Genomic DNA, 71002 nt, shown 5'->3' with positions numbered 1-71002 from the left:
CAGAGTATCGTGTGTCTTGTGGCATTGTTGCCAACCTTGAGCATTACTGTCAAAATAGAGAACAAAAGGGAATTTTGGAATAAAAATAAGATTTCTCAACCCGATCAAGAGCATCTGAGGTACAGTAGAAACTAACACGATGTTGTAAAGCAACTATACTCGAATAAAAATTATTTTAAAAACTGAAAAAAAAAAAAAGAGCATCTGAGAGATGGACTGGGAGTTTGAAAAAAAAAAGGAGAATCTGAAAAATGTACAACTAGCATCACAGTTAATGGTTTCAGACCAAATCCTTTCCCCCTAAGATCAGGAACAAAGCAAGGCTGTCCACTCCAACCACTTCTATTTAATGGTGCATTATTTTAAAATATTTGCTTATATGAGATATTTAAAAATCACTGTGCATTTTAATTTGCATCTCTTTGTTTTCGAGTTTATAGTTTATTAGCTATTGGTAACGCTTCTCTTGTGAATTATGTATCTGAAGTCTTTGCCCACGCTTCTGTTGTTGTCCTACGGTTTTTTAAGTTATTTGTATGAGCTCTCTATATTTTTGTCTTAAATATTTATTTTTACAAATTTGTAGTTTGCTTTTTGTGAATGCCACATTTTTGCAATATAGAATTTTTATTTTATTTTTTAATAGTGATCAAAACTCTAGAGTTTGTCTCTTTTTAAGTTGTTTTTACGCTTCACCATTTCTTTTTACAATTGCATGGTACTACAGAAACAATACTGCTTCCGTTTTCAAGAACTCGTTAGGTAGTTCAAAGCCCTGTAAACGATTTTCCTATGAAAAGTAGTTCTTATTTCCTGCAACTGATATTACTTGCGTCGTTATAGTGCATCAACATGAAAAAAAAAAAATGGCTCAGAGAATCTAATTTGCAATATTGGTTCAAAGTTACAACGTGTAGGATTTATATTCAGCTCTGAGTCATGCTTTTATCTATAATTCTCAATTAAAAAGATGGTGAGGTTGATTATTCAAGAAGCCAGAAAGGAGCGTAAAATTTTATGAAAGAATTTCACATGGATAGTTTAATTTGGACTGAAATTTCACCTTACTAATCGTTCAAAGTGGAAATGAAGAGTTTTCTCCTGTTCAAGAATAGCTAAAGGAGAATAAATAAAAACGGTTATTTTCATGTGTCATCCATCAATAGTTTATTGACTATATTGAGTATTGAATTTTCCAAAGGTTGTTAGTCTAAAAGGGGATGATTTTTTAATGTTAGTCTGTTAGTTTATGAAAGTGACACTCACGAATCTTTCATTTGACTTTATTTGTAGTTTAAGTCATGTATAATATCTCCAGGTCAGTAGCTGATAAATTATTGTATTTTTATCATACTTCATATTCTATTGTCTCATAATGAGTTTGGATGTGAGTAAGATAAGATGTACCTCAGAGTAATTACTTTCCAGAATTAATATCAGCATGTGATGAATAAGATTCTTATGACATCAATATTCTCAACATAAAACAAAGGGAAAGTCCAGGTGAAGCAATTTAAGAGAATAATTTAGACGAAAGAACAAGAAAGAATCCTGGATTACTGAGCTTCAAAAAGAATGCATCTATCAATCACAATTTCAAAATACATCAGTGGAAAGAGGAATATTGCACTACACAGCACTGCTGAAAGGCGCTCTGGATTTGGAAACACACAATTTGAGCCCCTAGCTACTTTGCCTGCTCTGCTTCCCCTATGCCAATTCACTCCAGCCTCTCTAGAATTTGCTTTCTGTCCCAGCACAGTGCCTGCATGGAGCAAGGACTCAACGCATGGTGACTTTTATGAACACCTTTGCGGTAGGTCCTTGGGGAACAGAGTCAACGCTCATATGCCAGGAGGGTGGGCTGTAGGGTCAGGCTGTGGGATGTGACCTTGAGCGTGGTTATCTAACCTCCGGGTGTCAGTGTACTCTCATTTCAAGTGAAAATGAGAATAGCATCCTAGGGCTTCCCTGGTGGCGCAGTGGTTGAGAGTCCGCCTGCCGATGCAGGGGACGCGGGTTCGTGCCCCGGTCCAGGAAGATCCCACATGCCGCGGAGCGGCTGGGCCCGTGAGCCATGGCCGCTGAGCCTGCGCGTCCGGAGCCTGTGCTCCGCAACGGGAGAGGCCGCAACAGTGAGAGGCCCGCGTACAGCAAAAAAATATATATATATAGCATCCTAGGTTTATGTCAGGATTCAATGAAACCAGGCATACCAAATACCTGGTATATAGTAAGCATTTGGTACACTTGAGCTGCTCATACACAGAGGAGAGAAAAACACAACCAGCTGGATATTCTCTGTCTGTATCATCCTCTGCAAGTGAAACAAAACCGCTTAATCAGGTTTAGCTTCACGAAATAAATAAATACCCTCCCCGCCACCCACACACATACACACCAGCAGTTTAGGAAAATAGAATTTAACTTCTCCCACACACTAAATAAGCCAGAAGGTAGCCAGGGCTGCTCTAACCTGTACGAGATTATCTGGATCCGGGGGCCTTTCGTTGTATTGCTCTCCATCCACAGAGAGCTGCCTCATGGCCCTGGAGGGATCCCTACCATCTGATCTCCTTTTCCAGGCAGTGAGAAGGAGAAAGGGGGGGGGGGGGGGGGCCTGCCTTTACCCTTTAAAAATATTTGTCAGTAGTTGTATCCAACACTTCCATTAACATTCCATTGGTCAGAACTTGGTCTCAGAGTCCCATCAAGTTATGAGGGAGCCTAGGAAACAGTCTTTACTCTGCGTGGTCACGTATCCAGCCAATAACTGGGGGTTTGAGCACAAGCAAAGGAGAGAATGGACACTGGGAGGAAAACAGCCCGGCAGATAACAGGCTGGCTCAGAGCAGGAAACAGAATGATAATATTTAAGAGGAATGAGGTCAACCCCCCAACTTTATGTATTTGCTTCCTTATTTGTTAGGGCACAGTTGTCAGTGGTTTGCTTCATTGTGTTTTATGTTTTAATCCTAAGAATTATGAAAAGGATTACGGTCTCAGCCCTCCTGGAAATGCTTACCAGAAGAGTATCCAATCCATTCCGACCTCAGCGCTTAGCGAGGAAAAGCGCCTAGGAAGGATTTCGAAGAAAAGCCACCAGATGACTAACCGCTCAGAATAAGACCTAGGACGGACCCTTAAGGAAGGAGCGTGAGCCAGCCAGGGAAAGAAACGGCTAGAGGGTGACTAAATAATGATCTCCTGCTACCCAATGGACTCTGCCCCAGAGGAAAGGGGAGAGGAGGAGGAGGCAGAGGAGGGCCAGCTGTTCATCTCCGCTGAGACTGGAGAGAAGGGAAGAAGCAGAAGTGACTTAGGGTGACCTGTAAGGAGAAATGTGCTGACCGGGCGGGCGGCTGTTAACACACCGCAGGTGGAGATTATACGCGGACCTCTCCGAACTCTGAGATATTTGCATATGCTCCTCCCCGAAGGCGGGGTTGGGGGCAGGAGGGGCGGGGCACAGGTTGAGGGTGGGTGAACCACTTGAACATCAATGGTATCCTCTCCCGTGCCTCGGTTTCCCTCATGGAATAACTCTGTTTCGGAGTTCAGAAAAGGGATACTGTGTTGATCTGAAAGATAAGTTCTGGTTTTGCATGTGTATAAAAACCAATAACTACACAATGTCAGTATCTTGCAGATTAGATCCTACAAGGAGAGAGGAATGGATTTTCCATGTTTTAAGATACCATTTTAAGAATTACAGTAGTAATACAATGGCTTTCCAGTCAAGATGGTACAGCAAGGTGCATTTCATCCTCTGTGAAAACAGTAAGCAATGCCAAACGAAATATACACAGAGGAAACTTTTTTAAAAAAAGATAGAACATGGCTCAGAAGTAAGACAATTACTCATGAGGACAAGAAAGAGAAAAGAAACAGTAAGAGCCGAGTGGGACCTGGGCTGTGGGTCTCAAAATAAGCAGTGGTGGCTGAGAATCTGATTCCTATGGTGAGGAGGACAGAAAGTCCCACCTGAGATTAAAGACCAAAGCCATGGTCACTGCTGAAGCCAGGCTCTGGGGTACAAAACCCCCTTCCCCCCTTTCCCTTTCCCTTCTCTAGATCCCACTCCGCAGGGGGAAGAGGTTTTCCTCCGAGCTCTCCTAAGCTCTGTAAAAGGCGGCCACCCTGTGAGGTGAGGTCACCACGGATCTGCAGGTCTTTCTGCTTCTCTCCCGTTCCCTATTTCTGTTCAAGTTTGCCATTGCTCTTACATCTTCATTCTGTTCTACAACTATAATTACGTCTTTTGTGCTCTGTATAGAGGTTCAGTGCAAAAACAAGTGATGCGACTGAACCCACAGAAAAGTATAGTGTCATGACACCTGCGTCACGATGAAAGACTTTTCTAAATTCTCTGTATAGCTCAAAATCACGTTTTAATTAGCTTCCTGTTCGGATCATGACTAGCTTGTACAGCATTTGTTTTGTCTTCCCCAGTTTCTAGTCTCCTTTTGTGTGTATGAGTGTGTGCTTGTTTACATGTAGTTATTGAAATATCTTCACTTTGTCATTAAGTATTTCCAGGTTCCTAAATATTCAATGTGTGTAATGAAATCTATTTTCTTCCTAAAGACATCTTCCTGGAGGGCTTTTACTTCCTGTTTTAATCTGAACTGACAGCTCTCCAGGCCTGTTACACACATGACCCCCTGTGGTTCCTGGGCTTCTGGGATTCACACCTCCCACTTTCGTGGATTCCTTCTCCCTTTGGGAGGAGCACATCCCTTGATTAATTTTTCCAGAAAGGGAATATGGAGAGATAAACTTTGTGAGTGCTTAACATTTTAATTTTATCCTCACATTTGCTTGTCTGATTGGATGTAGTTTTAAGTTTGGGGGTCGTTGCTCCCCTATGTTTTAGCAAACGATGTCACTTTAGATATTCCTGATTCTAATGTATTCCTTATTTCCTATGAGAGACTTCTTTTCTTTCCTCACTGCAAAATTTAGCGGTTTTCTTTTTAAACTTGGCATTCTGGACCTTAATCAAAATACGTCTGTGTGTGTGTGTGTGTGTGTGTGTGTGTGTGTGTGTGTGTAATTTAATTCCTTGTCTTTGGTACTAGTCAACTTTTTCCACCTCAACACTTAAGGTTTTTTTCAGTTCAGGGAAATTATCTTTAGTTATTTCTTTAAACACTTTCTTTTCATTCACTGTTCTCTCCTTCCAAAACTCCTATTAGATAGATATCGAATCCTCTATGTTTCTTAACTTTCCCTCATTTTTGCTCCATATTTTGGAATATCTCTCTGTCCATATCTTCTGGATCACTGTTTGATCTTTTACTTCGCTCAGACCTTCTACTTTTGAGTTTTCACTTTAGCAATCATGTTCTTAATTTTTGAGAAGTTTGAATTTTCTCAGGGCTCTTTTTTCATGGTCATCTGTTCCTATTCTTCTTTTCAATGGATAAATAGTCTATCTTTTGGAGTTTAGATTAGAAAGGTTTTTTTTAAGTGTTGTTTCTTCTCTCCCACTCTCTGAAACGATGTGTTCTACTTGTTCAAATTGGTCTTTCACAGCATTAGTTGCTTTTAAACTTCTTACGATCTTCGATTGGCATGGCTTGGCTTAGGAATGATGGGACACATTGATTTTTACAGGCAACTTACATGCGTTTCCTTTGTAAATAGCTATAGACCCATTTACCTGAAAGGTCTCTCCCCCACCTCGCTCTCACTCTCCATCCCCACCAGAACCGGGGGCTGGCTAAGAAGTCTTTGTAAAGGGGTCCGTCCCCTTCACAGGCAGGCTTGGAATTGTGAGAACCAACAGGAATCCCCTCTGATAGTGGAGACCTTTACCTGGGGCCCCGTATGGGGGTCCCAAGTCTTAGCCCCGCTCTGCCTCAGTCTGCTGCCCCCACCCCTTCACGTGGGATCTCTGCAGACACAGCTTTTACACTGTCGGAGTCAGGACTCCCAGGGCTGCGGCCCCAGCAAGTGGTGCTTCTCCAGATATTTCATGGAAGGGAGGGACTAACTGTCTGAGCCAGTCTACAGATGGCCCTTCAAGTCATCCCTCCTTCTCTCCCAACTTGCTGACTCCAAGTCCTGAAATTGCTCCAGGGCTCTGCCAGGAAAGACAGCCACTACTTCCATGGTGGTCTGGAGTTATCATTTTGTTCTGCTGTGATCCACTGTCTATCCACTTTCTGTCTTCTAGGAATCTTCTAAAATGTCTTGGCCGAGGATGGTGCTTTCTTGTTCTCAAGGCCCCCACGTCTTTCCACTGTTTTCCCACATCCTTTCCCATTTCCCTGGGATCTACTCGGCTCTGGGCTTACAAGTGGGAAGAAGACAGACTTGGTCCCTTTTCTCGTGGGGTTTATGATCTTGAGTAGGGGAACAGACAACTCATGGCATTAGCACAGTGTTACAGGAGGGATTCCCTGACCAGGTGAGAAAAGGCCTGCAAAGGAAAGGGTGTTTAAGCTGAGATCTGTAGGATGATCAGGTTTTCTGTCGGCACAAGAGGAGGGGTGTGGCCAGAACAGAAAGGAAGGGGGAACCGCACTCTAGCCTGAAGGAACAGCATGTGAAAATGTGTAATCCCTGTAGGCGAGGGTGGCCAGCGCCTAAGGGATCTATCTATACGTGTCCTTATGCCTCATGGGACAGGATGGGCCCAAACAAGCTGCCTCTGAGAGCTGCCTGCCTGTCCTAAGATGGTTCCTTTCCTGTGTTTTTCTTTCAAAGGACAAAGGACATCAGGGTCTATAAAGGGCTTCTGCTGGAAATGCTTATGCATATTATCTCCCTAATTCTCTCAGTAACCCAGTGAGATAGGCATTACCAATACCAGTTTAGAAGTAAGGAAATTTTGGGTCTGAGAGGTTAAGTAACTTGTCCAAGGCTAGTAAGTGGTAATGCTGGGATTTTAATCAGTTGAGGAATCTCTAAAGTATGCTTTTCTACAGCAGGTACCAATGTCTTTTTTCCCCCAATGTTTAAAACTGTAGTAAAATACACGACATACAGTTTAACATCTTAACCATTTTTAAGTGTACAGGTCAGTGGCATTAAGTACATTCATATCTTGTGCAACTGTTTCCTCCATCCTTCTCCAGAACTCTTTTCATCTTGCAGAACTGAAACTCTGTACCCATTAAATAATAATTCCCCATTTCCTCCCGCTAACCCATGGCAACCGCCATTCTACTTTCTGTCTCTGTGAGTTTGACTACCCTAGGTACCTCATCTCATTGGAATCATGCAGTATTTGTCTTTTTGTGACTGGCTCATTTCACTTAGCATAAAGTCCTCAAGGTTCATAGGCGCCAATATCTTAATACCCTGTACCTCCTGATAATCTCCAGAAGGAAGAATGTGCCCCAACTCGAGCGGAAAGCGGGAGGAATTAGGTTGTGATAAAACTCAACCTCATTAAGGAGACTGTTGAAACAGTGGTGTATCAGCAGAGGACACTAGAATTTTCAAAATCTCAAATCCTGCCCTCACTAGCATATAAGATCTCTGACTCCATTGTATATTAAATGGTCGGAAAGTGCATCCTGTCCTGGCAGTCTAACTTTAATCGGTTTGATCCAGAAAGCTTCCTGCCCAGTGACATGACTCCTAAATTCTATTCTTGAGAAAGGACCGCTCCCTTAACATTGGAGCAGCATCGAATTATTCATTCGTTTATCTGGTGTGTGCTATGTCATGTTCCAGTATGGTGGCTGGTTTCCATTTGCATCTCTGACCCAATCTCCACCTTCTCCACTCTGCCTGTGTCCCTCGAGCTGACCTGTAGGATTGGCTTTCAGTTGGACTTGGGTAATTGGAGGCACCAGCAGGAGATTGGAGACCGGCTGGCAAATTTATTACCCTGGCTTTCTCTCAGCAGGGTGGCTGTGGGTTGGCTGCTCAAAAGGCAACACTTTCGGGCACCTAGTATGCACCTAATTATCTGGAAAATGCTTACACTATGCACTTTCTCTATCAGCAAAAAAAAATTAAAAGTAGTTTGCCTTCATGTGCCAAGGATAGCACTATATCTTAACTGTCCTGCCTTAGAGCTAAATCAAATCCTGCTATCATAATATAATCTGGAGGGAGCTTGCTTGTCTCGCTATTCTATGGGACATGGCGCTGGCCCATTACACTGATGGCATTATGCTAATTTGATCTGGGGAGCAGGAGGTGGCGGGCGCCTCAGGTGCGTTGGTAACTCGTGGACTTCAAGAAGTTGGGAGATAACCCCCTGGGAAGTTCAGGGCTGTGACATCACTGATGGTTCCAGGGGCCCAGTGGTCTGGGGCATGTTGGGGTGTCTCCTGCTACACGGGAGAGATAGCTGCTGCATCTCGCCCCATGTACCACATAGGAGACACAACATGTAGTGAGTTTAGAGGCAAACTAAACCATATTTTTCTGTGTGCTGCTCTGACCTAATTACTGGGTATCTGACAAGGCTACTGGTTTTGAGTGGGCACAGGGTATGAAAGGGGTTCAGAAACAAATCCAGGCTGCGTCACAAGCAGTCTGAGCAGCAGACCCAGTGGCATGGAAGGACCTGAGGCAGACAGAGATGCTATCGGGGGCTCCTGGCAAGCCCAGTAGGGACCCAAGTAAAGTCAACTGCTGATAACTAGTTTTTCAGTTGAAAAGCAGCTCCTGGACTGTCGCAGAGCCCCATAGTGACTGAACATTTGACCCTGGGTCACAAAGGACTATGTGATTTAAGCCGCCCATCACGCCCGGGACATGCCCAGCGGCATCGTTGTAAAGTGTGAATGATACATTGAGACCAAGCTCTGCAGGTCTGGAAACCACAGATCAGTCAGTCCAGGCTCCACACGGTACCTCTTCCTACTGCCTGACTGCCTCTCAACGCATGCCGATGGCCTGATGGCAAGTTCCCTGCAGCCACGTACAGAGGAGGAAAAGCGGGGCTGGATTTATTAATGGATGCACATGGTAGGCTGGAACCAGACAGCAGGGATGAGCCGCTGAGCTGCAGCCCTGCGCAGGGATGGCCTGAAAGTAGGGAGGGAGAGGCGGTCCCGCCAGTGGGCGGAACTCCAGGCATTCCTTCTGGTTTATTCTGTATGGAAGGGAAGGAGGTCTGAGGAATGCCATCCATCCAATTCATGGCCAGTGGTAACACGTTCACCACGTTGATTGGGGACTTGGAGAAAATAAATTGTCTGTTTAGTGACAGGAGAGCTTGGGGAGAGACGTGTGGCTGGACTTTTCGGAATGCGCACAGAACATACACAGGCTGTCAGAATACAATTCCACAGACTGGGAGGCTTAAACAACAACCATTTATCTTCCCACAGTTGTGGAGGCTCAAAGTCCGAGATCAAGGTGCCATCAGGACTGGTTTCTGGTGAGGCCTCTCTTCCTGGTTTATAGAAGGTGGCCTTCTCTCCGTCCTCACCTGGCCTCTCCTCTGAGCATGCATAGAGGGCTTTTTGATGTCTCTTGGTCTTTTTTTCCCTTTGTTCCTCATTTTTGTTGATTAAAATTTTTCTCCAGCTTTACTAAGCTATAACGAACATATAATCGTCCTCTTCTTCTAAGGGCAACAGTCCTATTGGATTAGTGCTCCACCCTTTAACTTTAATTATCTCCTTAAGGCCCTGTCTCCAAATACAGACACACGGGGGTTAGGGTTTCAACACATGGATTTAGGAGGTACAACGCAGCCCAGAGCGATAATTAGGTGGTCAAGGTGATGCACCCTGTGGATGTGTGTAAGTCTCTTCCTCGCCACCCACGTGCCTGCTCCATGGGCCCATGAGCAAAGGACACATGAGGCGGGGGTGGAAGCTGTGCACAGGCCAGTAGCGTACTCTCTCTCACCAGCACTGGTCTGGCTCCTGACAAGGCTGAATGTCCAATCTGCCGGCAGGTGATAAACACTGAGACCCTAAAATGGCACCGCTCCTCAAGGGGACCAGCCGGAGACCCCCTTCCATTATGGAGGGGTCAGAACCAGCCTCAGAGAGACAGATCTCTGCTCCCATCAGGGATTTTCCTTCCCTTCCCCCAGGACTTCTGCCAGCACCAACATTCCTGAACTTAGAGAATGTCTTATCTATCACCATGGTGTTGCAACTCAGCATCTCCTCCCCAAAGAAGATGCATTTTCAGAGGCTGTCATTTGCCAGTGGGAGCTTGGCCATGGAATTCACTGGCTTTATCACATGCTTCATTCCCTAGAAAGAGATTGCTTAATAGAGGGGCCTGCTGAAGACAGATATGGTGACGGCTGGAAGGCAAGACCCTGCAAGGTGGGTACCTGCCTAGTGGATGCAGTCAGTTCCCCAAACCAGCAGCCAGCATTTGGTGCCACTGCCCCCATAACCGGACTGCAGTGGTCTGGGAACCAAGGTGGGGGATAGGAGTGGCCCTTCTCACTATGACACCAAATAACCACCAAAAGAAGACCTGCTTCCTGTCTGACTTCGGGCTTGTGGCCTTGGAAGGATATTTCTGCAGGGAACACATAGTTCCATTCAATCGGAAGTTGAAACAGAGTCTGACCCTCAGCTATTTGGGGCTCCTAATGCATGATAACTTTTAAGATCTACTCTCTTAGCAACTTTCAAATATACATACAGTGTTATTAACTATAGTCACTGTGATGTACAGTACATCCCAGGATTGATTGATTGATTGTGGCCCCACCATGCAGCATACAGGATCTTAGTTCCCCAACCAGGGATCAGAACCCGTGCCCCCTGCAGTGGAAGCGTGGCGTCTTAACCACTGGACCGCCAGGGAAGTCCCAGGATTTATCTATTCTAGACCTGGAAGTTTGCACCTTTTGACCACCTTCACCCACCCCCACACTCATTTTCAGGTTAAAGTGGGAACAGAATCGTAAAGACCTGTCCCCAGCCTCCTGATCCAAGATGTAGCAGAATAGCATGCAGGATGGAAGGCAATTCCGACTCCCCAGAGCTTCTCAAACTTTAGTACTGTTACGTGCCATCTGGCGACTTTGTTAAACTGCAGAGTGATTCAGCAGGTCCGGGTGGGGTTAAAGATTCTGAATGATAACAACGGTCCAGGTGACGTTGTCCTTGGGTCTCACTTTGAAGTCATACAAGGCTGTAGCTCTGTGGTTCACAACCTGTTACAGTTTAGGCTCATCCGGGGGCTTTTAAGAAATACTCATGTCTACTCCCCTCTCCTAGAGATTCTGATTCAATTCACCTGGGGCTTGGGTTTTGTTTTTTTTTTGTTTGTTTGTTTTGTTTTGTTTTTTTTAAAGTCTGCCATATGATGCTAATAGTTCCTTAGAGGAATGTTTTTAGGACCGACTGACACAGTTGATTATTTCCAATTCATTAATGATGCATTTTGAAACAACCTTTCATTCAATCATCCATTCATTTATTCAACCTCCAACTCTATGACTGAATGTTCCATTTTAGAGAAATTATGTCTATGACTTCATTTTTCAAATAATTTTTAGCATTTTCTAGAAACACCTACATTCCTTATGCTGGATTTTCATCGGGTTACTACATAATGACATTAAACTCTGAATAGCATCCGTCCCACAAATTTCATCCTAAGCTGCTCCTTTTGGAACTAGACTATAGCAAAGGAGAACAAAATTAAAAAGCTTAGACAACGAAGAAAAGAAAAATCTATCTTCAGTTTATATTTTATTAGAGGTGACTTGCCAATCTGATGATAGGTTAAAATTATCCAGAATAAAAAAAGAGTGAGTAGTTCTACAAAAACCTTCTTTGTTAATTTTTAAGCACTTCCCTAAGGAGTTATGCATATAACTAAAACTCTAGGTGACTTCACCCAGAGAGGTGGACTTTGCATCTATTCAGTGCATGCAGGAAAGAAGGTAGAAATACCGTTTCAATCTTGCTATGAATGTCCTTATGGATGGCTCCTTGTGAGCATGTGCAGAAGCGGTTGTAGGGTACCTACTAGTAGAATTGCTGAGTTATAGGGAATGTGAACATTCAACTAGCAAGGTATTATCAAATTGTGTCCAAGCGGTTGTGTATACTTATCGTCCCACCAGCAGTGTGTAAGAGTTTCTACTGATCTTTGAGACTTGTGATTATAAGACTTAGTTTTAGCCAATTCAGTGGGGTTTATGTGGTAGGTCATTATAGTCTCTTTTTGCATTTCCTTAATTACTAACAAGTGGAGCAACTTTTTGTATGTTTACTCACCATTTGTGTTTCTGCTTCCCGTGAAATATGTTTTCATGTGTTTGGACCGTATTCCCATCGGTTGTTCTTTTCTGTTCGTTTTATACGATTAATCTGAATACTACTTTCTTCTTGAGCTCTATGTGTCTGCAAATACATTCTCCCGGTTTGTAGATTGTTTCTGCACTTTCTTGCTGGCCTGCTGATGAACAGAAGTTCTTAATTTTAACAGATTAACATAGCCAATCTTTCCAATTAGAGCTTCCTGTGTCTCGTTGAAGTACTTCTTTCTTACACAGAGGTTAAGAAAAGATAGTCTCCTGTTTCTAAGTGCTTCAAGGTCTTACCTTTCACATTTAAGTGTTGAATCCTTCTGGAATTACATTTCATGAGCCCACTCTTATGGGCTGATTCACATGTAGAAATGATGCCCACAAATCCCCCCCAGAAAAAATTGCCTGGTGTCTGCTCTGTGGCTTATGAAATCCTCCCCTTACACACGAGTCCGTCACTTCATCGCAGGCCGGGATCAGGAAAAACCTGGGGAGCCTTACAGTCATAATTACTTCAGCCCAACCTGGTAGAGTGAATTAGTTCCTTAGTTCCCAATCCTAATTGATCTGATAATGGCAGTAAACGTAAAAGGAAATTATAACGCTAAATACCGAGCAACGCCCCCCCCGCCCCCCACCAAAGTGTACTTTTATGCCTCCGTACCCTGCATTTTGATAACCGTTAAAAGGACTTTCTGTAAAAAGAAGAACACTAGTTACTCCTATATAAGTAATTTAGCCAAATAACCCAAAATGACCAATTAAAGATACGGAATTTAAAAGCAACAGCCAACTCTGCAGTCAAATCCATACCTCAGCGGCAGGAACTTGACCAAGGAGGGATGCCAGAGGCCAGCACTGCTGACACATTGCTCCGTTTCCAACATGATGGAGCACTCCAGAGGGCAGTCAGGAGAAAAGTCAAGCACTCTGCACTCCGAGATAAACCAAACATTACAGGGTCATCCTAACTGGTTCAGATCTTCCTCCAAGATACGAAAATATTGAAAATCCTATAAACCTGGATTTCCAAACAAAAGCAGTTTAAAGCCTGATTTCGTTCTGTTGGTGTCTGAGAATATCTTTGGTCTTTATAATCTCATGAGGGAGTTGTCTATAGCCACCATTAACAGACTAACGTAAACTTGGGAACCTTGATAACTCCGTGGTTTATTTGGTTACATACCTGTCCAGTTCTCTGTTTGAGGAGTGAATCCCTCAGAAGTTTGACTTCCTTGTTCTCTTTGCAAGCACTTCCCTTTTAAGAACCTTCTGACTCTGAGTCCCCCTTTGCCTTGTTCAGTTGCAGTCTTCGTTTGCATTTTGGTCCCCTTTCTCATTTGGTAGTCCAAGCTTTCAACAGGATAAGGTTTCTTTGTTCACGGCTCACCCACACATCTCTCGTTTTGACTGGGAGCGTTTTCAGTGACGGTTTACACAGATCCTCCTGGATACTGTTCAGAAACAGGCTCTTGGTTTCCTCTGGAAGCAGCAATTCATGGGCATGTCTTCTCGGAAACATACAAGAGGAAACCTAACCACACTTGTAATGGTACCTCTTGGGTTTGTTCCGGGTCCATCCTAAGCAAAACCTACCCCTTAGAATTAATGACTTATTTTAGCAATTTCTATCCTAAGGCTTCCTTATCAGGGAGAAAAAACAAAACAAAACCCGCTCAGTATTCCCAACCTTATAAACCCCTTGCCATAACAGAAGAGCTTGGGCACACGTAAGCCAACAGTTTTCTCCCATTTGCTTTTCATTTTAGGAAGAGTTTACGTGTTTTCTCGGGATGGCTGTGGCCAAACGGCAGTATTTGTAGCTCACTTGGGACGGACCTTCATGGGTTCCACATTCTCACCCTGTCCTGGGATCCTAGGACAGAAGGTTAATGCCAAGGCCCTGAGGTAAACACAGTTTCGAATGCGTATAGACGGAAACCATCAGAAGCATCCCAAAAGGAAATGGCTTTCGGGTCAAAACCAGGAAAACGCTCGCCTTCTGAAATTTTAAGGTTCATGGGTCCTGGGTTGGGATCACGGCAACTTTTTATCCTCTTCTGAGGCTCCCAACCCAGAATTCAAGCTCTAAAGACACGGAGAATGTGCTTTGACAACAGGCGGACTCCACGCAGACGCCACGCCATGTCAACCCTCCTCCCCGTTTCCATCCAACGTGGCAGCCAGAGCTGAAGCGGAGCCCAGGACACAAGCAGCAGAGAGGAAGGAACGTCTCAGCACTCTCCGTCGGACTCAGCAGGACACGCCACAGGTAGCAGAGAGTCCGAGCGAGCCGGCGGTGGCCGGATCCAGACGGAATTTCAGCGTCGTGCGGTGCGCGCTCAGCGTAGGCACAGCACTCTGATCTCAGCCGCCAGCCTCCGGGGCTGGGCTGATCTGGGTGCTCTGTGTCTGAGGCATATCGAGACACCGTGGACAACTGAAAAGCCCATCCTGATTCTCCCTTACCAAATGCCCGAGGCAGGTGAGGCGTGAGTTATGTTTGCAGGATGTCAAACAGGGGTCTTCAAAAGAGTCCAGGTAAAAGGACGGATTGATTCTTTTCTGGATCTTCTCCCAGGTCACATAAAAGTTCACCATCCCAGGGCCCGTGTCCAGTGCTGAACTTTGGAATCTGTGAAGACCTTCACCAAGTATCCCAGTGCCAGGTTGTCCTGGATTTACTTATTCCAGGAAAACTGAAAACCTTCTAGGCAGATGAAAAGCCTTTTGTCAGTCAGTCTGCACGCCCGAAGAGTGAAGGCACCTGAGGCAGAATTTGCGTCCATACCTCAAAGGTGACCCCACACAGGGGGCCGGTCAGTGCCTTCCAACTCAGAGGACTCCCAGTCAAACCTGAAGGGATCTGGGCTGGATGCCACTCTTTTATTGGAACCAGTAATATCACACCCACCTCACCCACTCTCTCCTTTGGGCAGAAATCAGTGAAAACAGCAGAGTAGAGAACTTTGAAACTTCATCCCTCAGCAACAGCAATGAAGAAGCTGGGGAAAATTGCCACAATGAACTTCTTCAGCACTCTAGAATCTAATTCTTAACACTTACAACAACAAGGGGAAAGCTTAACGAAGAAAAAAAGCTGAATTTTGGTAAGAGAGCCCTGTGGCATTTTAACGTGCCTCGTCACCACCCTGACTCCCCAACACAGCTACACACTTGAGGACAGAAGCCCACTTCCCTGGTGCAGGTTACTGGTACCAGAGAAACCAATACTGACCTTACTCTCAAAGAATTGTAGTTCTGCATTTTGACCTGTACGGTAGCTCCCTGAAAGATCTGTTTAAGGGCTTGCCCGGAGCTTCCCCAGGGTTAAGGCAGCTTCCTGGGTGACATTTGCCAAAAACATTTAAAGACAAATGTATTAGCTGCTGCCACATGCAACAAAGGATAACAATTAGGTCAAGCAATAGAAAAACCAACAATCCTGGGAAAAAAGAGGCTTGAGAAGGGCACACTTCAGGGAATCAAGGCTTTGAAAAGTTTCCATGTATTCCAGGGCTCTGGAAGGCCACGTGGAGGCCTGGTCTCAACACGTGCTCAGAAAAGACCTGAGAAGGATCAAAACTCTCAGCTCCGGCTGAGCTGCAGGCTCCTTGTGAGCAGGAAGTACATGGCCTGGGTGGCCACTGAAGGAGCACCCGACACAGAGCCAATCTGAAAAGACCGAAAAGATTCTTTAGTGCCTTGTTTTTGGTTTTTCTGGTCCCAGGCATTTAAGGAAATCTCTGCCAAACCACTATCTGACCACTAGTGGAAAAGGGACTTCAGTGGCCACACATTACAAAGAATATGCTTTAAAAATTAGTTCAGAAAATTCATTTAAAAAACAAGCAACATTTATATATAGAATAGATAAACAACAAGGTCCTACTGTACAGCACAGAGAACTATATTCAATATCCTGTGATAAACCATAATGGAAAGGAATATGAAAAAGAATGTATATGTATATGTACATATATATATGTATAGCTGAATCACTTTGCTGTACAGCAGAAATTAACATAACATTGTAAATCAACTATACTTCAACAAAAAATCTTGATAAAAATAAAATAAAAAACAAGCAACAACAAATCATGGGGAGGGGGGGAAAAGCAATTCCCAGAGTTGCCACATTACAATATTTAAAAAGTCAAATTTTCAACAAAAAATTACAAGGTGTGCAAAAAAAGAAGAAAGTATGGCCCATTTACAGGAAAAAAAAATTAACCGTCCTTGAGGAAGCCTAGACATTGGACTCTGGACATTGGACACTGAGTCAGAAAAAGCTTTAAATCAGCTATCTTAAATATGTTCAAAAGGCTAAAGAAAACCATTGAAAAACAACGAAGGGAAACTAGGAGGATGATGTCTCACCAAATTGAGAATATCAATAAAGAGACAGAAATCACAAAAAAAGGAATCAATTTAAAATTCTGGAGTTGAAAAATACAGTCACTAAAATGAAAAACCAGCCTTCAGCAGTCAGAGGAAAGAAGCTGTGAATATGAGATTATCCAGTTTCAGGAGGAGAAGGAAAAAAAATGGAAAAAATAAACAGAGCCTAACAGATCTGTGGGACATGATCCAAAACACCAACTTACACTTAACAGAAGCCCCAGAGAAAAGGGCAGAAAGAATGTCTGAAGAAATAATGGCCAAGACAGCCCAAATTTGGTGAAAGACACGAATCTACACACCCAAGCTCAGTGAACTCCAAGTAATATAAACTCAAAGAGATTCACACTAAAACACGTATAATCAACCTGGCAAAAGCCTAAGACAAAGAGAGAACCTTGAAAGCAGCAAGAGAAAAGACAACTCATCCTGTACAAATGATTCCCAGTAAAACGAACAAGTGATTTCTCATGAGAAATGATGGAGGCCAGAGGCAGTGGATTACATTTAAAATGCAGGCAGACCTCGTTTTATTGCTCTTCACTTTACTGTGCTTGGCAGATATTGCATTTTTTTTACAAATTGAAAGTTCATGGCAACCTCCTGTTGAGCAAGTCTATTGGCGCCATTTTCCAACAGCATTTGCTCATTTCATGTCTCTGTGTCACATTTTGGTAATTCTCACAATATTTCAAGCTTTTTCATTATTAATATATTTGTTATGGTTCTCTGTGATCAGGGATCTTTGATGTACTATTGCGAAAAGATTATGACTTGCTGAAGCCTCAGATCGTGGTTAGCATTTTTTAGCAATAAAGTTTTTTTTTTAATTAAGGCATATACATTGTTTTTTAGACATAATGCTATTGCATACTTAATAGACTACAGTATAGTATAAACATAAGTTTATATGCACTGGGAAAACAAAAAATTCCTATAACTCACTTTATTGTGGTATTACCTTTACTGCAGTGGTCTGGAACTGAACCCGCAATATCTCTGAGATATGCCTGCATGGAAAGAGAAAAACTATCAACCAAGAATTCTATATCTGGCAAAACCATCCTTCAAAAACGAAGTAGAAATTAAGACACTCCCAGAAAAACAAAAACTGAGGGAATTTGTCAGTAATAGAGCAGCCCTAAAAGAAATGCTAAAGTGAATCCTTCAGGCTGAAGTGAAAGGACAATATATGGTAACTTGAAGCCTTACAAAGAAATAAAGAAGAGCAGTAAAGGCAACTACATAGAAAACACAAAAGCCAGCATTATTGTATTTTTGGTTTGTAACTCCTTGTTTTTTTCTACATTATTTAAAAGACAAATGCATAAACAACAACTAAATATCTATGTGAATTAGCACACAATGTAGAACGATGTAATTTGTGACAATAACAACATAAAACGGGGTACATAACAACATATATGGAGTTACATAGGAGCAAACCTTTGGACACAATTGAAAGTAACTTGGTGTAAATGCAAACTAGATTGTTATAAATAACAATGTTAATTGTAATACACAGGAGAAGCACTAGGAAAATAACTAAAACAAATGAGTAAAAGAAATAAGAAGAGAATCAAAACAGTATAATAAAAAAAGTTAAAACACAAAAGGAGGTGGGAATGAAGCATTGAGGAACAAAAATTATATAAGATGTATAGAAAGCAAATGGCAAAATGACCAAAGTCCTTCCTTATCAATAATTACATTAAATGAAAATGTATTAAACTCTCTGATGAGAAGGTAGAGATTGCCATAATAGATTTAAAAACATGATCCAACTATAAACTGTCTACAAGAGACTCACTTTAGATCCAAAGGCATAAATGGGTTGAAAGTGAAAAGATGCGAAAAAATTCCATGTAAATAGTAAACAAAAGACAGCTGGGTAGCTATACTAATATAAGACAAAGTAGACTTTTAGAAAATAAATTGCTACAAGAGACAAAGAAACATACTCTATATTGATAAAAGGGTCGATCCATCAAGAAGCTGTAACAATTATATCTAATAAATGAGTTCCCAGTAAAAGAACTCCAAATATAAAACCTAATAAAAGACCTAATAAAATAGCTCCAAAGTATATGAAGCACCTAATAAAAGAGCTCCAAAATACATGAAGCTAAAATGGACGAATTTAAATGGAGAAATAAACAGTGCTACAATAACAGCTGGAGATTTTAATTTTGAGGAACTGCCAAACTGTTTTCCAAAGTGGATTCACTATTTTAGATTATCATCAGCAATGTATTTCTCCACATTTTTCCACATCCTTGTCAACACTTGTTAATATCTGACTTTTTAATTATAGCCACTACAGTAGGTATAAAGCAGTATCACATTGTGGTTTTTATTTGCACTTCCTTAGTTACTATTAAGCATCTTTTTATGTACTTATTGGCCATTTGTATATCTTCTTTTTAGAAATGTCTATTCAAACTCTTTGCCCATTTGAAATAAATTGGGTCTTTTTATTATTGAGTTGTTACAGTTTTATATTCTAGATATGAGTCCCTTATTGAATATATGAGTTGCAAATATTTCTCCCATCCTCAGATTTTTTCACATTCTGGAAAGTGTTTTTTGAAATGCAAATTTTTAATTTTGAAAAGTCTAATTCATTATATTTTGTTTTACCTCTGTGCTTTTGGTGTTGTATCTAGGAAATCATTGCCAAAACCAGGGTCACAAAGACCTTGTTTTGTTCTAAAGTTTACAGTTTTAGCTCTTACATTTAGGTCTGTGATCCATTGTGAGTTAACTTTTGCGTATGGTATGAGGTTGAGATATAAATTCATTTTTTTGCATATGTGGATGTTCAACTATCCCAGAACCATTTTTGAAGACTCCTTCTTCTCCATTGTGTTTTCTTGGTAGTTTTGCCAAAAATCAATTGACCATAAATGTAAGGGTTTATTTGGGGCTTCTTAATTCTATTCTATTCATCTATAGTTTATCCTTTTGCCAGTATCACACTGTCTTGATTACTGTAGCTTTGCTTCAAATTTTCAAATGGGGAAGTGTAGGTCCTCAGACTTTATTCTTCTTTTTCAAGATCACTGTGTCTATTCTGAGTCCTTTGCATTTCCATGAGAATTTTAGCTTGTCAATTTCTATCCTCCAAAAAAAGGCCAGCAAATATTTTAATAGGGTTTGCACTGAATACGTAAACCAAATATTTTTTGCCTTTTAAACAATATTAAGTCTTTCTTAATCTAAGAACATAGGATGTTTTTCCATATATTTAGGTCTTCTTTAATTACTTTCAACAATACTTTGTAATTTTAAATTTTTTAGTCTTGCACTTAAGTAGATTTATTCCAAAATATGTTAACTAGACTTATTATGGTGATCATTTTGCAATATATACAAATATCAAATCATTACGTTATACACCTGAAACTAATATAATGTTATATGGCAATTATACCTCAATTTAAAAAAATTTGTACCTTAAATTTTCCTGAAGTACTGCTCTCATTGCATCCCATAAATTTTGGTATATTTCATTTTCATTCATCTCAAAGTATTTTCTTTTTTAAAAAACATATTTATTTATTTATTTGGCTGCACCGGGTCTTAGTTGCAGCATGTGGGATCTTAGTTGCAGCATGTAGGATCTTTTAGTTGCAGCATGCGGGATCTAGTTCCCTGACCAGGGATCGAACCCCAGCCCTCTGCATTGGGAGCGTGGAGTCTTAACCACTGGACCACCAGAGAAATCCCTCAAAGTATTTTCTAATTTCTATTATGATTTCTTCTTGGATCCATTGGTAACTTACAGCGTATCATTTAATTTCCACACATTTGTGATTTCCAAATTTTTCCCTTATGTTTCCATTGTGGTTTGAGAACATACTTTATATGATTTCAATTATTTTGAATTTTTTTTTTTTTTTTTTTTTTTTTTTTTTTTTTTGCGGTACGCGGGCCTCTCACTGTTGTGGCCTCTCCCGTTGCGGAGCACAGGCTCCAGACGCGCAGGCCCAGCGGCCATGGCTCACGGGCCCAGCCGCTCCGCGGCACGCGGGATCCTCCCGGACGGGGAACGAACCCGCGTCCCCTGCATTGGCAGGCGGACTCTCAACCGCTGCGCCACCAGGGAAGCCCCTATTTTGAATTTTTTGAGAGTTGTTTTATGGCCTACTATATGTTCTATCCTGGAGAATGTTCCGTGTGCACTTTAGATGTCTATTCTGCTATTGCTGTTTGAATATTCTATAGATATCAGTCAGGTCTAGCTGGCTGATATAGCCTTGCTAATTTTCTGTCTGATTGTGCTATCCATTATTGAGATGGGGTATTGAAGTCTCTACCTTTTAGTTCTGAATTTTATATTTCTACCTTCGGTGACCTCCTGTTTAATCTTAACACTAACCTCAGGGTAATCTTTTATAAAAGTTAGATGTCACTCCTCTTCAAAATTCTCTAATGCCTTCCCACCTACCTCACTCAGAGTTCAAACCAAAGTACATACAACGCCTAGAGGTCCCCCACTACCTCTCACCACATTCCATGCCATCTCCCCTCCTCTTTGGTCCAGCCCATTGCCAACACCCCACCTCCAGCATTGCTTAAGCATGTCGGACACTGACATCCCCAGATACTTCGTCCACAGGATCTTTGTACTTGCTGCTCTCTTTGCTTGAAACGCTCTTCTCTCAGGCATCTGCATGGCTTCCTTCGTCACTTTCTTCAGCTCTTTGCTCCTTCTCAGTGAGGTCTTCTCTGATCGCCCTATTTTAAATAGTAATGTCTCATCATTCCCCTTTCCTGCTTTTTTTTTCCTCCATAGCACTTGTCTACATCTGTCATAGTGTGTATATCATAACATAATCATGTAAATGGTATATTATTTATGATCTGTCTTTCACCACTAGAATGTAAACTTCAAGAGCACAGGGATTTTTGTCTGTTTTATTCCTCTATATCTCCAGCGTTAGATCAGTGCCTGTCACATAATAGGTGCTCAGTGAATGCATGCTCCATGAATGAATGAATGCCCTGAGTACTACTGAGGAAACCAGTCAGCTGGGCAGCAGACTAAGTTGGATTCATTATCAATCTCAAGTGGACCCTAAACCCCAATTCATTCTGTTACTATAAGACTCTGCAACTGTGAACGAGTTTTCTTAAAACTCCATTAATACTATTAAAATCCAATTGGGCCATGATGTTGCTTCCATCCATTTCCATCTTTTCCATCTCTATTTCCAAATATTTTTTGAGCATTTACTACTTGCTAAGCACTGGATACGAAGTAGTATGCCTATAGTGACTAAGTCCTTACCTTTATGACGCTTACATTTACATTTTCCGAAATCCATTGTGCCAAAGAAATCAGACCACTAACCCCAGAAATTCCTTATCCAGTTTACCCTCCAGTTTCAAATATCTTCTCCTAGATCAACTAAAATTAAATAGAATTCTAGCAAATTATTTAAATTGAACCTTACCAATTTCATGCATGTAAATCAGCTTTCAAATACTACAGAAACCAATTTTTAAGTATCACAGATTCGTGAAAACTAGTTTGAAGAAAATAATTGGCAATGGAATTGTATTTAAACAATGTGAAAGCTTTGTGAAAATGAGCAGCATTAAAACAATGCCTGACGAAGATTATTCACGTAACACTTTTTGCTTCAGCTACAAGTCCCGGTGCTAAAACTTTTCAAAAGCATTTTGTATCAGTTACTTTGCAGAAGCATATTGATGTCATTGTGGTTCATTATAATGGTTAAAGTTATTATCATTTTTCCAAAAAAAGTCTATTTCAAAAATTCCTGGCATCTATGAAACTGTAGCCAGAGTAATTTTTCTAATGGCTAAAAAGGTTTTAGTCTTTTGTCAGCAAGTACTGTAGTCAAAATATTTCAACCACAGATTCTTCTTCATTCCATCAGAGTACAGCCAAGTACCTGAATGACAGCAGAAGGTAGAGACAGGACACTGTGCTAGTCAGCAGAAAATTCTGAATCTAATCAGAGGACAGAGGCCTAATTGCTCACCTATTTCATTTGACAGCCAGAAAGACTATTTTGAGAAAACGTCTGTGGATTTCTTTTTAAAGTGTCTCCAAGAGAAACTTTAACAAGCATAATCAAGTGTGAGTTCCATACCTATCTGATTTTCCCACAAATCTGACCTAACAAGCAGTTTCACTGGAAATATAAGGACGTGAGAGAATAACGGTGAAGCAAAATTAGTCTAATTACAGGATAAATTAAAAATCCAAGAACTTGAACTTCCATGGTGGTGCAGTGGTTAAGAATTCACCTGCCAGTGCAGGGGACATGGGTTTGATCTCTGGTCCGGGGAGATCCCACATGCCGCAGAGCAACTAAGCCCATGAATCACAACTACTGAGCCTGCGCTCTAGAGCCCACGAGCCACAACCACTGAGCCCACGAGCCACAACCACTGAGCCCACGCACCACAACTACTGAAGCCTGCGCACCTAAAGCCCATGTTCCGCAACAAGAGAAGCCACTGCAATGAGAAGCCCACGCACCGCAACGAAGAGTAGCCCCCGCTCGCTGCAACTAGAGAAAGCCCACATGGAGCAACAAAGACCCAATGCAGCCAAAAATAAATAAATAAATAAAGTTATTTTTTAAAAATCTAAGAACTTCAGTTCAAGACAATTCAGCAGTTGCCATTGCAATTTTGATAGGAATTGCATTGAATCTATAGATTGCTTTGAATAGTATGGACATTTTATCAGTATTTATTTCATTCCAATCCATGAGCACAGAATATCTTTCCACTTATTTGTGTCTTCAATTTCTTTCCTTAATGTCTTATAGTTTTCAGTATACAGGTTTTCACTTCCTTGTTTAAATTTATTCCTAAGTATTTTATTCTTTTTGATGTAATTATAAATGGGACTGTTTCCTTAATTTCTCTTTCGGATAGTTGTTACTGTATAGAAATGTAACAGATTTTTATATACTGATTTTGTATCCTGCAACTTTACTGAATTCATTTATTCCAACAGTTTTTTTGATGGATCTTTAGGGTTTTTTGTGCACACACACACAGAGATGCACAAACACACACACATATATGTAAATATACATATGTAGTGCAATATTACTCAGCCATAAAAAAGAAAGAGATCTTACCATTTGTGACAACATGGATGGACCTTCAGGGCATTAAGGTAAGTGAAACAAGTCAGACAGAGAAAGACAAATACTGTCTGATCTCTCTTATACATGGAATCTAAAAAAAAAAAAAAAAGGACCAAGGTCTTAGATATAGAGAACAGACTGGTGGTTGCCAGAAGCAGGGGGAGGGGTGAAGGGCGGGAGAAATGGGTGAAGGGAGTCAAAGTGTAAAATTTTTTAAATAAATAATAAGTAAAACAAATTTAAGGATAACTTAATCCACTGTGCTGATTCATTTACACTTAGCCCATCAAAATGTATTTTGTTGTAAAATAGATAGCTAGTGGGAAGCAGCCTCATAGCACAGGGAGATCAGCTCGGTGCTTTGTGTCTACCTAGAGGGGTGAGATAGAGAGGGTGGGAGGGAGGGAGACGCAAGAGGGAGGGGATATGGGGATATATGTATATGTATAGCTGATTCACTTTGTTATAAAGCAGAAAGTAACACACCATTGTAAAGCAATTATACTCTAATAAAGATGTTTAAAAAATGTATTTTGTAAGACTGTCTATTATCCAAGAAATCTTTTGAGCCTTTTTAAGACAAGTCATTTGTCTTTGAACCAGTGAGTTCTAATTTTCCATATGAATGATACTTGGACCTTAAAAGATAGACGATCAGTTGATTTTCAACTTAGATTCTTGAAATTTTAAGTGAAATGAAAACTTGATATTCTGTTTATTGACGGAGCACTGAATAAGGTCATTAAAAAAAAAAATTTCCCAACTCAGGTCCAGATAGCCATATAATCAATCAAACAGGGTTAACAAAAGACGTGAAATTTGTCTGTCACACATTTCCAAGTTGTGCCTTACTGTCTAAACATAACTAGGTCTCCATAAATCACTGCAATGTCTTTCCCAACTCTCACTTCAATACTTTTTCTGTCTGAATACTCCTGATATTTGATTAGATTCTTCCTCATGTTGCTCTGGCCTTAAAGTCTAGGGCAGTTGAAGATATTTTAGAAGCTGGAGCAAGAAACAGGATTTGAGAACAGAAAAATCTGGATGCAGATAATGAGGATCTGAGTTATGGGGTTGAGATTCAGTTTGAATGTCTAATCACATGGTCACAAGCTTGTTTATGCCTGTTTTCATGTAGAGAATCAAGTTCTAGAAGGGTACAATCTTTGTCTTACTTGATTAAAAAAAAAGTTTATCTTCACTTTTTTCTGCTTCTCAAGATCTCAAATGAAAATTTTCATTGAAAAAAGATTATGTTGTGTAATTATTCTTCACCATATGTTTTTCAATTATTCATAGTATTTCTGCCTCATTACTTTGGCTATCATTACACTGACATTTTCCTGGAGACAAAATTCTCATTATATACTTTCTGGGTTTTTTTTTTTCTACAACAATTTAATTTCTGAACTCACCCAAACTTTGATTTTCATTTCTCTAATGATTAGCAATGTTGAGCATTCTTTCATGTGTTTGTTGGCAATCTGTATATCTTCTGTGGACAAATGTCTTTAGGTCTTCTGCCCATTTTTGGATTGGGTTGTTTATTTTTTGCATATTGAGCTGCATGAGCTGCTTGTAAATTTTGGAGATTAATCCTTTGCCAGTTGCTTCATTTGCAAATATTTTCTCCCATTCTGAGGGTTGTCTTTTTGTCTTGTTTTCATTATATATTTTCTACACTAGAAAATCCTAACTGGTTCTTATTTGAAATTGTCCTTCTGCCAATACGCCAAGACAAAGGGCAAATCCGATGGAGTTGACCGATACTCAGAGTTTCCAACTAGAGCCTCACACATAAGAGGACAGATCCATGTTTCCTCCTAGCTTAGAAAATTTGCCCCGCTGGAGTTAAAATGCCAATGTCTCCTGAAAACCAAAATAAAACAAAACGTATACTTTGTTAATCTGCTTCTACAGAGAAAAATACAAAAGTGGAAATAGAGATGTGAACTTACTCTAATGACCGAAAGTTATGGGTTTCTCTTAGTTTACTCAAGCCTGGTGCAAAATCATAAATCGGCTTCATTTTTATGTCACATTCCTGTTCATTTGTTGACCTTATTTTCTAAGGCTATTGGATGGCTTTCGTTTCTCTGAGCTTTTAAAGTTGTTATCCATCTGTACGCCTTTACATATGCAAAAATACTTTCTGCCTAAAATACCCTTACTACTTGTTCTCTGGTCAAAGTGTGACTCCTTCATCAAGTTCAACCTCCTCTGTGAAGCTTCGTTTTTCATCCAGGGATTCTTCTCTCCCATGCCCTCCTCTAATCTAGGCGCAGTGGGTCATCCACAGAACACCCACACTGCTCAACTCCGTGTCGTCTGCTTTTCCACTTACAGTAGTCTAGCATCTTCTTCCACCAAGCCCTCTGCGGAGTCCTTGAGGGCAAGGAGCATGTTTTATTCATTTTTATAGTCTCATTATGTACTTCAGTACCTTATTTAATCTAGATGCTTATAAATATTGAATGAATTTTGAGTTTTCCTACTTTCTACATTTAATTTACTTCACATTTCTTTAAGTTTCAATCCTTTTCTTATTCTTTTTTATATTAATGATCTCAAACTGGAGGTAAATTGACCTTTAGACACTTAGGAAACCACTTTGGTTTTCAGATCTGTATGATAGAACTAATGACACAAACCTACTTTAAAAGCCTGTAATAAAAATAAATGCCTTACTCTCTTCAGAGGAAAATGGTAAATAAATAAAAATAGAGGTTCACTTTGGAAAACCATTTGGCAATTTTCTATGAAGTTAGAGATACCTTATGATCAAGCAATGCTCTAGGTATCACCCAGAAGAACAGAAAACATATTCACAAAAATATTTATGGCAGCTTTTTTCATAGTAGCATAAAACTGAGAGGAAAAAAACAAATTTCCATCAAGACGAGAATGTATAAATAAATTGTGGTAAATTCATATAGTAGAATACTACTTATCAATAAAAAATAAAATAAACTACTGGTACAAGCAACAACATGATTGAATCTTAAAAACACTAAGCTGAAAAAAAAAGAGCCAGACAAAAAGTGTACATACAGTACAGTACCATTTATATGAAATTTAAGAATAGGCGAAACTAATCTATGGTTATAGAAATCAGAATGTTGGATTGTTCTAGTTGGGGAGGGGATCAGCTGGGACAAAGCACGGGGAATTGTTAATGGGAATGGCAATATTCTGGATCTTGATTGGGGATATTGGTTCCAAGGCTATATGTTTACCTTAGTCAAAAATCATCCAAATGGGATTTCCCTGGTGGCACAGTGGTTAAGAATCCTCCTGCCAATGCAGGGGATACTGGTTCGAGCCTGGTCCAGGAAGATCCCACATGCCACGGAGCAACTAAGCCTGTGCGCCATGACTACTGAGCCTGCACTGCAGAGCCCATGAGCCACAACTACTGAACCCGTGTGCTGCAACTACTGAAGCCCGCATGCCTACAGCCTGTGCTCTGCAACAAAAGCTGCCGCAATGAAAAGCCCAAGCACCACAACGAAGAGTAGTCCCCACTCGCCGCAACTACAGAAAGCCCATGTGCAGCAATGAAGACTCAACACAGACAAAAATTAATTAATTAATTTTTTAAAATGTACAATATTGTGTCACTAATTGAAACTGTAGCATACTGATGTTAAGATGTTCACAATAGGGTAAACTGGGTGCCAAGTATATGGGAATTCGCTGTACCATTTTTCTAAAAAATTTTTTTTGCTAAATCTAAAACTACCCTTTAAAAACTATTAATATTTATTAATATTGATTCAAAATATTTAGAAAATATTTATTAAAAAGTATAGTGATGGGGCTTCCCTGGTGGCGCTGTGGTTGAGAGTCCGCCTGCCAATGCAGGGTACATGGGTTCGTGACCCGGTCCGGGAAGATCCCACATGCCACGGAGCAGCTAGGCCCGTGAGCCATGGCTGCTGAGCCTGCGCATCCGGAGCCTGTGCTCTGCAATGGGAGAGGCCACAACAGTGATAGGCCTGCATACCGCAAAAAAAAAAAAAAAAAAAAAAAAAAAAAAAAAAGTATAATGATGAATAAACAATCACCTCCCATGTATTCAATAACCAGCTTAAAATTAGTCAAAATAGTTAAAGCCTCCTGTATACCCCTTTCTTTACAGTCCCCTTCCTACCAGACAAGACCACTTTTCTAAATTTGATTTTCGTCCCCTTGTATTTGACTACTTTCACTACATATGCATATATGCCTAAGCAATATATAGTATTGTTTTGCATGTTTCAAAATTGTACGTGTATAAATTGTCCTATTATGTATGTTCCACATGTCCCTCTTTTTGCTTCATCACATTTGCGGGCTCAGTCTTGACTTACTGGCATATAATATTCCACCGTATGAATACCCCATAATGGGTTTATGCTCTTATTGGTGGACGTTTCCAACTTTTTGCTTCTATTCCTAGTGCTGTTGTGGATATCCTTGTCTACATAGCAAAGTTCCCATAAGATAAGCAGTCAGGAGCGGAATGCTGGAATTTGGTATTTGCATATTTTCGGTTTCACTAGATTTTGCCAAATAGCTTCGCAAAGTGGTTAAGAGGGGTACGTACCTACCAGCAAATGCGTAGTGTTTAGACGCATTGAGGGGAAAAACGTTTGAAAGACATAAACCGTACAACATGCTTTCTTCACCATAATTTTGCTTTTGTGTCCACGTGACCATTCCCACAAACTGCAGTTCGGAGCACAGAAAAGAGCTCAGACAACGTAAGACCAGACGGCTCCAACGCCCGAGGACGCAGGCACACGCCCATTTCGCGCGTGGTGTCTGACGCAAGGGCTGACGTCATCACGCTCGCGACGTCTGCGCCTGTTTGACGCCCTTGAAGGCCCCTTTCCGGGCTGTCTGGCAAGATCCAAGTGTTAGCTTGTGTCGGTCGGTTACCTCTTTTTCGCAAGAAAGGAAAATATCCTCACAGGTTCTTCTGGTTCTCAGAGACGACACCCTTACCCAGGGAAGAGTGGCTGTCGGCCGGCGTTTTCTCAGGCAGCGCCGCGGGCAGCCCGTAGGCCCTTGTAAGGCGCGCGCGCGGCACCGCCTCCTTCTTTTCGGCCGGAACCGCCATCTTCCAGGTGCAGTACGCGCGTGGCTCCCGGAGCTTCGTGTCCCTTCCCCTGTTTCTCAGGCGTGAGTCCCAGCCCTGTGGCCGCTGAGGCCGTGCATTGGAGCCCTAGGGAGATCATCTAGCCAGTCTGGGGCCCGCTGGCCTGGGCGGTGGAACTGTGTCCGTCCAGACTCGGCGCGGCGGGCACGGGGCCGGGGACCAGGTTGCGATGCCGTGGGTTTGTTGGGGGGACAGGCTCTGGAAAAACGAGGCCGAGGCACCGGGGTGAGGCGATTCTGGTCCATCGGGAAAGGAATTCGTCCTTCCAGCGCCCCCACGGCTTCAGCCCGCCTCTCCTGGGCTTTCTCGGATCGGCTCTGGCGCCGCGTGGCCGCTTGCTTTTTCCAACGCCTTCAGTGTGGCATCGTAACCCCTGTTGTAGGACCTAAACTGTAATGCCCTGGGGTAGGGGCAGTAGGAGCGAGTTGAGAACCAGGCGCCGGTTTTAATCTCTCTTGAGACCTGGGTGTGTGTGTGAGAAAGTCGGGGGTCGTGGTCGGAGAACTGCAGAGGTGCCCCTGAGTCGCCCTGGGTGAAGAAGCCCAGCCCATTCGTCGTTGACGTGGGAGATTTCCGGTTCTGTTAATTCTAGCCCGGGACCGCAATTGGAAAAAGGGAAAATACTTTGTTTGCCACGGGTATTGTTTTGTTCATGCCAGGGCAGCAAGTGTTAAGCGAAGGGATTCCTGAATAGCTGTGTCTGATTTAGGCGTTTAGGGGGAAAGTTAACTGAATAACCCCTTAGTCTTAGTTTTGCATCTGTGTCTAGTTTGTAGCAGCCAGCTGCCAGAGTTGAGGAAACAGCGGGTTGCGCCCCTGTAATGGGTCCCATTTTTGGTAGTATTATAGACTTTAAATCTTCATTGCTTGGGACGTTACGTATTGTTTTTAAAAACTCACTCGATTATATGTGTATTGGGTCCTGATGGATTTCGAACTTGGAAAAATGGGTCTAGTGGAAGGAGCGTGGGCTCTGGAGTCAGAAAGGACTTCCAGGGCTTCCCTGGTGGTGCAGTGGTTAAGAATCCGCTTGCCAGTGCAGGCGACACGGGTTGGAGCTCTGGTCCGGGAAGATCCTACATGCCGCAGAGCAAGCAAACCCATGCACCACAACTACTGAGCCTGCCCTCTAGAGCCTACGAGCCACAACTACTGAGCCCGTGTGCCACAACTGCTGAGCCTGCGCTCTAGAACCCACGAGCCGCAACTACTGAATCCCGCGCACCTAGAGCCCGTGCTCCGCAATGAGAAAAGCCCCCACTCGCTGCAATTAGAGCCGGTGCACGACGACGAAGACCCAACATGGCCAAAAATTTAAAAAATAAATTTATTAAAAAAAAAAAAACGAAAGGACTTATATTACTGATTCTGTCACTTTGCATCTCCATGAAGTGAGTTGACCTGCAGAGCATATCTCCTTGTTTATGAACTTAAGGGGAGTTTACATGAACTTAATGCAAATGTAGCCATGAGAATTAAAACAGTACTTGTACTTGATAGATTTTTCTCACCATTTAAAGTGAAGTGTGCATTCGTTGTAACAGTGATTTGGCTTTGATGGGTTGTTCGGTCTCCTTGCCACACAGGTTATATGAAAAAGGTACTTAGGAGTCACTTTTCTTTACGGTTAAGATGTAATAAATTGAGAGGTTGACTTATATTAGAACGTTGTCAACAACCTAAGCTGGTCTTTGGTGTATTTTGCCTTGTGGTAGGAGTAGTCAGCAATGGTAGTTCTGCCCTTGGATGATCTGAGGCAATTAAAACCATTATTTTGACCTTTTGGGAAACAAAGTGAAAGGTTCAACTCAGTAGTCTATAGGTGAGTTCTTAGGCAACGATAAAGTACTGTTTACTAGTAAGCGCTTTGCATGTGCTAGGAATTGCTCAATGTTTTGTAGACATTACCTTAGTTGATTATAAAAGTATTAAGACTGTTTTACATATGAGGATCAGGGTTTAAATGTTGGTCTCGCAGCAGGTAAGTGGCAAAACCTATGTCAAAATCAGGTCAGTGATTATAAAGCCTTCTACCTCACATTTTCTGGTAAACAACTGAGTAATTAGATTTATGAAGTAAGTTAGAGATTTTTGACAGTTAATAGGTGCGGTATTAGAGAAATCCGTAGGTTGATAAGAAAAGGGGTTTAATCCATTATGTATAAATGCAAGACTGAGTTTTGTCGTGCTTTGCAACAATAAACTGCCTTCTAGTTGGTAATTCCAGTGTTCTTGGCAGTCTAAGCTGGGTTCTACAGATGTAGTTTGGCAGAAGTCCTGTCGTGTTGTTACATTCTAATAGGGAAAATACTGGTTTGGGTTCTAAAATCCAGTTCTGCTTCTTAGGAGTTTTAGGCAGTTTGGGCAGAAATCTTGGTAAAATTACTGTTTCTTACCATTATAAGATCTGTTGATTCGTGAACCAGCTTTTTAGATAGTTGCCTAATTCTCGTGTTGCTACTGAACTTAGTGCATTTGTAATTACACATGTTTTGGTTAAAGGGGCAAATGTCAATTTTGCAGTTGTATTTGACTCTGATACTTTCTGGTTTCAGTAATTCGCCAAAATGACCAACACAAAGGGAAAGAGGAGGGGCACCCGCTACATGTTCTCTAGGCCTTTTAGAAAACATGGTGAGTAGCTCCACCCTCCTTGGGAGCAGGCGTGGCATACATTTGTGTTTTATTACCTATGTGTTGTCGTTCATATAAGATGTTCTTAATAAATGGCATTAATTAGCATCTACCTAACTTATTTGTAATAAATAAAAAGCATGAATTTTATATAGTGGTTCTTAAATTGTCGACTAGCAAGATTTTAAAGTACACGTAACTGCCAAAAAGTAGTGTGTGTTGAAAGCTAGTAAGCTTATATATTTCTCTTACTCTTGACTTTTTAATCTTAATACTGACTGTATTGGGGTTTTGGTTTTTTTGCAGGAGTTGTTCCTTTGGCCACATACATGCGAATCTACAAGAAAGGTGATATTGTAGATATCAAGGTAAATTATAAAATTGGGGAAATAACTGCAGAGTAACATTAGAAGTTAGAAAAGTTGTGTTTAATATTAAAATCTGAATAGGGTGTATTGCATCTTTTTATCTTCATAATCGGGGGAAAATCCATTTCCTGAAAAAGCTCGTGAGAGTATAGAGTAGCTATTTTATGTTACATTTTTATTTTTGTAATAAATTTTTTTTTTTTGGCTGCATTGGGTCTGTTGTCAAGTCTTCATTGCAGTGCGCAGGCTTCTTATTGCAGTGGCTTCTCGTTGCAGAGCTTGGGCTCTAGGTGGGCAGGCTTCAGTAGTTGTGGCGCATGGGCTTAGTTGCTCTGTGGCATGTGGGATCTTCCCGGACCAGGGCTTGAACCCATGTCCCCTGCATTGGCAGGCGGATTCGTAACCACTGCGCCACCAGGGAAGTCCCTAGAATGGCTATTTTAATTTTACTTTAATAAACAAGAGTTTTGAAAGTGCTATTCTTGAGTCTAAGAATTTTCTCTTACTTGTTTTTAACAGCTAGTGGAAAAATTAAGGGGGGGAAATCCTGTGGATTTGTATTTAAACGTGTCCTGGCACTCTAGAGCTTAATGATGATTGTCTTTTTGATTGCTAAAAGCAACGTGAAAATGACATTTCACCGGCTCTGAAAGCTCTTGAGTTGCCATCTAAAGAAAAAAAAATCTTGGAATATTTTAGTTACTTTGGATTTAAATGGAGGGGGAAATTGCTGGCATAACATTTATCTCCTTTCTTAACAGGGAATGGGCACTGTTCAAAAAGGAATGCCCCACAAATGTTACCATGGCAAAACTGGGAGAGTCTACAATGTTACCCAGCATGCTGTTGGCATCATTGTAAACAAACAAGTTAAGTAAGTAATGTCATAGTTCTTTGTGCCTACTCAGTACTCCCTCACACCCCCCTTTCACTTTGCCAGTTGGACTTATGTCTTTATTGGTCATTCAAGTGGGGCAAAGGAAATACCCTCTTAAAACTCAAGCAAACTGGGTGTTTGTCTTGTAACCTGTCAGAGGAAACAAATTGTAATAAACTTACTGGAAAGTCTTGTGAGGTTTGTTAGCTAAGCCGTTCTGGTTTTCACAGTGTAAAAAGTTTATTAAGTTGTAAATTTTATTAGCGGTCTGGTTTCGCTTAAATTATTTGGTATTTCAGAGTCTGTCACCTCATCAGAAGAGAGCTTAAAAGTGGGGATGTTTGGGCTTCCCTGGTGGCGCAGTGGTTGGGAGTCCGCCTGCCAATGCAGGGGTCGTGGGTTCATGCCCCGGCCCTGGAGGATCCCACGTGCCGCGGAGCGGCTGGGCCCGTGGGCTGTGGCCACTGGGCTTGCGCGTCCGGAGCCTGCGCTCCGCAGCGGGAGAGGCCGCAGCGGTGAGAGGCCCGCGTACCGCAAAAAAGAAACAAACAAAAATGTGGGGATGTTTGCCTCAAGGCCCTATTCAGTAAGATTTAATAAATGATTATAAATTTGCCATCACCTTGTTGATTTATCGTATCTGTGGGTAAAAAAAAAAAAATTCATGGTTTAATTAATAAATGAAACTGTCGAAAGAATTCTCTGAATTTTAGCTGCGTTTTTGATGCACTTAAGAGTTTCTTTTCTCTCCAGGGGCAAGATTCTTGCCAAGAGAATTAATGTGCGTATCGAGCATATTAAGCACTCTAAGAGCCGGGACAGCTTCCTGAAGCGGGTGAAGGAAAACGATCAGAAAAAGAAGGAAGCCAAAGAGAAAGGGACTTGGGTTCAACTGAAGCGCCAGGTGAGTGCTTGGCAGGGTTTCTTGGTATTACGTACATTATTAGTTCTGGGAGCACTTTGAAATTGAGTTACAGTACTTTTCATAATTATTCCCTCGCCTTTTTTTAATAGCCCGCTCCACCCAGAGAAGCACACTTCGTGAGAACCAATGGAAAGGAGCCTGAACTGTTGGAGCCCATTCCCTATGAATTCATGGCATGATGGGTGTAAAGAAAATAAAAGACCTGGACTGTGTAAATGTTTCTCTTAATTGAGTAGAAGTGTGTTACCCCCTTCCCCAAACAAATATTTAAAGCACATTTTGTGTCTGAATTCAGTGGGTGACATCTTTTTACTTTTCAAATTTAGTGGTTTTTATTCCTGAAAGATGTGAGGTAGTTTGTTGTACAGTATACTCCATTGGTTAATAAACTGCTAGCTATTACTTATAAAATATTTGTACTAGTTTGAAAATAGTCTCAATTCCTATGAACAAAAGATTTAAAATGAATGAAAGTTATCTGTTATAATTAAGCTCAGGAAAAGTTGATGCTCATACTTGCATCATAAATTAAGTAGCTGTGTTTTGAGGATCAAGAACTTACCTTTGAAGCCTACTATTTAAATAGACATGGTTTAAAGCCCCTTCCTGGTCCTTTGTGAGTTACATGTTCTGAGTTGTTCAGACCTTTCGTGCAGCAGGGCTCAGAAAAGTGTTAAAAACTGGAATACCTTTTTTATTTAAACCGGTTAAGTGTTTATATAGCATCGAATATGTTACATGGCATTCTAAGCACTTTACGTAACGTACTCGTAAAAAACTTGGAATAAGTTTTGTTTTGCTCATTTTACATGAAAGGAAGCTGAGGCACAAGTAACTTGCCTGAGGTTACAGGTGCATGGTGTTGGCAAAGACTCAAACCCAGGCAGTCTGGCTGCATAATCGGATTTTAGTCATCAGTTCTATATTGCTTCATATTGATAGGAATATTTTAAAGCTACTTTGTCTAGTTGGAACACCATTTTAGGTTTTGTTACTTCCTGGATATTTTTAATAGGATGTGGTAAACATCCAATAGGGAATTGATCATATCTCATCGCCCTGCCTTCAGTATTCTGTGATAATACCTGTAGCAAGCTTATTTAAAATGAAAACCTTGGGCTTCCCTGGTGGCGCAGTGGTTACGAATCCGCCTGCCAATGCAGGGGACACGGGTTCGAGCCCTGGTCCGGGAAGATCCCACGTGCCGCAGAGCAACTAAGCCTGTGCGCCACAACTACTGAAGCCCACACACTTAGAGCCTGTGCTCCGCAACAAGAGAAGCCAGTGCAGTGAGAAGCCGGCACACTGCAATGAAGAGTAGCCCCTGCTCACCGCAACTAGAGAAAGCCCGTGCGCAGCAAGAAAGACCCAACACAGCCATAAATTAATTAATTTTTAAAAAAATGAAAACCTTGGCTACTCACTTGGTATTCTGTCCCCACTATTAGACTTGAGGACAAGACCTGTTTATAATTTTAGTAAATGCTGTGAATAGGTTGAAACCCAATGTTAGTGGCTTTCAGTTTCATCTAGTGAAGTGTGATGGTAATAGGGCTTGGAATCCAGCAAACCCTGGCTTTGAATCTTGGATTCCTAACCTAACTCAGTAAATGGTGGTTATTAATTGCCCTCAAAGATTCACATCTAGTGGTAGAGGGTCATGTTTAAACATGACTCTCTTGGTCAAAAGAAATTGTTTAGCAGCACCACCACAGAAAACAAGGAAAACCTCATATATTGCATCAGTTGGCATCTGTGTTCCTGTGTTTTTCCATCTTAAGTTACCACTTATGCACTAGGTTGAAGTCACTTTGCATATTTTAAAATTCTATTTCATGAGTATCTTTCATAGCCGTTTCTTCATTCCTGCCCCTTTAGGCACATTTTGATTTCTCCTGTAAACTGTTAAAGCAGCTTCAAGGCATCACGTTTATTGAGCCTCCTGCTTTACTGCATATTGCTTAACCTGTGTGTCTCTATAACTCATGGTTTAGTTTTTCAAGGTACGTGTAACTAGTCTAATTCCTACTAAATTGTTTTTCTCTTTATTTCTGTTTTCCTATGTGATGGCTTTAGATATTAGGAAAACTGTGTTTATGGAACTGCTCTTCATTGCCCCAGTTTTGCACACGCACTTGCCTTTGCCTGAAATACCTACACTTTGCTTTGTTCGTTTGATGGAATTTCTGCTTGTCGTTCACTCACCTTGAGTCATAGGTGAACCGTCCCTGATTAAAGCATTTTAAGGAGAGGAATGAAAGTGCTTGGAATCAGAGATTACTTCTGGTTTGGGTTGGTGGAATAAATTCCCCCACAGTTTTGTGTGTTTGCTTCTCACAGTGTTTATAATTTTTAAAACCTGCCTTCCTCACTAGACCTGAGGGTAGGGACTCTGCCTTATATTTTGTACTTCTGGTGCCTGGCACATAATATACACTCAGTAAATGCTCTTTAATGAGAAAAGCACTGCTTTTTGTTTTGTTTAAGACATTTTCTACTTTATGTTCAGTTTTATTTTCCTATGTACTTTATAAAACTATTTTCTGAATTTTGAATTTTTGAATTTTGAATTTTGAGGGCTAACCAATCGTTTTGCTCAGGAGTAATTGGGATTATTAAATCCTTCACGTGGAAAAATCAAAGAGACCTCAAACATTACTTTGTTCGTTCTCCAGCCAGTCATGTTAACCTTGCTGACTGTTGCTGCTTCTGTAAAATGAGGGTGTCATCTGCAAGTAGGGATTGGACTGAATGATTCCTAGAGGTCCCTTGCGTGCTTTGAGTCTGATTCCATGTTTAACTATGACTAAGTGAAAGGAAGTATAATTGTGATTTGTCAAAAAGGAAATGGTGGTGTAAGATATCGTAGTTCAGGAGGGCTGGTGAGGCTGGACATTGGGAAAAGGAAAGGCTGCAAACAAGACTGGCTAAGGAGAGTTATTCTTAGGGCAGGTAGTCAGAAAATGTGAACGCTTCCATCTAGTGTATTGGTGCAGCAGTTTTCTAAAATACTATCAATGGCAATGCTATGTGAATATGCGTATAGCTCTTATATATATATAGATTTTTAAAGATGGGTTTTCTCACATGCACAATACTGAGTTTAAAATGTGTTTTCCAGATTCTTGGTTCGTTTCGATTGTTTTCCTAAAGGGTTGTACTAGTTAGCACTCCGTGAGTGAGTGAAAATGATTGTCTTGGCACTCTCTCCAGCATTGATTATTATAATTGAGTCTTTGCTAATCTGGTGGGAGAAAATGTTGCATTATTGAATTTGGCTTCTGGAACACTTAACCTGGTTTCCTTTTACCTCCACTGCAGTCTTTGCTGGACCTTACTGTCTTTCTGACCTCCAAATACTGAAGTGCCTTTATTCGCACATTCAAAGCCCTATATCATCTGCCCTCTACCTACTTTTCTGACCTAATCTTCTACCACTTCCAGCCCCAAAGTCAGATTCAGTAAGTCATGAGATATTTGGAGGGCAAACACCATTAAGGAAGTTACAATCTAGGAAGAGCAGTACAATCGGAAATCCTATTTAAATCAAGGCAAAGTAAGGCTTCAAGGAGTGTAAAAGGACAGTAAAGGGGAAAGTTGATGTTTACAGGGCTCTTGTTTTCACTGATTTTTCGTGGTTTCTCTTGTTTGCTTGACCCTTTCCACGTACTGCTTCCTTGGCTTCAGCTTACAGACTAGTGAAAGCCAGCAAATTAAGCAAGCAGCTTTTCGTTTGTCTTCCTCATTTTGTAGCTTAAATTCCCAGTCTCCCACTGCATATATGGCTTCTGCCTACACCACTCTAACGAAACTACTCCTAGAGGTTACCAAACACCTGCTAATTAAATTCAGAGACTTTCCAATTTGGCTTTATCTCCCTGGTATTTGTCAGAGCCAACACCTTTGTTTTTTGCCGTCACACTTTAGCCAGGTTCCTCTGCCTGTCCGACTCCTTCGTCCTCCTTATTCTGGATTTTCCTTAATGTTCCACATCTGTCACTCCTAAGTTCTTTCTGGGTGATCTAAGCCAGTGGTTCTTCAAGTATAGTTGCCCAGCTCGCAGCATCAGCATCTGGGAACTTGTTAAAAATGCAGACCTACTGAATCAGAAATTCCGGGGAGGGGGCGTGGGCAGCACTTAACAACAAGCTCTCTGGGTGATGGAGATGCATGCTCTAATCTGAGAACCACTAAGTTTATGTCTAGCCATCTCTAATACACTTGAGACTCAATTTCAGAGCTCACTTTCTCTGAAGCTCTAGATGTGTATTTCCAACTCCCTCTTGGGCACCTCCATTTGGTGCAGCTATTACACAGATGAGCTTGGAAGGTTTTATTAGCGGAGAGGTGAATTAAATTGAAACCCTTGAGATTTGACTAATGTGTGTTTGCTGATAAGATTACGTGCCTGCCTTGAGATGCAGGTCGTTTAATGAGTAACCATCACAAAGTGTGAATTTATAAATTAATCCCTTACTGTACAATTCCCTTTTCTCACACCAATGAGAATGAAGAAAAATATTCTAACTATAAAACTTTTCACCCTGTTCTTAAGTTAATAAGAACCATGGTTGGGAATGAGGCTGCGTGGCTTCTTGAACTCTCTCTTCTGATCTAGCCAGGTATCTCTTAAGGCCTGTTCATTTTCAGTTGAACCCGATCCAAAGGGCTGAATAAACTACATCACACTGAAATTTGCTTCTGAACGTTGTGGCCAAAAAGCCCCGCAGTTTCCTGTATCTTCTGTACTCCCATCAGGGTAGGTTTGCATTTTTCTCTGCACTAGGATGGGAAAGATTCTAAATATAAACACTGGCTAACATTTAGCAGTAAGCGTCGCTAAAATGTAAGAAGTTACGTTCATCTTATTTTTTGAGCACAAGAGAATTTTAAGCTGAATTTGATTTGAGGTATGAGTTTATAGCATATTCATCGCTGCCCCACTTAAAGGAAAACATTGGTATTGTTCAAGCAAGAAACCTTCATAGAATCTTAGACAAATTGCTTGGTTATAAATAACAGTGAGGCAGCATGTGTAGCTGTTCCTGCTGAGGTGGGGAAAGTGTGTAGAGGTGAATAGGCAGTCCAAGGTTGTGTGTTGTGATTCTTTTTCAATAGCAAAGGTGAGTGGTGAGGGGCAACTGATGGGCCATCTCTCAAAGGCCCTCATGGGAAAGGCACAGAGAAGCCTCTCAAAACTTTCCTAGCAGGAGTGCAGTTTGTGGAAATCATTTGGATTGGAAAAGAAATGCCACGGGGTGCTCTCTGCTGTCTACAGAATGAGGTGATGGCTTAGCCCAAGTGAAGATGTGATTGGATTTTTGCTCCTGAGAAAGAGTTCAGATTAATTGCTCGTGGCAGATGAGTAAGTGAAGTTCGAAGATCCTTGAGAGCAGAGACCATCTGTCCTTCAGATGCTCCTAGCTCTGGCACTTGCATATACTAGGGGCTGCCTCAAGAACGGTTGAGTGGCGTTCCATAGCCTCCAGGTGATTCCTTACTGGGGCGTTCATTGCCATCCACAGTCTGCTCCCCAACCTTTGGGTCATCTACTATATCCTCACCTTTGAGACTGCTTGCCGTACGCTTCCTGCCTTCCTGCTTCTGCTCGTGCTCTTGCCTCAACTACATACGACATCTCTCTACCCTTGTGTTTCCATCTATCAAATATGCTCAGGGACCAGTCGTTTCTCCCTGCAGCTTTTCCTGATTACCCACCCCCCACTTCAGATTTCTAACAAGTTTCAGGTGTACAGCATTATAAATCAGCATTTTGTGTACACTACAAAGTGATCACCAAAGATACAGTTACCATCCAGCAGCATACATTTGACTCCCTTCACCCTTTTCACCTACTTCCCAACCTTCTTCCCCTCTGGTAGCTACTAGTCTTGTTCTCTGTATCCATGAGTTTTTGTTTTGTTTCATAAGATTCCATATATGAGTGAAATTATTTGGAATTCGTCTTTCTCTGTCTGACATTTCACTTAGCATTATGCCCTTGAGGTCCATCCATGTCACAAATGGCAAGATTTCACTTTTTTTTTTACAGCTGAGTAGTATTCTATTATACATGTCACATCTTCATCCATCAGTGGACACCTCCATATCTTGACTATTGTAAATAATGCTACAATGAATATAAGGGTGCATGTGTCTTTTCAAATTAGTGTTCTTGTTTTCTTTAGATAAATACCCAGAAGCCGAGTAGCTGGGTCATATGGTAGTTCCACTGATTTTTTGTTTTGTTTCGTTTTTTATTTTTGGCTGCGTTGGGTCTTCGTTGCTGCGTGCGGGCGGCATGTGGGATCTTCCTGGACCAGGACTCGAACCCGTGTCCCCTGCATTGGCAGGCAGACTCCCAACCACTGCACCACCAGGGAAGCCCAGTTCTACTGTTTTTTGAGGAACCTCCATACTGTTTCCATAGTGGCTGCATCAATTTACATTCCCACCAGTGCACAGGAGTTCCTTTTTCTCCACATCCTTACCAACATTTATTTATCTTTTTGATAATAGCCATTCTAACAGGTGTGAGGTGATATCGCATTGTGATTGGTTTGCATTTCCCTGATGATTACTGATGCTGAACATCTTTTCATGTGCCTGTTGGCCATCTGAATGTCTTTGGAAAAATGTTTATTCAGATCCCCTGCCCATTTTTTAATCGGATTTTTTGTTGTATGAGTTCTTTATACATTTGGATATTAGCCCCGTACTGGATATATGATTAGCAAATATCTCCTCCCATTCAGTGGATTGCCTTTTTGTATGTGTGTATGTTTTTTTTGGTTTGTTTTTTTTGCCGTACGCGGGCCTCTCACTGTTGTGGCCTCTCCCGTTGCGGAGCACAGGCTCCGGACACGCAGGCTCAGCGGCCATGGCTCACGGGCCCAGCCACTCCGCGGCATGTGGGATCTTCCCCGACCGGGGCACGAACCCGTGTCCCCTGCATCGGCAGGCAGACTCTCAACCACTGTGCCACCAGGGAAGCCCTGTGTGTGTGTTTTTAAGTATAGCTGATTTACAATATTAAGTGTACAGCATAGTGATTCAATATTTTTATAGGTTATACTCCATTAAACGTTATTACAGGGACTTCCCTGGTGGTCCAGTGGTTAAGACTCCACGTTCCCACTGCAGGGGACTCAGGTTCGATCCCTGGTCAGGGAACTAAGATCCCACATGCTGTGTGGCACAGCCAAAAGAAAAGTTATTACAATAATAGCTCTAATTACCTGTACTGTACAATATGTCTTCATATACATAGTAGTTTGTATCTCTGCGTTTCTGTTTTGGTGTCTTTTGCTGTGCAGAAGCTTTGTAGTTTGATGTAGTCCCATTTGTTTATTTTTGCTTTTGTCTCCCTTGCCTTTGCAGTCAGATCCACAAAAACGTTGACGTCAAGGTTATTGCCTGTGTTTTCTTCTAGGATTCTTATGGTTTCAGGTCTTACATTCAAGTCACTAATCCATTTTGAGTCAGTTTTTGTCTATGGTGTAAGATAGTGGTCTAGTTTCATTCTTTTGCATGTTGTGGCTGTCCAGTTATCCTAACACCATTTATTGACAAAACTGTCCTTTCTCCATTGTATGTTATTGGCTCCTTTGTCGTAAATTAATTGTCCATATATGTGTAGGAAAAAGAAAGACATTCAAATTGGAAAGTAAGAAGTAAAACTCATTGTTTGCAGGTGACATGGTACTATACATAGAAAACGCTAAAGACGCCATTAAAAACTGTTAGAACTAATAAATGAATTCAGTAAAGTTTCAAGATGCAAAATCAATATACAGGAATCTGTAGTGTCTTTACACTAATAACAAACTATCATAAAGAAAATTTAAGAAAATCCCATTTACAATCACATTAAAAAAAAAAACAAAACTTATTCAGCCAAGGAGGTGAAAGACCTGTACACTGAAAGCTGTAAGATGTTGATCAGCGAACTTGAAGAAGATGCAAATAAATGGAAAGATATTCCATACTCATGGATTGGAAGAATTAATATTGTTAAAATGTCCATACTACCCAAAGCAGTCTACAGATTCAGTGCAATCCCTATCGAAATTCCAGTGGCAATTTTCACAGAATTAGAACAAATAGTTATAAAATTTATACGGAACCACAAAAGATCCTAAATTGCAAAGCAGTCTTGAGAAAGACAAAGCTGGAGGTATCATGCTCCCTGATGTCAAAGTATACTACAAAGCTATAATTATCAAAACAATATAGTATTGGTATAAAAAGACACAGAGATCAGTGGAACAGAGTTGAGAACCCAGAAATAAACCCATTCAGATTGAATTCTCTCTGTTGCAGCTGTATTGGAGTTCTGAGCCCATCTGCTTTGTCATTGCATTTACATGAGCAGTGTTCTCCATCCTACTCTCCACAGTGCCAAGATTTGAAATCACGGGGGTTGAGATGCCCACTATTGAATGGCTCTATGAGTAAGTGACTAAACTTGTCCAAACCTCAGTTTAGGAGATATTTTACCCATTTCACAGGATTAAAATTACGGAAGAATTAATTGAGAATTTTTTGGGGAAACTCAACAGTGATACATAAACGATAATTATTTTAATTAACTTCACTGTGGGGGTGTCTGTGAAGTCAGGCAAGTCTTACATGTTGTTGTCCTCCCAGTAAATGTTTGATAACAGCTGTTGTTTATGTTCTGTACCAGCGCTTAACAGCCTCGCAAAGAGTAGAGTTTCAGTCATTTGACTGCTGAATTAAAGTAGGGAGCTGGTAGAGGAGAGAGGTGTAATTTTTATACTGAGGAAAGTACTTGAAGGCCAAGTCTGAGTCTCCAGCCTCAATGTTCAAGGATTTAGGATAGACAGGAAAGGTAGTTGATATTGGGTGATGGATGGTGGTAGGAGAGACATTCCTGAAGTAGGGGAGGACCCCTGGCAAAGTTTTGCCTGAGGGCTAGAAATCAAGCTTCTTTGGATGGTGAAGGGTTAATAGCTTTCCAAGCCTGACCTTATTTGCATATTACTAAATTCTACCCTTCATAGTCATTCTAAACACCCACGGATTTGTGTATTCATATCTGCCTACACATTTCTATTATCTTTTTATATATTTTTTTTCTATTATCTTTTTAAAACCACTTCAGCATACCTGTGTCATACGACTTGCACCACAATTTTACATAACTGGATACAAAGAAATCCAAAATGAGACAGAGCACAAGCAGCAACTTAAGCGAGGCTGTTTATAATTCTACAGCTCGGCAACATTAGCTGCATGAAGGGCCACGGGTGACCTTGGGTATTTGCAAATGCAAAGAGCTTTCCAAGGAGAATGAATAACATTTTGAGTTCTGAGCAAAGGTTCACTGTACGTGCAAAATGGAACATAGCTGTCACCAGGCAGGCAGAGAACAGTCTTAGGAATCTTACTATGGGGCGACCTTAACCTAAAATGATCTTATACCTGACAGGGAATGTAAGGGAATGAGGCGAGGAGGTAAGCCCACGATTCAGCCAAGAAAGGGCTCTCTTTTCCCTTGTTAAGTTCTGCATTTTCACTTCAGGAAAGTGAAGGGTGTTTGGACAGATCCCATTGACTGCTGCTCAACAAGGATCCCCTCTTCTGTTGCTGAATTTCTAACAGGGTAGCAATGTGTGTGGCCTCCAGGGAGGAACGGATCCGAGCTAGTCCTGGCAACCCTGGTATTCTCTGCTAGGTACATGAATACACTGGCTCCCAGCTTCTCAGTTCTGGCCACTGAGATGTAAGAGAGTCTGCTGGGTTCTTCTGAGAATTGTTTTATTTCATAATAAAAAGAGACGGAGAGGGTCCTCCCTCCCTCCCTGCTTGGATGAGTACTTGATGTTTAATGAAGCAGGAGCCATTCTGTGTTCAAGAAGGAGAGGCCAGGAGAATCTGAAAGGCAACAACCCAGGCCCCTGTCACTGAATGCTCAAGGACCCCTGGAACCTGATTGTTTCAAGGTTGTTCTGTAAATAGTAACTCTCTTTATGGTGACTTTTCCCCAGTCTGGAAAGGAGGTTCCGGGCTTCAAGTCTTTCCAGTCAAACTGAAGTTGAACAGAAGGGGACTGCCTTGTGCTGAACCAAAGGACAGTACAGATGTAATAAGGCAGTTCAGCTCAGGACATTCCCTGGAACGCTTTCTCCTGAGAGCTGACTGCCCTCAAAACATAGGTATTGGGATAATAGTTACACACGTGACTCCCGTCTTCTCCAGTTCACACAGTGAAGACACCATTCAGAAAGTCTGTTAGTGTACTAACATTTATTAAAGACCTCATGAACCCCAGCTGCCACTATGTGCTGGGCACTAAAGACACAAGCTAGAGCCCCTGCCTTCTGGGAGAGAGACATGAAATAAATATTCCACCAGAAAGTAATGACAGTTGGGATCAGTGCTGCCTTAAGGGTGCCCTGAGCGTGAGTAACTGGGATGCAGGGGTGGGGATGGCAGCAGTGACCAGAGGAGGCTCCCCTGAGCGAGGGGCAAGGAAACCGGTCACCCTCTTCCTGGTCTGCCTCAGGGTTCTTCAAGTGAGAAGCAAAGAGAGCAGGGGTGATGGAGAGGACGAGATACCAAGAAATGGAGGCAGAAGAAATGATGGAACTTGGTGATTAATCCATGTGGAAGCGAGAGGGGTTAGAGTCAAGCCTCTCAGTGGCCGGAACCGAGAGCTGGGTACGAGCGTTCAGAGATCTGGCACACAGGTCGCTGGCTTGGGCTACCGGGTGGATGGAGGCACATTCGCACACTTACCAGTGTGGTCGACTGCAAAAACGGACCTCTTCTCCTACCCCTCTCTGCATCCCAGCCCTTTCAAATGTGGCTTTGCAGCTCTCCTCACCAAGGAGTGGAGTGCACTTCCCGCCCCTGGAATGTGGGCTGGCACCACGACTTGCTTTGGCCAAGAGAAGGCAGCAGGGGCGATGGGTTCCTCCCCGGAGCCTAGGTCTCAGGAGGCCCGTTAACACTTCCACTCACACTCTTGGAACTCTGCCCAGCCACCACGATCCTGGCCCGCCTTCTGGGTGAGGAGAAACGTGGCTCAGCCACTGCCCCTCCCACCACCGCCGCTGGCAGCCGGCCAGCTGCCTGAGGACGCCAATCTGGAGCCACCAGCCAGCCCCCACCCCCGCCCCCATCGCCCCTAGCCCGCTGCCACCAGCTCTCTACGGATGCATGGAAGAATGAAAGCCTGCGGCCAACATCAGCTGAGCCGGGCCTGGATTAGGATAACCACTGCACTGACCTGCAGACTGGTGAGCAACCGTGAGGGATTGCGGTTTCAAGGCAGTAAGTTTCGCGCAGTTTGTCAGGCAGCAAAAGCTAACTGATACAACCAAGATGGAGAAAGGGGTGAGTGAGAGTGGGGCTGTCTAAGAGGCGATTGGACCTGTGAGGCTGGAGCACAGGAGGCAGAAGCCTGAAGGTCTAACCTGCAAGGACAGAATCCCAAGCCTTTTTTGCCTTTTTGCCACTGTGGGCTCCCGAAACCCAAGACTGGCCGGATTTTGCTTTTGCGTCCTCTTCCTCCCACTTCCACGCCCACCCTAAACTCCGCTTTACACTTAGAAATAAGAACTTCAATGATGAAGCAAAGGCGTGACTCAAGTCATAGGACGGTGTTTGATGGAGGATTAGTCCGGAGCCAGAGCTCTCAATTAGCTTGTTGAGTGTTCGCTAATGAGTCAGCTCAGCCAGCACCAGCTGCCAGGGGCTGGGTTCGGAGGCTGGGGACAATGGCTGTCCCCAAGGGGCCTTCATAAATCTGGAGCAAGGTCACAGTGTCTGCAACTCCCTTATACTGATACTAAGTCAGGGCTCTATCCTAATAATGTCACCCCTCAGCACCTTTAAAAAATAAAAAGGGCAACATTCGCCAGGAATTTATCCTTCCCATTGCTGCGGAAACGTCCGACCAATTGCATTTTTCCTTTCTTTCGTCCCCCAGCTCATAATTCTGATCTTTCTCATAATTCCGGTCTCGCCTCTGCAGGATGGAAGGGGCCGCCAGGGCTACGCAGGCACAGCGGAGGCCGGATCTCCAGGGCCCGGAGGCCGGAGCAGCGTAGGCCCCCGGCAGAGCGCGTCAAGCCGGTGCGCGCGCTGCGGTGACGGTGCCCTGGGCTCTCCGGCTCCGCCCCCTCCGCGCCGCTGCTGGAAGGGGCGGGAAGAGGAGGAGCCGGAGGCGGCCGCGGGGCCCCCAGCGCGCCCAGCCCTTTAAAAGCCGCCGGCGGGGCTCGCCGCACCGGCGGCCGAGGTCCCCGCGCACCGGTGTCGCCGCGCTTGACCGCGCGCTCCATGCGGCCGCCCACCATGTCCGGACACTTTCTGCTCGCGCCCATCCCTGAGTCCTCCTCCGACTACCTCCTGCCCAAGGACATCAAACTGGCCGTGCTAGGCGCCGGCCGCGTGGGCAAGAGCGGTGAGCGCCCCGGGGAAAGCGGGGGCTCCCGGCGGAGGGGCGGGCGTAGGGGGGCCCGGACGTTTCCAGGCCGCTGCCGGCCTCCCCCCGCCAGCCTGCTTTCCCGCCGCTTCCCCGGACCTTGCACGCCTGAGCCTTCGCCGGCGGGCACCTGTTCGAGAACGGGTGCCGGTGCGGCGCGTGGCGCACCCCCGGCCGCACCCGCCCCAAAACCCGCGGAGGCCGCGGCCGCACCCTTGCCCCTGCGGAGCCTGAGGATGCAGGCAGCATCCGCGGTACTGCGGCCCGTCACGCCCCCATTTCCCCGAGACGGTCCCGGTTTGACTGTCTCGTCCTAGTCCTTCAGCTGATTTTCCTTTCCTTTTCAGCAATGATTGTGCGCTTCCTGACCAAGAGATTCATTGGCGATTATGAGCCGAACACAGGTTAGGTTCGTTTCGTTCTGTTGAGGCTGCATGCTCTGATTTTCTTTTTCCTGAGGAGAGTGTGAGAATTTAAAACTCAAGTTTCCTTCATTCTCCAGGCAAGTTGTACTCGCGGCTCGTGTGCGTGGAGGGAGACCAGCTCTCCTTGCAGATCCAGGACACTCCCGGGGGCATCCAGGTAAGGACTGCCAAGAGCAGGCGGCTCCTCCGCTTCCAGACGCCCGAGCCAGGTGTCTGGGCACGCCTGTTATGCGTTCAGATGGAGGGGTGTGCCGTCCCCAGGTGGGGCCAGTCGTTGGGGTGTTAGAAACCGTCCACGATGGGGGGCGGGGAGAGTGGATTGTTATAGAGGCCACCTTCTCCTGTCTGCCACCTCGGAAAGGGGAAGAGATGCTTAGCTTCTCTTCGCAGCCCTGGCCGGGGCATCACTGGTTACACGGGTCTCACCACTTCTGTCAGGAGCAGCTTAGCCTTGGAACCCGGAACAAAACTATGGGGGTGGGATTCTGGAGAGGGTCTTCTCCCCAAGCAAGGTCTGCTGAAGCGCTCCTGTTTCTCGCTGTTCCTCTCAGTAATTCCAATCAGATAACCCCATGGCAAGCCGTCAGGAATGTAACTTGATTAACAAGTTACTAATTGCTCTCCCTTCTAGGGAGGAAAGGTCTTGTGGAAGAACCGAAAGAAGGAATTTGTTTCTGTAACATTCTCAAGAAGGACATGCTAAAAATATTTTTATGGGTTGGGGAATAGATATTTATCTTGGCTTATTTTCAAAGTTCTGTTTATTCTGAGTTAGTTCCCTAAAAATTGCGCCATCCTGAGTTGAAGTTCTCATTGAAATCATCACAGACTGGTTCATCACAGGCTACCTGCCAAGCAAGGGGGTTAAAAGTAATGTGTCGGTAACAGCTAATAAAATAACCCAGGAAGGGAGCTTGCCTGAGAATTGGCTTTTTCCATATCAAAAGCTTCCTTCTGCAGAAGCTGGGTAGAATCTGAAACTATATTTAGTGATTTCTTGTTCAAACGTTTTTTTTAAGGGTGGCTTTGATGTTCTTTCCGGTTTCTCCCACCGAGAGCTTCCTTGATCCGGGCTCACTTTGCTCTTTTCAGGTCCAAGACAGCCTCAGCCCGGCGGTCGACTCCCTGTCCAAGTGCGTGCAGTGGGCAGAGGGCTTCCTGCTGGTCTATTCCATCACGGACTATGACAGCTACCTGTCCATCCGCCCCCTGTACCAGCACATCCGGAAGGTCCACCCCGACTCTAAAGCCCCCGTCATCATCGTGGGCAACAAGGGGGACCTTCTGCATGCCCGACAGGTGCAGACCCGTGACGGCATCCAACTGGCCAACGAGCTGGGCAGCCTGTTCCTGGAAATTTCCACCAGTGAAAACTATGAAGATGTCTGTGATGTGTTTCAGCATCTGTGCAAAGAAGTGAGCAAGCTGCACAGCCTCGGTGGGGAGAGGAGAAGAGCCTCCATCATCCCCCGGCCACGTTCTCCCAACATGCAGGACCTGAAGAGGCGCTTCAAGCAAGCTCTTTCCTCCAAGGCCAAGGCCCCCTCCACCCTGGGGTAGACCCATCTCCACTGGATGGACTTGTCCCCTTTTTATCACGCATTCATGCAGCTGAGAAGACTGGGGGTCACCCTTTTTAATCACACATTCAGAGTTTATTTTTATACAAACTGTTAGTTTTCAAGTGTATGTTTATTTCTGAAAATTCAAACGGTGATTGCCTAGAAGTTGGATAGAGTTTTTTTTTAATAAAAGATTTTTTTAAAACTGTAACTGCTAGCCACTTTTCCATTAAAGGCAAATGGCAACATTGCTCCTTGTTTTTAAATGTCTTTTTATAGAAATCATACTTGCACCAGAGCCCAGAACTGCTCTAGGCTTACCCCCAGTCTGAACTCTGATTGGTGGCTCCTGCGGGGAGGGGTTGATGCAGAGGGAATCTGGTGTGGGAGAAAGGACAGTCTGTGGAGGAGGAAAGGGATTTGAGTAACTGCAGGATGTCTTTAATTAGGGCACTTTGCCCCGGGCATGAAACTGACACCATGTGATTTTCAGCGGAAGGGGTTCATTGTGCACAGATGCTAAAAAATTATGACATGAATAACATTATTATTTATTGGTGTAAATGGGAGTTTATCCTCTCCACCAGTATTTAAAAAACAACCCTCCTTCCAGCATTCCCATTGTCAGTAAGTGCACCCTCCCTGGAGTTGCCCGAAAATTCTCCATCCCTCTCTGTCTCCTTTACCCTAACCAATGGCACACCCGGTCTGTCAATTCTCTCTCCTGTTTTTCTCTAAAGCATCACTTTTCCTTAATCTAGGCTTTTACAGCTCTTGCCTGGATGGGCAAGCAAGCTTGTGGGCGAGGCTCTGGTTTCTTGGCTCTAAATCTTCCGTCACACCAGGACAACCTTACTAAAACCAACCCTGATCATCTTATTTCCATGACTGAAAAAACTCAGCTAGTTTCCCCTTATCTGCCGGATAAAATATAAATGAGGCATGGAATCAAGATTATTTGCCACCTCTCCACACTCATCATCCCCTCCTTCCAAAACAAATGCGCGTGTATGCACACACACACACACACACACACACACGCAGCCGACAATCCATTCCAACAGAACGCTCTGACTTTCTCACTCTTCACCAGGTACTCTCATGCCTCCCTGCCTTCGCACGAACTACTGCCTTGAATATTTTGTCCTATTCTCCACCTAAAAGATCTTTCAAGTCCCGAGTCACATGCTACATTCAACTCCTGGGGTGCCTTCTCTGAGTCTTCCTCTATTCCTGTAGCATTTGTGTTATAACCCAACCTTTTCATGAAGCTATTTGTCACCCCCATTGGAAGGAGCACTGCTTGAGGGCAGCATTTTATGACTGTATTCCAAGCTTCTAGCCCAGTGCTTGCACATAGGCTGGTAGGTTTTCAGTACATATTTGATGAATAAGTGAGTGACTACATTGTTTTTGGTGCCAAGGACAACCATGGCAGATTACAATGAAACAACTTGCCACTTCTGCGGAACGAGGGTAGGAGGTGTTCTCAGTAGTTGAAGGTTCTGGCCACTGCAGACCATTACCCTTGACTGTGTCCAGACCTGTGATGTTAAGACCACCCTTCCCTATAGTTGGGGGGTGTCTAGGCAAAATGCCATAAAGGATTAATAATGTTAGATCATTCACATCTAAAGGTGTATCCAAATAAGAAAACAAGTATATTTTGGATTCCATTATCTTTTGTTGTTGTTTGGGGGGGGATCGTTTTGGATTCCATTGTGTTTTAAAACGTGCCTAATTCTCCTTGTTCTTTGCATACTCTCAGCACAAAAGGAGTTCTTCCCATCATCAGCCATTCCTGCTTCCCACCACCCATCTTAACGCTGAGGCGTGGACATGAGAGCAACTGGCCCTCCTAACGGCTGTCACGCCCAGAGCGTGCCCAGGTGGCACCAGTGCTGGGGCTCTTCCGCCCTCAAGGAGCCGAGATCAAACATCCCATGAGGAAAAGGTCAGTCATAATGTAACAGCTACAGAACAGCACAGGAGACGCCCCGAGGCAGCCTATGATTCTGTTCCACGTGAGCGAGCTTGGGGACGGGAAGGGCCCTTGCGCTTGCCAGGATCCAGCCCAGTGTGGTCCAGTGGGGCCAAAGGATGAGTCATGGGGCAGTTCCAGAGGGAGTAGCAGCCTCAGGGGCTTGGGCAGAAAGTGGTTCTCCCGTCCTCAGCATCACAAAAAACTGACTTCCAGGGCCACAGAGCTTCCTCTCTTCTCTGGTCCCCAGATCCGGCCCTGCACAGCATCTGGCCTCTGTGTCTCATGGGGACCTCAGTGTCTCTCCTGATGGCAGCGGGGTCTCTTGAGGGTCAGGTGCCTGGAGAATGCCTGTAACAGTCCTGAGATAGCAGCGCTGGACATAGAAGAGGGGAGGCTGGAGCTATCAGGAGACAGTTATGGGGGGAACGTTGTCAGATTTGTGTCGGGAGGTGGATCTGAGGATTTGGGCTTGACTGGGCCCTGAGGAAGCCCTTAGAGAGGAAGCTGGGCCCTGAGCCAGGTTCTTCCCTCCAGAACCAGGAGGACAGAGCCTTCAGAGCCCTGGGTGTCATATTTCTGACAGGGGCAGAACTCCTGAAACATTAGGCAGAACACTGAAAACGTAGGTGGCTGTGGACAGGACAGTCTATGCATTTTCATTTGGTAGGTTTGCCTTACCGCCAAGGTGTCACCATCAGTGTGAGGGTCACCTCCATCCTCACAAGGGGGGAGGAGCTACAGCATCCTTGGTCTCTTCACCACCACCCCACCCCCGGCCATCCTCACTCTGTCTTGAAATTCCTGAGTCTCTCTCCATTGGCACCACCCACTCTCCTTCCCGTCAGGGCTCGGCTTTAATTCTGCCCTCCAACTGCAGAATGAGTTAATTCATGTGCCTGTCAGTGAGGTTCTAGAAGAATGGACGGGATCCAAATGGCTCAACTGTACATGCTACAGTCATGCTGTACTTCACATGCGACCTATGAAAAGCAAACTTGAATGATGGAAAAATAAATCAATTAGAACAGAAGGAAATAAATTTGTTTTGCTCGTGTTGAAGTTCTGAAGTTTATTAATATCCATTTAAAGAAATGGATTAAAATAAATAGCGTGGAAGGTGGCAGTGAACAAAAGAGCAAATAGGAAAGACCAGATGACTGTTTAGTCATGAATGTGGGGCTCGAGTAGCTTTTTTCCCTTGTATGTGTTGCAACTTTAACTTCTCGTTATGCAAAGTTACCAGTTCAGATTTACAGTGGGAAGATACTTTGCGTGATTAATAATTTATTCTTACCATTTAATCTGTCTCCAAAAGGAGGGATATTTTGAAAGACTTTGTTAAAATTTGTCTCAAGCTACTTTGACACTCCATGAGAAAGATGTGATATAGGGGGAAAAAATCCCCAAACAATTACCTTCCAAACACCATTAAGTTAGCCAGAGCTCAAGGAGGAGTGAACTGATGTAAGTGATGATTGGGTTGTGATAGCAGACATCTCAGCATAGAGTAGAAATTTGCTGAACCCGGATGAAACAGTCATCCCTCATGTTTGGATGCCCTCGGGTACCTCCGTCCCAGTAGAAAATTACCCTTCTTAGGGCCAGACATGTCCTCCTCCAATTCAGCTCCATAGCACCTGTGAGACTCTCCCATACATGACAGCATCCCCCAAAAGATATTCTGGGCGCCCTCTATCAAACTGTCAAAGGTGGCTCTTTTCCTCTTGGTGAATTGGAAAGAGAATGTTCTCCAGACCATGGCTACTTGAGCAAAATAGGTGTCATCCCTTTTGTAAAAAATTTGTTTTATTGAAGTATAGTTGATTTACAATGTTGTGTTAATTTCTGCTGTCCAGCAAAGTGATTCAGTTATACATATATATACATTCTTTTTTGTATTCTTTTCCATTACGGTTTATCACAAGATATTGAATATAGTTCCCTGTGCTCTAGAGTACGACCTTGTTGTTTATCCATTCTCTACCTAATAGTTTGCATCTGCTAACCCCAAACTCCCAAGTATCCTCACTTTCGATTTCCCTCATCTCTTTGTGAAGAGCACCTCTGCGGTGACTCCCATGATGTCAAATTACCTGCAGGTTTTTGAGAACCTGCTTCAGGCAAGGCCCTGTGCTGAAGGGTGTGGTGTCTGGATGACATTCCTTCTCTGGGAACTCAATCCGGCAAGAGGTCTGGGGGCCGCCTTGCGGGTGGGACTCTGGGGGTCTGCGAGGTGAAATAAGATGCTGACCCAGATGTGACGGTTAGTGGACAGTGCAGATCGCAGGGCTGAGCAGGAGAAGAGGCAAACACCCCAGAGACCGGGAGGAAGTGGCCTTCCTTCCTTTGCAGATTGTAAAGCATGATTTCCTCTGAGCATCGTTTTATGTTCGTGAGGACCAATGCGTTACACTTGTAAAACACTTACTGCCATTTCTTACCAGCATTCTCTATTTCAATCAGAAGAACAGGGACTTCCCTGGCGGTCCAGTGTTTAAGACTCTGCACTTCCACGGCAGGGGGCACGGGTTCGATCCCTGGTTGGGGAACTAAGATATGTATGCCCGACTGTGTGGCCAAAAAAAAAAAAAAAAAAAGGAAGAACACTGTTAACAGCAAGGCTTACTTATATAAACAGATTTTGCCTGGAAACACTCACATGGATTTGTTGGTTTTTTTTTTTTTTTTTAATTAATTTATTTGTTTTTGGCTGCGTTGGGTCTTCGTTGCTGCGCACGGGCTTTCTCTAGTTGCGGCGAGCGGGGGCTACTCTTCATTGCGGTGTTCACTGGCAGACTGGCAGGAGCTCCTGAATGAGGGAAGGCTCACGTGATAGTGAAGGCTGAGAAGTTCCAAGATCTGCCATCAGCAGATTGGAGACCCGGGAGAGCTGTTGGTGTGACTCTGGTCTGAAAACTGCTGTCTCAACAACCAAGAGCAAGTATACCAGCTTGAGCCCAAGAGGCAGGAAAAGATGGATGTCCCAGCTCGAGGCAGTGCGGCCTCTTACTCAAGGAAGGGTCAGCCTTTCTAGTCTGTTCAGGCCTTCGACTGATTGGATGAGACCCACCCACATTAGGGAGGGCAATCTACTTTACTCAGTTTACTGAATCACATGTTAATCTCACGTAGAAACACCCTCCCAGACACATCCAGAATAACGTTTGGATACCCCAGGGCCCAGTCAAGTTGACACATACACATAACCACAACGTACAGCAAGACTTAGGTGCACTTGCTCGTTTAATCCCCCCAATGATTCTATGAAGCAGCTCATTATTATCATCACCATTCGACAGATGAGGAAAATGAAGCTCAGAGAGGTTCGTTAACTTTCTTACAGCCTCTCAGCGGGCAAAGTGGCACAGTTGAGAGTTAAGTCCAAGTCCTTCTGATTTGAAAAACACTGTACTGTCTTGCTTCCCATGCCAATCATCCCACTGCGTGCACCCTCTGGAAGCTGCTACCATTCTCCTAATGAAGCTTCTGACCTTGAATATTGCATGGTGTATCCATCCAGGCTTTCACTTACAAGCAATAGAAAAGACTCTGGCTGATTTAGTTTAAAAAAAGAGGGGGGAGGTTTATTAAAAGGCTTTGGAGTTAACTCAGTCACTGGGTGAGCTGACTGGTGAGCTGACAGCACCAGCTGCGGCTGCACAGCTACAAGGGAGGCCAAGAAAGTAAGTAGCTGGCATTTCCAGCATCTGTGGTGGTAGATGGTCCCTGTCTCCTACCCAGACCTGCAAGGCGAAGGCTCACTCCAGGCTTTGGAAGGGGGTTCTCACACCGAGCAGTGGCAAAGGCCACTACATACCTTGAATGATGATTGAGTGATGCAGAGGGGCTTCCACCTTCAAAGGTAAGCGAGACAATAGCAAAGGCAGGCCACGGCAAATCCTGGGGCTCCTTAAATACGAAACCATAAGAATCAATCCGTATCTGACATGGGGGAAACTGGGGCTCTAAGACAGTCAGTAAACACCCAAATTCTGTTAGTAAAGAGGGTTAGTGTTATGGGTTGAATGTGTTCCTTCAGAAAATATGTCAGGGACCTCCCTGGTGGTCCAGGGGTTAAGACTCCACACTTCCACTGCAGTGGGCGCGGGTTTGATCCCTGGTCCGGGAACTAAGATCCCGCATGACACACAGCATGGCCAAACCAAAAAAAAAAAAAAAAGAAAAGAAAAAAGATATATTGGTATCCTGAGCCCCAGAATCTCAGAATGTGACCTTATTTGGAAACAGGGTCTTTACCGAGATAATCGAGTTAAGATGAGGTCACTAGGGCACGCCCTAATCCAGTACAACTGTGTCCTTACAGAAAGGGGAAATCTGGACCCGGAAGGACATGCACAGCAGGAAGGCGATGTGAAGAGAGGAGAAAGCCACGAGAAGAAGGCAGAGATTGGGGTGATGGGCCCACAAGCCAAGGAACTCCAGAAGCTGGAGAGAGGTCTGGAACAGATTCCTCCCTAGAATCTTCAGAGGCTGTTTGGCCCGGCCATCCATCAACTTGATCTCACAGTCTACCCTCCGGAACAGGGAGACAATCCATTTCTGTTGTGTAAGCCCCCTGGTTGTAGTGAGTTAGTAAATAGCTGAGCCCACATTCAAGCTGACTCTCTCTGCACCCAGAGCTGGGGCCCTACCCCCTACAAACCTTGCTGCCAGGCATGGCAGAGCAGAAGGAACTATGACTCTGTATTCCATTCTTTTATATATATATATAAATTTATTTATTTTATTTATTTATTTTTGGCTGCGTTGGGTCTTTGTTGCTGCGCACGGGCTTTTTCTAGTTGCGGTGAGCGGGGGCTACTCTTCATTGTGGTGCGCGGGTTTCTCATTGCGGCGGCTTCTCTTGTTGCCGGTCACAAGCTCTAGGCACATGGGCTTCAGTAGTTGTGGCACATGGGCTCAGTCATTGTGGCTCGCAGGCTCTAGAGCACAGGTTCAGTAGTTGTGGCGCATGCGCTTAGTTGCTCCGCGGCATGTGAGTTCTTCCTGGACCAGGGCTCGAACTCATGTCCCTTGCATTGACAGGTGGATTCTTAACTACTGTGCCACCAGGGAAGTGCTTGTATTCAATTCTTGAATTAGGATATGGGTTTAGCAGATGTGAAAGCCTCGAATGACAGCTGTCAAAGCCCATCCTTACTGAACACGGAATGTCTCTGCCCTCGAAAATAGAATGGCCTTGGACACAAAGAGATACCTGTGCCATTGTCCAAAGAGAAGGCTGTGTGTTCCTACTGGATGAGCCTGCTAATGTAGCATCTTTATTAAATCACACGAGCACACAGGTGATGCCCCAAGTGATCCACGCCCCCCAGCTGAGGAGACTTAGTAAATCAATGGCTCAGATCACGAGGCTCTCTGTGGAAAGCACTGTCACTGACGTGGGGAATGATTGTCTTAATCCCTGCTTTCTCTTGCACGTGTCTGTACTGATGCTGTGACATCTCCTCCAGTGCAACCAGATCACCTCCAAAGAGACCACCTGCCTGCTAGTGAGACCCCTAGCTGACCACACAGGGCACGTTGTGGAAGAGGGGGGCGTGTGAGCTTGTGAGAGCCAGTCACCGGGGGTGGAGTGTTGGAGAAGGTCGCCAAGAAGATGTGACCTCTGGTTTGCCCCGACGGCTGGACTCGGGCAGCTTGAGGTCCTTCACCCTGTCCCCTGTCCTCAGAATGAATGTGCCCTCAGCTTGCCTTCCCCGCCCCCCAGGAGCTGCCCCAGGATGCAGCCTTGAGACAGTGACGTGGTGTTGAGACCATCTGGACTGTGTATGTGACTGAGCCCAGTTAAGGCCTCTGGATAAACTTTTAAGATTCCAGAGGGCGGGGTGGAGATCGACTCATCCTGCAGCCGCCCAAGACGAGCCACGTAAGTCAGTCCCCTTGCTTATTGAACTTGCTGTCTGCCAATCTGCGGTGGTCTGCCTCTTCTGATCTTACCTGGGAAGCTCCGAGGAGGTTTGTGAACCAACAGTGCAGAGGTATCTCATCATGATTTTGACAAGGGTCTAGTTAGTATCCAGTCATGTTCTTTTTTCTTTTTTTTAATTTATTTTTATTCACACATGTAATACAAAAAGATGTTCTTATTACAAAACTTCAACCAGTACAGATATAACTAAAGTTCCTCTTGATCACTATTCCCAATCCCAGGCCCTTCTCAGAGTGTGGTGGATGGCATTCCAGACATGTTTATGGAGTTTCATTTCCCCTTTTATCACCCAGTTACTGTCTTCTTCAGGAAAAGGAAGTATTAGATTTATCTAAATTATAACAGTGGAATTTTTAGAGTCAAAAACCTTATTTATTTATTTTTATCATTTCTGTTTATTTATTTTTTAAAATTAATTTTTATGATTATTATTTTTCTTTTTTTGCAGTACGCGGGCCTCTCACTGTTGTGGCCTCTCCCGTTGCGGAGCACAGGCTCCGGACGCGCAGGCCCAGCGGCCATGGCTCACGAGCCCAGCCGCTCTGCGGCATGTGGGATCTTCCCGGACCGGGGCACGAACCCACGTCCCCTGCATCGGCAGGCAGACTCTCAACCACCACGCCACCGGGGAAGCCCTTTTAATTAATTTTTATTGGAGTATAGTTGCTTTACAATTGTGTTAGTTTCTACTGTACAGCAAAGTGAATCAGCTCTGCGTATACATATATCCCCTCTTTTTTGGATTTCCTTGCCATTTAGGTCACCACAGAGTACCGGGTAGAGGCCAGTCATGTTCTTTATGGCATGTTTTCCCTCTGGCAGAAGATCCAGTCACATAATGCTATTCAACTATCATGTCTTGTCCGTCTCCTTTAATCCAGCTCTAATATTTTTAGATTCTTCCATCCAAATCCCAGCATTTATTGGCAAAGGAACTTTTAGAAAATAATATACTTCAAGTAGCATTTCAAATTCTCAACACAACCTACCTGAACAGCTTCGCTGGGTCTTTCTGAGGAGGTGGTGCCTCGTCGTTACTTTGGCACAAAACAGAGCACTCTTGTTTTTCAATTTCATGCTCCAGAAGGTAAAAAAAAAATGAACACTTCACAAGGTTCCCTTTACTGTTTTCTGGGTGCACTGAAAACACTGAGTCCCATGAACAGGCAAGAAGGAGGCGCCTGACTGACCGTTTTAGACAGAAAGGCTCTGGTCGCTTGATGGTCCGGCTGCACTGAACAGGTAGGACTCAGGACACTTAGAACCACGTCGGTCCTCACAACTCCCCACGAGGGGACAGTTCAGCAGCCATAGACCCCTTTCTTCATTGTCCCCATCCCCAGTGCACTTTAGGAAGCCAACGTGCTCACTTGTGATTCTGTTTTAGGAGCACTTGAGGGTGGGACGCGGGGGCTTTTGCCATAGACACTCACTTGGGTCTCAGAGACCCATCACAGGCCCCAGGGTCAGCTTCTCTTGGCTCCCAGCCATCCCAGCTTTGAGAAGAAGTATCTGTGTAATAATACTCATCCCGTGAATGGTTTACAAGTAAAGTCATTCAAGGGGTTACAGATTTAGATGCTCAAAAATAAGCAGTCACGTTACTTTCTCACAATGACTTGCAAATCTGAACACCCACTAGAATGATGGTAAGGATCCAGGGCTACAGAACATTCCAAGTGGAGGAACACTTGTGCTAACTCTCGTCAAAGCAGCCTGTCAACGTCACTGTTTCCTCCCTCCCTCCATCGTTTCCTGGAAGGAAGGATGCTGTGCCTTCCTCCAGTCCTTCTGCGTCCTCCTTGATCTCTTGCAGGCTGACTTCAAGCCTGTTGAAGGTGAGGGGCAGGTGGCGAGGTGGGGTCCTCCCCCGTCAGGCATGGTCGAGTCTTACCTACCTATCTAGACTGGCAGCCCGAGTTTCCCGGACACGATCCTCTCTCGATTCCTAGAAGACCTTATCTACTCATCCACCCGAAACATGGTCGGTCTGTCATTTCCTGGCCCGCATTCATGTGTTCCTTGCGCCTGGAACTCCTGCCCATCAACCTCTTAGCCTGTCTGCAAGAGCAAACACAAATGTCACTTCCTCCAGGGAGCCTCCTCTGACATCTTCACGCCTCCACCCTGGACGCCGAGCGCGTAGTAGGTGCTTGATGGATACTGTTAAGTGAGTGAGTAAATGAAGGAAAGAACGAAATGTTCATTGCCTCTGTTGCTCTTAGTGACACTGATTAGAATCACAGAACATTACAGCACAAGTGGGCTGGGGGGACATCCAGGTCACAGGACAGCTGATGGCTGTGAGAGATCAAATTAAGTTAATTTGAATTTTACGTGTTCTTAGTCTGTTTGTGCTGGGAGGAGTTACATGGATATGGCTTCACGAGACCACTTGGTCCTGATGAGGATGTGATCTTGCTGATGCTGAGTTTATCCGGGAACCAGAAGTCTGATGTTTGCAAACAGTCCTTTAAATGGAAGCATTAAGGGTAAAGGTTGTTTGCATGTTCTTCCCGAAGACTGTTGAGAGCCCAAGTATCACATGATTGTGGCAGAGGCAAAACTGAGCTTCTCAGATCCTGTGAGACCCTACCCTGCGTGGTCCATGTCACAGGAGCCGGGCCATCTCCTGCCTCCACCCCCGCCCCCTACACTTGTCGGCAGGTTGAATGTTCTCTGCTCTCCATGGGGTCTCGGATGAGGCTTGTCTGAGGTCTTGGCTGGCTTGTTCCATCCCTCCCATGTTGACCCCGGGTCGGGAGATGAAGGGAACAGGAGCCTCAAGACTGACGGAGCTGGGCTCCTGGGTCATCGACCCGCCGCCCACATGGTAGATCCCTAGAAGCAAAGGAATTTCCTATTGGTAATTGCCTTTTGCTTTGGTGTAGCTTTCTGGAGACTTTGCACATTTTTCACGGACGCTATCTCATTCAGCCATCAGAGGAGCCCTGTGAATTAGGCAGTGAAGCTGTTATTTCCACTTTTAGGAGGAAACTGAGGCTCAGAGAGATTACGTGCTTTGCCTACATAACCTGGATATGGTAGCACGGGGACGGGAGCCTTGTTTTACACACCGCTCCTGCCCTCTCTCTACTCCACAGGCTAGCTTGTGCAAACGTTAAGAGCTTTGTGCCATCAGCTGTCCCGTCACCAGCATTCAGTCGGCTTATCTGGTGATATAATATGATGATAATAGTATATCATAGCATATGTAGTATATTTATATGTGTACTTATATGCTGTATAGAACTAGGCACGGTTTTCAGTAACGCTTTATGTGCACTGGTACCGACCCTTTCAAGTCAGGTCCCGGCAAGGGTCCTCCTGCTTGGTGTCACTTGTGCCAATAGAACAAGGCCGAATTTAGGGCAGAAGCGAAGGAAAGCTTTATTCTTTGATTAAAGAACGGGGAGCTGTGACCCCCGCTCTAGAGCGTATGCTCTCCGACCTCTCCCAAAACGGCCATGGGCGGGGCTGCTTTATAGGGTCTGGCATTGGGGGAAGGGGGCGGGGTTCTTCTCGGGCGCAGGCGCAGCTGTGCCGCTTCCGCTCCAGTGCCCGTGCGGCCTCTCTGCACACGGCCCGCCGCCGCCATCTTGGATTGAGTGTCACGTGAGGTGTCAGCGCACAGCCGGGAGCTGAGCTGTCGGCGTAGCCGTTACGCGTCGGGGACTCCGGAGTGCAGGGCCGGGTGCGAGGCCTCTGCACGTGGCCCACCTGTGAGCCAGTGACACTGGACTCAGCACAGAGGAAAAGAAAAAAAAGGTTAGACTTTATTTTATTATCCAGATTCTATCTTTATTTCTCCGGAATTGTGAATGGGCTTTGCCGGTGACGTTAACACCTCACACCCTCCTGAGGTAAATCCTGTGCCCATCACCCCCACTTTACAGATGAGAAGACTGAGGTACAGGGAAGTTCAATAGCTTGCCCCGGTTTGCCTGACTGGTAAGAGGAAGTCAGGCCTAGGCCGTCGAGCTGCAGACTGGACTGTCTTAGCCGCGAAGCCATGCCGCCCCTCGTGCGCCGTGTCTGCGGAGGGATCACGCAGGCTGGGAGGCTGGCTGCTTGCCGCCCCGTCCACTTGTTGGAGGGGAGAGCGCGGGGGCCCCGGGGAAGCAGCAAGGGCTCCGTGTCCAGACTCGGGCGCCGGCCGGAGCTCCTGGGCTGCCGGCCTTCCCGCCGGCATCGGGCTCCTGGGTCCCTCGTCCCCAGCACAGTGGACACGGTGGCCCGAGCTGCCAGCTTCCTCTGGCTCCCGGGAAGGCTGGCCCTGGGCTGAGGACAGACTCTTCCGATGCTGCTGGAAGGCTCAGCTGACAAGGACGGTGATTCAGGCCGATTTCCTTGAGGTTTAGAACAGGCCACGTTCATCTTAACGTTCCGCCCGCTCCTTTTTGTGCGTCAGACACTGTCTGTGTGTTGAAGAGGTTTTGTCAAGCTCGCGGGAACAGTTGCCGATGGGTCTCTGGTTGTCCTCCGCACAGATTGGCACTCGCTGGAGGGGACGGGTCTCCGCGTGGCTGGGGACCTGGAGTGTGAAAAGCAGCTTGGATGTTGAGTTAAGCAGGCACGTTCCATGCTGTGCGTCCTCACCAGCCATGGACCCCGGGCAGTAGGGATAGCACTAGCGTTCCTGGACCACTGGGTGTGGGGATGGTGACCAGGTACAAGCTGCTGGAGGTACAGGATGGAAGGGGACACAGGTTCCTGCCTTAATCCAACCCAGCACAGCGCCCCACGGAGGCCTTCCTCCGTGAGGCCCCCGGAGTCTTCCCTTGGCTTTTAGATGCGTCGGGAGGTGTGAACGTTGAAACTGAGAGGCCTGCAGGGTGTATGAGCCGATATCCTGGGGCACTTGGATGCACCTTTTGAAGCTTGGGAAGAGATTGGGGAGTGAATGCGTTTGTCCAAAATGAGGTGCGCATCGGGGCGACCGGAGGGAGGGTAACTGAGAATGGCATCAGGGTCCGTGGCAGAGCTGGGGGAACCAGGGGTGGGTGAAGGGGAGCAGCCCATGGCAGGGCCGAGGAGGAACGTCAGAGGCATAGGGGGAGCCAGGGGAGCACACTGTCCTGGAAGTCAAGGACGGCTAGAGTGCCAGGGCAGGGGTGGTGTGAACAGCAGCGCCTGCCAGCCACAGTTCGGCTCTTCTTTAGCAACGGGTTGCTTTTGTTTTGCTAGCAGACTTACCTCCTCCTCCTGTTTCTTTTGAAATCAAGTTTGTATCAGGTTTCCTTTGGATACAAGGTGAAAGGTAAATCTCTCTCCTAGCTCTGTCTCTAGTCACTCCCCTGAAGCCAACCCTCTTTACCCGTTCCTTGTATATCGTTCCAGAGATATTATCTGCCGTTACTTTTTTTGAAAAGCAGAATTGTCAACATATGCACCAGTTCATCTCCCTGATGCAATTGTGTTCAAGTCCCGTCAACACACACACACAAAAACCCAAATTCTAGTTTTTCTGATTTTTGTATCATTCTCCACATACTCTTTTAAATATTGTAAGTTTTGTGTTATTTTCAATGTAGAGTAGGGTTGGTAGTTTGAAGCAGTATGTTCCTTTCTCCACTGGGAACTGCCACCAGGTTCCTGTTCATGTTCTTGAGGACCACCCTAGTTTGTAGTCCATTTGCAGAATGAGAAGATGGACACATGTGAAAACCAATGAACGACTGAGGTAGTAGCTGAGCCACTTCCTGATGTTCACAAGCATCATTCATTCGGATTCCTTTCCCAGGAGAGTCTCCTTTATATGGTGGCGGGTTTCAACATTAAACAAAGTTTAAACACGTGAGCACTTTAACAGGCATGACTGCCATAGAAGAACACAGGGCATGGTTTTGCTGACCTCACATCACAGCAGGTGCTGGTTTCTGCCATTTGCACCTCAGGGACACCTCTTCCCGGGTCCTCCAGCCAGCTTCAGGGTCTTACTCTCCCTCCCTCACTGGGACCCTTTACAGAACTTTCTGCGTGGATGGATAAAGCCAATATACCTGAGGTAGCAGAGTTTTCCAGTTTTTATTTTTTGGAAAAGGTATATTTTCCTAAGGTTCAGAATTTTTTTTAACCTGTGAAAAGGCATAAAGTGAAAATCTTCACTTCGTTCGGTCCCTATTCACGTAGTTTGCATCCCCTCTACACCCAAAGGTAACTAACCCCTTGCACTACTTTCCAGTTATTTCAAATATGTTTCATTCAGACCAAGCTTGATTTGAGTCTTTTCCCCCTGGAATATGGATTCATTTGACAATGTCAAGTAGTTTAGCAAGAAAAACAAAGCTATTGAGGCTAAATTTTGACTTTGAATTCAAACCAAAAATCTTATTGTAAGCCCTGTGGGTAGTATTTTTTGTACAGTTATAGAATTGGGTTCTTATTTTTACTTTGCTGGGTAAGCAGTTCCAAAATGTTCAAGTGTTAGCAGTGTTCAAACAGCCTTTTGAACAAACTAAATTCACCCAAGGAATAGTCATACCTCTTGACTCAGTCCCTTGTCCTCAATAGACAGTCTTCCCATTGGATTGCCAAGGGGCATTCAGTGGCCCACGTTAGGATTCAGTAAAGCCACGGAAACGAAATGTTGTGTACGAGCTCCCAAGCTCCCAGCTGGTTTGGGTGAGGGTGTCACTGTTCCGGTACAAACTGACAAGACACACAGTGATACATGGGCACAACATCTTCTTCAGCCCCAGATCAGTGCCTGCGGGAGGAGCACCTCCAGGGATTTAATTTTGGCTATTTAGTTTCACAAAGGAGGAATTTCAACAGTGCTAAAAGTGTCTGGGAAAAGAGCAGTGAAACATGTCACACAAAGGGAAGTATTACACAAAATGTACCACGAACATAGCTGAAAATGAATTGTAATTGGCGCTGAGGTCCAGTGAAGGCTGTGGATCGCAGCAGAGTTGAAAACCATGTTGAAGGGCAGCAAAAGCAGCTGATGGACACCAAGGCATCAGCACAGCACAGAAGAAGGAACTCCAAAGGGTGTGTGCGCACATGTGTGCTCTCCTACCTCGTCTGCCGCTGTTTCCCACCACAGACAGTAGGGGTATGGACAGACCCCACCCTGGAGGCTGATGAGCTGAACCTGTGCAGGCTGACCTGAGAGAGGGTCAAGGCAGAGAGAGCATCTTTTTTTTTTTTTATGGATTTATTTATTTTATTTATCTTTGGCTGCATTGGGTCTTCGTTGCTGCGGGCGGGCTTTCTCTAGTTGCAGCGAGCAGGGGCTACTCTTCGTTGCAGTGTGCGGGCTTCTCACTACGGTGGCTTCTCTTGTTGCAGAGCACGGGCTCTAGGCACGCGGGCTTCAGTAGTTGTGGCATGTGGGCTCAGTAGTTGTGGTGCACGGGCTTAGCTGCTCCGCGGCATGTGGGATCTTCCCGGACCAGGGTTCGAACCCGTGTCCCCTGCATTGGCAGGCAGGTTCTTAACCACTGCACCACCAGGGAAGCCCAAAAATCAGTCATTTTTTGTCCTGCTTGTGATTTAGTGAAGCCCTTGCCCCAGGAGAGGTAAGCAGAACCTGCTGTTTCATCACGGGATTTTTGCAAAGTCCCCTCCCCACAAACCTCCCTCCCTATAAGTTTCTATTGACCTGGGATTCTGAGTTTATCGATTTCCTCCCTCCTCCCCCAGGCAGAACTGGGGCAGCAGAAGACACAGCACACCAGAGGGAAGACCCAGCTGGGAGGATAGATAGAGGCTCAGTTGGCCTGGTTGACAGTCTTTCTTGAAGGGAAGCATGTCAGTTAGGAGTACTTTCGGCTGCAGGTAATAGAAACTCCAAAATGGCAGTGGCTTAAATAAAAAAGAAGTTTCCTCTCATATTAAAGAAATCCCCAAACTTGGAAGCAACCCAATATCTTCAAGTAGGTAAATGGATAAATAAACTGTGGTACATCCAGACAATGGAATATTATTCAGCAATAAAAAGAAATGAGCTTTCAAGCCACAAAAAAAGGCACAGAGAAAACTCGTACACATATAGCCAAGTGAAAGAAGCCAGTCTGAAAAGGCTCCATACTGTATGATACTAAGCATATGGCATTCTGGAAAAGGCAAAACTATGGAGACAGTAAAAAGATCAGTGGTTGTCAGGGATACCAGGGGATGGGGGAGGGAGGGATAAATAGGTAGAGCACAGGGAATTTTTAGGATGGTGAAAGCATTGTGTATGATGCTGTAACGGTGGATACCTGTCGTTATCATTTGTCAAAACTTATAGTATGTACAACATAAAGAATGAATCCTGATGTAAACTATGGACTTTAGTTAATAATAATGTTATCAGTATCTGTTCGTTGTTGGTGACAAATATACCACACCAATGCAAGGTGTTAATAGCAAAGGAAACCATTGGGGATGTGGCTCTCTGAACTTTCCTCTCAGTTTTTCTGTAAACGTAAAACTGTTCAAAACTTATAGTATGTACAACATAAAGAATGAATCCTGATGTAAACTATGGACTTTAGTTAATAATAATGTTATCAGTATCTGTTCGTTGTTGGTGACAAATATACCACACCAATGCAAGGTGTTAATAGCAAAGGAAACCATTGGGGATGTGGCTCTCTGAACTTTCCTCTCAGTTTTTCTGTAAACGTAAAACTGTTCAAAAACAAAAACTGTTAAATAAAAAAAAAAAAAAAAAAAAAGTCCAGGCTAGGCTACCTTGGGCTGGAATGGTAGTTCCATGGCCATCTGAGACCGAGGAACCTGTTACCTCTCTGCCCTTCTAGCTAGTGTATAGCTCTCATCCTCAGGGTCCTCCTCGTGGTCCGGGATGACTGCTGGAGCACCAGCTATCTAAGTTACAGGGAGCAGGAAGGAGCGTCTCAGATGACCTAGCTTTCATTTATTAATCTTCCCAGAGTCCTACCCAGTACTTGCATTTGTATCTCACTACTCACATGGATACACGTAGCTAGAAGGGAAGCTGGGAAATGTAGTCTTTTCTCTGGGTGTCTTTGGCACCCCTAGTGATACTGCACTTCTGTCACTAAGGAAAAATAGAAGGGGTATTGGGTGGCAGCTAGCTGTCTCTACCTCAGGAAGGCACAACCTTTTTTTTTTTTTTTCCTGCACCTCGAAGCACGTGGGATCTTAGTTCCCCAACCAGGGATCGAACCTGTGCCCCCTGCAGTGGAGGCACGGAGTCCTAACCACTGGACCTCCAGGGAAGTCCCAGGAAGGCACAGTCATTCTTGGGAGCTTAGGGTTTGGCCTTTTAAAGAAGCCCTGTAGTTTCTCAGCAACCCTGCTTGGGGGACACTACTGGGTCTTGTCTCAGCCTTGGAGGGATTCCAGAAGGAATCTGTGACTGATGGGGAGGAGTGTGAGGACTGCTTGACTGGGCGGGGCTGAGAAGGAACGCTGCCCACCCCTCGCCCCTTCCGAGGAGGGCTCACTGGGATGCAGGCGGACATCACTTTTTCTGCCCTCATATTGGAGGGAGAAGCGGGATGGACCAAACGATGACTCGGGTAGTAACACGAGTGCAGTGGTGAAGCCCTGGGCCTCCTCTTCTAGGGAAGGGAAGGCCTGCCTGTGTGCCAGGCGGGGTCTGGGGGCTAGGGCAGCGGGGCACGGCCACTGTGTTCTGTGCAACGGGAAGCGGAGCCAACACACGAACTCCCAGATCCTTAAGGCAGGCTGGGCATCCTCCCTAATGAATCACAAGCCCTCCCAGTAGAGCAGGAGCTGCTGGCAGCGCTGATGGGGCTTCTGGCTGACAACACTCACTGTGATCTTCCGGGTGCGTCAGATGCCCTGCTAATCGCTTTAAATGACAGCACAGCACCGGAGGGCAGAGCAGCAGGCGAGGCTGTGACAGGGAAGAGAGCAGGGTAGTCATCTGTGGAGACACTGGGTCAGAGCAGACCTGTGATGGGCGTGATGCATCTTTCCTCCAGGCTGTTAACGGGGCTAAAACCCCGTAACTGCCCACCGGTAGCTGCCAGTGTCGGAGCCGGGGTGGTCGCGGGGGACCCACTGGCCCTCCAGCCACATATCGCGGGGCGGGGGTGGAGGGGGGTTTTCTCTGCTCCATCCCCCTCTGCTGACCAGACCCTGGGACCCAGAGCCCCGATAATTAAGGTAGAACGTCTTTTTCTCTTCGTGTGCTCAGAAAACACTTGGTTTTAAAACCATTATATAATACATCTGCTTAAATATGACGTTACTTAACAGGATAGGGCCAGAGCCTCTTAGAAAATGGTTTTAGCCACAGCGCAGGATCTGAAAACTGCAGAACAGAGGAAATTACTAAGTGGGCCAGTTTGTATTTATTAGTAGAGATTTTGTGTTTGTGTATCAGATGAGACAAAGAAGTTTAAGGTAATTTGGTAGAAAAGTGTCCATTATAAAAACTCACTGTGGCAGAGTTTCTCTTTCTTTAGTCATTCAAAACATACCTTTGAATATTATCTGCGTGTCAGGCATTGTGTGGTTTTGCCGACAGGGACGGGGAGAGAAAAGGGAGTTGAGGGCTGGGGTCACCTGATCACCGATGACCCGTCCTTGCTGGTTACTGCTAAGATGGTCATTATTGTGGACAGCCTGGCCGGCCAGGCCTCTGGAGCATCTGGCCAGGCTGGAGAGTGCACCTTCCCGAAGATGCCCTGGCCTTTCCCCTCCGGGTCTGCAGCCGGGCTCCCCTCTACCCTCTTCCAGCCAGAGAGACTCTCACTCTGACCTAGGAGTAAAGGAAAGCCCGATTTTCACCACTTCCCAACTTCTGCAAAAGATCTTTTGCGCACCCCAAATCCTCTCCGCATTATAAAGATACAACATGCATGCTTCTGACGACAGCATTATGTCTGTCTATGGAATCCTCTAGAAGCCTTTAAGGGCCTGGGCTTCTGCAATACTAAGCCAAGAGACTTGTAGGAATTCTCTGCCTTCTGTCCTGTTGCATCCCTCATGGGGCAGATGCCGTTGTTGGCTACCAAACACCCATTTCAACCTCCTTCTTGCAGGGCTTACAAGGGCGCTGCTGTAAGAGCACAAAATGGGAGGCCACTAAAGTGTTTTTTTAGATCATTTGTGCATTTCCAGTAATTCTGGCTGCAGTGTGATCACTGAGTCAGGATATTAACCAGAGCTGGGGCAAGCTTTGGCCCCTGCGGGGTGGTAGGTGAGTCAGAAAGATGTGTTCTATTCATTCATCAGGGGAAAACCAGGTTTAGGCAAAGAAAATACAGATGATTGTTGGAATTTATTATCCAAGTATTTGTGAGATTTTTGTTAACAATTAACTCTAAGTCCTAAATAACTTTAAAAGACATATCAAAAGTATCAATGCTTGGCAGGTTGATGACAAGATTATAATTGTTTTAAAAAGTCATTTTGGATAGAAAGGATGCTTCTCTTTTGTCTCCTGGTTAACAATGCTTACTGAATCTCATGTGGCCATCGGGCATGGGTAACACGTTAGCTGACGTTTATCTGGACTTAGTGAGCATCTATTCAAAGGTCCAGCTTGGGGAAATGCCAGGGAAGTGAGTAATAGATTCAAACCTCAAATCTATACACTGGTGGCCAGTGTTAGGCCCCCTCTCTGCATTTTCTTTCTCTGGTAACTTCAGGCATGTGGCTGTACCTCTTTGGAGCTTACTGAGCCTGGGTCTGGTCCCTGAATGATGTTTGTCTTTCCAGAGGTAACGAAGACAGACACAGATGACAATGGGATGAATCTCAAAGAGACACAAGTAGCATTACGCTTGAATTATTTAAAAGCCTTTTTGTTGCTATTGGAACACTTTTAAACATCCTGCAGAGAGAGAGAGAGAGAGAGAAAAAAAAAAGACAGAAGGGAAAGAAATTTAGAAACGAACGAGAACTGAATTGCATAGCAATAGTTCTAGCTGTCAGATCTGCCACTGCACCCAAGATCTTCCTTAAGAAAATGATTTCCCTTTTTATCACTCCACGTTATCATTTTTTATCATTCATTGTTCATCTTAAACACAGGCTGGGCAGGAAGTTCTGCCTCTTCCCATTTATCACTCACAAAAAGCTGTAGTCTATAGTGTCTTTTTGGAGGTTTACAAGAGGATGACACCAATTTAAGGCAATTTTCCAAGTCAATCTTGGGATAAGGATAAATCATCGTGTATGATTTAAACAAATGAAGTTTTACAGACTCATACTTGGACAGTTTTTACAGACTCATACTTGAACAGTTTTACAGGCTCATCTACTATAACGTTTATTTTTAGAGCAGTTATAGGTTCACAGCAAAGTTGAGCAGAAAGTACAGAGAGTTCCCATGTGCTTCCTGCCTCCACCTCCAACCCACAGAGCCCGCCCAGGGTCACGTCTTGCACTGAGTGGTACATTTGTTATGATGATGGTGATGTTACATGTCCCCGTTATCAACCAAAGCCCGTACGTTAGGGTTCACTCTTGGTGTTGTACATTCTGTGGGTATTTTAAAAAGTATAATGACACACATCCATCATTATAGTATCAAACAGAATAGTTTCACTGCTTTAAAAGTCTCCACGGGGGCTTCCCTGGTGGGGCAGGGGTTGAGAGTCCGCCTGCCGATGCAGGGGACACGGGTCCGTGCCCCGGTCCGGGAGGATCCCACACGCCGTGGAGCGGCTGGGCCCGTGAGCCATGGCCGCTGAGCCTGCGCGTCCGGAGCCTGTGCTCCGCAACGGGAGAGGCCACAGCAGTGAGAGGCCCACGTACCGCAAAAAAAAAAAAAAAAAAAGTCTCCATGCTCTGCTTGTTTGTCCGTCACTCCCTCCTAACCCTGGGAACACTGTTTCTAGAGTTTTGCCTTTTCCAGAGTGTCACATAGTTGGACTCATACAGTACGTAGCCTTTTGGATTAGCTTCTTTTACTTAACAATATGCATTTAAGGTTCCTCCATATCTTTCCATGGCTGATAGCTCATTTCTTTTTATTGCTGAATAAATGTCATGATGGACCACAGTTTATTCATTCACCTACTGAGGGGCATCTTGGTTGCTTCCAAGTTTTGGCAATTATGAATAAAGCTGCTGTAAGCATCTGTGTGCAGGTTTTCGTGTGGACATAGTTTTCAACTCCTTCGAGTAAATACCAAAGGGTGAAATCGCTGGATCTTGTAGTAGAGTATGTTTAGTTTTATAGGAAACCGCCAAACTGTCTTCCAAAGTTGCTGTTAGCATTTTGCATTCTCATCGGCAATGAGTGAGAGTTCCTGTTGCTCCACATCCTCGCCAGCATTTGGTGTTGTCAGTGGTTTAGGTTTTAGGCATTCTAATAGTATGCAGTGATATTTCATTGTTGTTTTAATTTGCAAGTTCCTAATGACTGTGATGTTGATCGTATTTTCGTATGTTTATTTGCCATCTATATATCTTCTTTGGTGAGGTGTCCGTGCAGATCTTTTGCTCAATTTTATTTTGGCCAGCCGTGTGGCTTGTGGGATAGTTCCCCAACCAGGGGTCAAACCCGGACCCCTGGCAGCAGAAGTGCCAAGTGCTAATCACTGGACCTCCAGGGAATTCCCTTTTGCTCAATTTAAATTCAGGTTTTTTGTTTTCTTATCATTTAGTTTTAAGAGTTCTTTGCATACATTGGATATCAGTTCTTTATTAGACATGTGTTTTGCAGTCATTTCCTCCAAGTTAATGGCTTATCCTCTCATCTTTTATAGAGCAGAAGTTTTAAATTTTAATGAAGTTCAATTTACCAGTTCTTTTCTTTCATGGATTATGCATTTGGTGTTGTATCTGTTATAAGTCACTGCCAAACCCAAGGTCATCTAGATTCTCTCCTTTGCTATCTTCTAGGAGTTTCATAGTTTTGCATTTTACATTTAGGTATATGATCCATTTTGAGATAATTTTTGTGAAGGGTATAAGGTCTGGGTTTAGATTCTTTTTGTTTGTTTGTTTGTTTTACATGTGGATGTCCAGTTGTTCCAGCACCATTTGTTGAAAAGACTATCTTTTCTCCACTGAATTGCCTTTGCTCCTTTTTCAAAGGTCAGGTGACTATAGTTGTGTGGGTCTCTGGGCTCTCCATTTTGTTCCATTGATCTATTTGTGTATTCTTTCACCAATAGCACAGTATTTTGATTACTGTAGCTTTATAGTAAGTCTTAAAGCTGGATAGTGTCAATCCTCCAATTTTGTTGTTCTCCTTGAACATCGTGTCGGCTATTCTGGGTCTTTTGCCTCTCCATATAAACTTTAGAATTGGTTTGTTTATATCCACAAAATAACCTTCTGGCACTTTGATTAAGATTGCATTGAAAGTAATAAGTTTACATTTTTGTTGAGTCTCTACCTAGTAGTAGAATTGCTGGATTGTAGAGTAAACATATGTTAAGGTTTCATTCAGTTTATGTTCAGTTTTCCAAAATGGTTTTGCAAATTTACAGCCCCACCAGAAGTATGTGGGAGGCTGAGTTGCGCTATATCCTTGCAATATTTAGTGTTTTTCATTTTAGCTGTTTTAGCTGTTTTGTTAGGTGTATTATGGCATCACATTAGCATTTTAGTTTGCATTTCCCTGGTGACTAACGAAGTTGAGTACTTTTCAGATGTTTATTGGCCATTTGGATACCCCCTTTTGTCAAGTTTGTTCAAGTCTTTTGTTCATTATTTCTACTGAATATTCTTTTTCTTATCAATTTGAAGGAGTTTTTTTGTTTTTTTTTCCTATTCAAAATGTGAGTCCTTTGTTGAGCATGTATTGCAAATGCTTCTTCCAATATGCAGGTTCTGTTTTTACTCTGCTAATAATGTCTTTTGATGAATAGGTGTCTTCATTTTACTACTTTCCAGCTCCTTTATTATCAACGTTTTTGTGTTTTGTTTAAGAAATCTTTGCCTCCTTCAAAAATTGATGTTCAGAGCAAAATTCAGTCATCAGAATGGGGCTGTGTGTAATGGTAAATTTATTTATTCA

At 44.2% G+C, this 71002-nt stretch overlaps 2 protein-coding genes and 2 non-coding genes across 5 annotated transcripts; all 4 read left to right on the top strand.

Annotated features, from left to right (window-relative positions):
- Positions 1-28811: 28811 nt before the first annotated feature.
- RPL21 (ribosomal protein L21) lies at positions 28812-33988 on the top strand. 2 transcript variants are annotated; one of them, XM_024755590.1, is made up of 6 exons: positions 28812-28862; positions 31450-31528; positions 31835-31896; positions 32658-32770; positions 33527-33677; positions 33788-33988. In XM_024755590.1, the coding sequence occupies exons 2-6, from the start codon at positions 31462-31464 to the stop codon at positions 33875-33877; spliced, it is 483 nt and encodes a 160-aa protein (XP_024611358.1). In that variant the 5' UTR covers positions 28812-28862; positions 31450-31461; the 3' UTR covers positions 33878-33988. The 2 variants fall into 2 exon arrangements, with proteins under 2 accessions (XP_024611358.1, XP_024611359.1); XM_024755591.1 differs by having other exon boundaries at positions 28833-28917.
- LOC112406709 (small nucleolar RNA SNORD102) lies at positions 32481-32551 on the top strand. Its single transcript, XR_003004608.1, has one exon. It is a non-coding gene; the product is annotated as a small nucleolar RNA SNORD102 (small nucleolar RNA).
- Positions 32815-32941, top strand: LOC112406714 (small nucleolar RNA SNORA27). The gene has a single exon (XR_003004613.1). It is a non-coding gene; the product is annotated as a small nucleolar RNA SNORA27 (small nucleolar RNA).
- An 11948-nt stretch (positions 33989-45936) lies between the features above and the next one.
- RASL11A (RAS like family 11 member A) lies at positions 45937-48390 on the top strand. Its single transcript, XM_024755484.1, has 4 exons — positions 45937-46131; positions 46500-46556; positions 46655-46734; positions 47670-48390. The coding sequence occupies exons 1-4, from the start codon at positions 46008-46010 to the stop codon at positions 48135-48137; spliced, it is 729 nt and encodes a 242-aa protein (XP_024611252.1). The 5' UTR covers positions 45937-46007; the 3' UTR covers positions 48138-48390.
- The last annotated feature ends 22612 nt before the right edge of the window (positions 48391-71002 follow it).

Source organism: Neophocaena asiaeorientalis, unplaced genomic scaffold (assembly GCF_003031525.2).
Source record: "Neophocaena asiaeorientalis asiaeorientalis breed wild unplaced genomic scaffold, Neophocaena_asiaeorientalis_V1.1 scaffold59, whole genome shotgun sequence".
Lineage (NCBI taxonomy): Eukaryota > Metazoa > Chordata > Mammalia > Artiodactyla > Phocoenidae > Neophocaena > Neophocaena asiaeorientalis.
Note: the sequence above shows the minus strand (reverse complement) of the source record. Positions and strands in the feature narration are given on the sequence as shown.

What these genes read in the sequence shown, in the direction of transcription:
- RPL21 (XM_024755590.1), top strand. Translation starts at nt 31,462, where the DNA reads ATGACCAACACAAAGGGAAAGAGGAGGGGCACCCGCTACATGTTCTCT. An exon ending in TAGGCCTTTTAGAAAACATG is followed by an intron (nt 31,529 to 31,834) that starts GTGAGTAGCTCC and finishes GTTTTTTTGCAG; the next exon opens with GAGTTGTTCCTTTGGCCACA. An exon ending in GTGATATTGTAGATATCAAG is followed by an intron (nt 31,897 to 32,657) that starts GTAAATTATAAA and finishes CTTTCTTAACAG; the next exon opens with GGAATGGGCACTGTTCAAAA.
- RASL11A (XM_024755484.1), top strand. Translation starts at nt 46,008, where the DNA reads ATGCGGCCGCCCACCATGTCCGGACACTTTCTGCTCGCGCCCATCCCT. An exon ending in CGGCCGCGTGGGCAAGAGCG is followed by an intron (nt 46,132 to 46,499) that starts GTGAGCGCCCCG and finishes TTTCCTTTTCAG; the next exon opens with CAATGATTGTGCGCTTCCTG. An exon ending in CGATTATGAGCCGAACACAG is followed by an intron (nt 46,557 to 46,654) that starts GTTAGGTTCGTT and finishes TTCATTCTCCAG; the next exon opens with GCAAGTTGTACTCGCGGCTC.